This window comes from Xenopus tropicalis, chromosome 7 (assembly GCF_000004195.4).
Source record: "Xenopus tropicalis strain Nigerian chromosome 7, UCB_Xtro_10.0, whole genome shotgun sequence".
NCBI lineage: Eukaryota > Metazoa > Chordata > Amphibia > Anura > Pipidae > Xenopus > Xenopus tropicalis.
This window is the reverse complement of record NC_030683.2, coordinates 55098517-55155438: the sequence shown is the minus strand read 5'-3', so window position 1 is coordinate 55155438 and position 56922 is coordinate 55098517. Positions and strand designations below refer to the sequence as shown.

Genomic DNA, 56922 nt, shown 5'->3' with positions numbered 1-56922 from the left:
GGATCTTTCTTCTTGTGGCTTCTCCAATCAGAGCACAGCTCTCTTGACAGACAGTAAAATTAACCAATCAGGGCACAGATGTAGGCAGTGATGGGGAGATATTACCAATTAAAGGCAGTGCAGAAATGATGATTAATAAGAAGAATCTGCGGGCTGTAACCTTTACCTAAGAACCTCACCAACTTTTGCTGCAGATTTCATCCCACTCCCACAGGTACTATACTGTATATGTTCTAGAGGCGGAGTCATTAGCTAAAATTAAATCTATCCTCTAATTGTGCTTCTATATTTGTTGTTGTTTTAACACTTACTCTTTTTTACCTTTGTCACTGTTTTGTTCATTTCTAGTTAGTTACAGTGGAGCCCTCATGAGACTACATAGCTGGGCAACAAAATAATGTTATGTATCAATGCCAGTGTTATGTATCAATGCCAGGGCATGCCTGAATATCTGCCATCAGTACTGGACGTCAGTGAAACCACAAGAAGTAGTTGGGGGGGTTCAATTTTACGCTCCTGATCTGTTTTTAGCATAGCTTTGCCAAGTGTAACTTTGGTGTAGAAAAATAACTTTGCCTATTTTGAATTCATCAGAATGTGTACTTTCCAAAAATATATGGTTTTCTGGGGGTCTCCGTATAGTTAGGGGGTGTTACGGCACATAATACGCTGAGAGGGGGCTCTGTGTGCAAAAGCGGAGTTGGCGAGAAATCCATATGCGCTATTTTCATTTTGGGTTCAGTACATACCACAGACTTTGGTAAATCTATGCATATTGGTCATCAAACTGTTCAGTAGGCCTCTGGTGTTCCTATTTGGGGTGACTTGCCTTTGTAGGCAAGAAATTGTGTGAGATAAATGCAGCAAATTACAAAATTTTTAGGCGATTTTCTGAAATGTCATAAAAACCACTAACTTTAGGAAAGCTTTGCAGATTGGTACTTTGGTGTAGAAAGGACGCTTTACCGATGTTGGATTTGTCAGAATGTGTACTTTCCAAAACGATATGGTTTTCTGGGTTTTTCTGTATAGTTAGGGGGTGTTACGGCACATAATACGCTGTCAGGGGTCTCTGTATGCAAAAGCGGAGTTGGCCGGCAAGAAATCCTTATGCACTATTTTCATTTTGGGGTTAGTACATACCGCAGACTTTGGTATATCTATGCATATTGGGCATCAAACTGTTCAGTAGACCTTAGGTGTTTCTATTTGGGGTGATTTGCCTCTGTATGCAAGAAATTGTGTGAGATAAATGCGGCAAATTGCAACATTTTTTGGCGATTTTCTGAAATGTCATAAAAATCGGCGAACAGGAAAGCTTTACGGCTTGGTCCTTTGGAGTAAAAATGTGTACCCATTATAGATTCAGGGGAATGTGTACTTTCCAAAAATATATGGCTTTCTGGGGTGAGTGTACTTTTTTTGTACCATTATCCCACATAAAGTATGTAAATGTGTTGATTTTGCAGGAGCTGAAATGACAGATCATATGGGGGTATGTTCCCATTGGGGCCCCTACATGCCACATATTTGTGTAAACCTATACATATTGGGTATCAAACTGTTCATTGGACCCCTGGTGTTCAAATTTATTATCTTGGTACCTAATGCTATGTGGGAGATAAGATGCTGCAAAGTGGAAGCTTTGAGGGGATTTTTGGAAATGTCATCAAAATTGCTACATTTAGAAAAACTTTGTGGCTTGGTACTTTGGAGTAGAAAGACACGGGTACCCATTTTAGATTCGGAGGAATGTGTACATTCCAAAAATATATGACTTTCTGGGGTGAGCTTACTTTTTACTAGCTTTATCCCACATATAATGATGTAAATGTGTTGATTTTGCAGGAGCTGAAATAACAGAAATGATAGATCATATGGGGGTATGTTCACATTGGGGCCCCTACATGCCACATACTCAGGTAAACCTAAACATATTGGGCATCAAACTGTTCAGTGGACCCCTGGCGTTCATATTTATGGTGTTTTATTTGGTTACTTTATGACCTATAGGTGATAAGATACTATAGACTGGAAGCTTTGAAGTGATTTTTTTAAAAAAAATCACAAATTTTGATAAAAACCAATAACTTTAGGAAAGCATTGCGACTTGTTAGTTTGGAGTAGACAAATGTGTCATTTTCTGGGGTAAACCTTCTGTTAGTGGAATTTTTGGCCTTGAACTCTAAAGTATGCAGCTTTCTGGAGCAGTGCTTTGGAAATTTGGTAGTGTACTGCTGGGAGTTTTTGACCTATACAAGTGACAAATCTCCATAAAACCATATATATTTAGTATTGGCACATTCAGGGACTTTCGAAATAAGTTGTATTTTTGTGCATAAAATAATTTTTGTTTCTGGTATATGTGTTTATATTATGGAAAATTTGATTTTTTAAATTTTTTTAGACATTTAGAAGCCTATATCTTGTTCCAGAATTGGAATTACACAAAAATTCTACCATATTTTGAAAGCTTAGGCTGTCCTGAAAAAAACCAATATTTTGTTTTCCTGGGTAAACTAAAAGGCCCCTAAAGTGAAACAGTGCAAAATGTTCAAAAACTGTCTGGCAGTAGAAGTTCCGCTTTGACCAAAATGTCTGGCAGTGAAAGGGTTAAATCCTAGTCCAGACCTGCTTTTATGCCTACAATGAGAACTGTAATTATGGTAGCACAGTCTCCATTCATCGTCACTACTATCATTGGTTTAATTTAAAAATGTTTCCACTTGTTTCTCACTTTGGGCATCTTTATTTTCAACTTCTTTCTTTTTTTCCTTTCTTTTCACTTTTGGCTTAAAATGCAAATGGCTTAAAATGCAAAAATATTGGTGCAGAAATATTTATATATTGGTCCAGTGTCTAATTTTTTGGTTGTAGCTTTAACTTGCTCCAGATTCTCTCTCTTCTATCTTACATTATTTTCCATGGTTTAGTCCATTGTAAAAATGTATGGTATATGTCCCATTTAAATTCCAAACTGTAGCGCTTTATGTAAAAAATAAAAATAATGAAATCACCACAAATTAAAAATAAAATAATATATCATACAAAAAACTAAATCAAAGTCCATTAAGAGAATTGTGCCCTGTCTGACAGAGCACCAACGGCAACTGATTTTTGATACTGATGATATTCGGTCTAATGGTATCAACAAAGTAATGGGCTATTTTTAACTTAAAGTGAATCTAGTATAAATAAATTTAAAGCAACTGGACTTGTTAAGTAATCATTGAAGACGTTTCACTACTCATCCGAGGAGCTTGAATCTTGAAAACAGACGTATACAAGAAACCCACTCACACGGATTGATTCCCACCATCCGCTGGAACACAAACTGGGTGTCATTAGAACTCTACACCACAGGGCGGAAAGTGTAACAACTGATACAGAGTCCCAGGAGCACTAAAAGCTTGTGGCTACCCAGACTGGGCCTTTGTCAAAACAAGAGCAACTAAGCCCAACAGGAACACCAAAAGGAATAACCGTCCTGAGGCAGAGAGAAGGCGCAATATAGTCATCCCATATGTAGCAGGAGTGTCGGAGAAACTCAGGAGAATTTTCAACAAACACCACATCCCTGTGTTTTTCAAACCTGGCAACACACTGAGACAAAAACTTGTACACCCAAAGGATCCAACACCAAAGGAAAAACAAAGCAATGTTGTATACGCAGTCCAGTGTAGCGAGGAGTGCACCGACCTTTACATTGGTGAGACAAAGCAACTGCTCTCCAAGCGAATGGCTCAGCATAGGAGGGCGAACACTACAGGCCAGGACTCTGCTGTATTTCTACACCTAAAAGACAAGGGACACTCCTTTGAAAATAGCAACGTCCAAATTTTGGACAAAGAAGACCGCTGGTTTGAAAGAGGTGTAAAAGAGGCCATTCATGTCAAAGTGGAGAAACCATCCCTTAACAGAGGCGGGGGACTTCGACACCATCTGTCTGCTACATACAATGCTGTTCTAACATCTGTACCCCGGCAGTTTCAGAACTCTTCACACATCCATTCATGCAACTCTAACAAGTAACACCTGTTTTGAAGAGTTGCATGATACTTTGGTAATCCTTTCAAAGTAACTCCACAGCATTCACACCTCTGTGAGTTTCAGATGTCACCTTTCTGAAGAGTTACAAAGTGCCATTGTGATTGGATTAGTGGAAGAGTATATATGCTGAGGCCTTCCCATACCAGTCAGTTGAACTGAAGAAGCTCCTCGGATGAGTAGTGAAACGTCTTCAATGATTACTTAACAAGTCCAGTTGCTTTAAATTTATTTATACTAGATATACCATGACCTGGATGAATGAAAATCTTCATAGACAACTTAAAGTGAACTTAAAATGCATGTAGGCATGTGTGGGGAACATTATATTCCTCAATTGTAGACCAATACCGTGCCCTACACATTATAATACAGGTATGGGACCCATTATCGGGAATGCTCGGGACCTGGGGTTTTCAGAATATGGGGTCTTTCCATAATTCGGATCTCCTACCTAAAGTTAAACATTATTTAAACAGTAATTAAACCCAATAGGATTGTTTTGCCTCAAATAAGGATGTTATATCTTAGTTGGGATCAAGTACAAGGTACTGTTTTATTATTACAGAGAAAAAAGAAAATCATTTTTTAAAAATGTGAACTATTTGATTAACATGGAGTCTATGGGAGATGGCCATTCCATAAATCATAACTTTCTGGATAATGGGTTTCCGGATAAGGGGTCTGATACATGTACAAGTTTTTGGATTAATTCTTGTGTATTATATATTAATCTTTACATACAGTAGTTACATAGTAATTTAAGATGAAAAGAGACTGGTTCATGGAGTTTAACTTAATGGTCTAAATAAAGCCTGCTTACCTGCTAGTTGATCCAGAAGGTGGAAAAAAAAACATTTACATATAAGGATTTTTATAATATATAATTAATTTGTAATCCTTTATTTACAAGTAGGTCCAGCATACTGAAGGGCATCCATTCTGATTAGAAAAATGAAAGTTCCAATATTCATAAAGGGCAGCATTTTCTCTTGAAGTGGTTGTATTGGCAGGTACATTAGATAGCTTCAAGAAGGGGTCAGATGGCTTTTTAGCAAGTACAAAAAGTGTATTCAGGGACTAGGGTCCCAATTGCTCTCTTGGAATTAGGAAAACAATGTTTCTTCTATGTCCCTTCCATGCCAATACACATGGGCAGTACTGTCCCGCCCAGCCAGGAAGAGGACCTATACCAAAGCCAATCGAAATTAGTCCTTACCTTTATAGACTACCTGACTTCCTCCTCACCACTGTTATTTTTTGTCCTACTGGACAGGAGGTAGGATCTTCCTCCTCACCCATTTGTGATTTATTTTTGTCTTTTTGTTTATTTATTTATTATCCCCAGGTAATGGAAAATAATTTACCTGATGCCTCAATATGAAAAGAAGGTAAACTGTTACCTATTGGGAAGAAATACAGGTGTGGGCGTACTCATGGTCCTAGCCCTGTGCTTAAATAGCCTCCCTGCTGTATGCCCATCTTTGCACAGTATTCAAACTGGTGCTCATTGGGAAGGTATACAGGTGTGAGTACTCCCACATTCCTGCCTGTGACCTATTAAGCCTTCCTTCTCCTGTGGTTTTGTGGAAGACTGATATTGGACAAAAGGGCCATGGATATGGATATGGGCTAGTGAAAATTAATAGATACACAGAAAGGGGTTGTGGGAGCACTCCAAGGCTAAATAAAGTATACAAATACAATGGAAGTGTGACTGATCTGGCTAAATTAGCTACAAGCATACAAAAAAGAGAGGGGGATTGATCAATGCACATTCTCTGGTCCCCTGTTTCATAAGTAAATTATCTATGCTAGTGCATGTATTTACAAAAAAACAGGGGTTTTTAGTAACAAAATTATGATCATAAGATTGGTAAGCCACCATACCACATCAAGGTAAACCCCGTATGGCGGTCCTATCTATTTACCTCTGGTCATATTCTTCAAAGGCTGGCACTCCCGTGCACTGTTGCCATTCTTGACCTGGGGGCTGGTTTGAGTCAGAGGGCTTAGTCACCCCCATGCCTTCAGCTTTTATAGAGAGAGATTGCCAAGACCACAGCATTGGTTCTACAGGCTTAATCCTCCCCCGCTTGCGGCTTGTAAAGGAGAAGACTGCCCATTAACCAACGCACATTTTATTAAAGGCATAAGACCACCATTAAAGGGACGGGTGTGGGGGTGCTAACCCACATGGAAGTTTGGCCATTCTTCCTGCAGAGTAACTCTGCTAAAATACATAGATACACAGAAAGGGGTGGTAAGTGATAATTAAGCCTGAATCCAGTGAGTTTGATTCCTCAGTATCCACTGTGTGTTTGACATGCTCCGTGCATTGAGGAAGCCTGCATACTAATGAGCTAATTATGTCCATCAGGTGAAAATCTAGTAAGGTTCATGTGCTTCTCAAGGGCTCTTTTATTGTGAGCCCGAGTCCTTTGTACAGACACAGCAGGTATGGGAGTTCGATATTACACCAGGTACTTCCGGGACTGACTGGGGGTTGCACTGCTGTAGCAGTATGGTATCTCCTTCCTTTCTCACAGGGAGTCTGCACCTAATAAGTTACCTTACTCCAGGGTTCTGACTGGAGTTTGCATTTTGCCAATGTTATCTAGTAAGGTGCTTGTATGCTGCTAGGGCATTTTGCTATTGCTGTTTGAAATCCAAAGTTTTTTCATTGTGAACCTCTGTGCAGACACAGTAGGTATGGGAGCTCATTATTACATCATGTACTTCCTGGTTTGGCTGGGGGGGTTGCACTGGACTGCACTGGCCACTTGCAAGGGAGACACACCAGTGGCTAAACATTTTTTGGAACTAAAACATACACTGGCAGAGTATGAGCAGTATGATTGACTTTGTACCTGCACCCCCTAGAGGAGGAAATCGAGAGAGACTGTTACTCCAGACTGAATTGAGAGGGATCCATCGGCTGGACACAATCAGCCCGCGGGGACTTAATGAACTAATTTTCTATGCCCCGTTCTAAGGCATCCCCATATATATTTATATATATATACCCATGTACCACTCTTGGGCACCTTATCGAACAGGTTAAGTGCCCCTCACCCATGGAATGTGACCAGGGGTGAGGGTGAAGGACCACCCTAGAGGAGGACCCTACCTAGAATCCAGCGCCCTAAGGGTCTCCTTTCTTCCATCTTTGCTTATCCCTAGGCAGCTTTGCTCAACCCCTGCTCATCTTTGCCTACCTTTAGGTGGCATTGCCCAACCTTGGCTTTATCTACCCTCTGGCTCTGGTATTGTTTTAACAATACTTTCGGTTTGAAAAATTCAGAATTTTCATACAAATGATTCAGCATTATTGGGACATTTTATAAATACAACAATGATTGCATTTAATTTGAATTTACATCATTTATAGTTTATACGACATAAAAACAGAGTAAATGTGCCTCTATGTGTGTGTAATATGGTCAGTGTTTTAGTGCTCACCAGACAATGAGATAGGATAAATAGTTTTAACAAAAAAATGTTTAAAAAAAGTTTAAGTATTATTTTTTTATTTAACACTTATTTATTCAATGTTAATTATGTGGTATCAAACATATGCATGTTACACTGCATCATATACATTATTTTGTTTCAATCATATCATATCATAAAGCTTTTCAAATGACAGTTCACATGACTTTAAACATTTTAGAAGAACCCTGTTAGAGAGAATGAAAAGAAAAGATAATGCTAAGTTAAATATATATATATATATATATATATATATATATAAAAGGTATCCATTTCCTTTTTACTGATATATCAAAGTAAGTACTCATTGTATGTGGTTTTTTTTTTTGCATATTTATGTTAATTTCTGGTTAACCTGCCAAAACCTTTTAAATAGATATCATTTGTATTTCAAATATATTCCTTCCATGGTAGCCAAATTGTGGTAAAATCTATGTATTTGTTGTGTATTGATGATGCCAGGTCTTCCATCAGACATATTTCATTCACCAGTTGGTACCATCTATCTATTGTGGGAGTATTCTCTTTTCTCCAATTCATGGTTATTAAGGCTTTATCTGCCATTAGTAATTGCAGTAGGAGATACCTTTTAGTAATATATTAGGTTCATATTTATAGAAAAAAAGTATTGAGGAGGCATCAAATTTCACTGGGTCTTTAATTATTTCGGCACATATATTTGATATTTGGGATCAGTAACCTTGTAATTTTGGACAGGTATACCAAATTTGTTACCTATGTCCATATTACATCTCCAACGCACATCAGTCGTCATTAGATTTAATTTATGAAGTAGAATAGGTGTTCTATACCTTCTATAATATATATCTAGTTAGAGGTTTATATAAGTATTCTTAGAATCGGTTACTTATGTTCTATAAAAACTGCAGATTTTTGTGCAGAATATTTGTGCCCATTTCTTGTTCCAATGATATAGTATTGTGGCATATTTACAATCTCTCAATATTTTAAAGAAAAGAATTAGAGTACGTCTGAGGTTGACTTCTATAGAACTTATATTTTAAAAATGTATTAGTTGTTTGCTTTTAGTTTTGTCTATTTTTAATGCTTCTTGAAAATGATTGACTTTGTTTAATTCTCCATTCATCTCTTGGTATCCACTGGTCTCTATTTTTTATTGCCTTAGGTATTGGATCTGCATCTGTTGGGACAAAATTTTTCAAAATCGGATTGGAAAGCCAAAAGACTGTAGCATATCCCTGATCCAATATACCAGGTAAGAATTTTATATAATGTTTTAGGGTTGTTAAGGGTGATGGGTATGATGCCAGACCATATGTGTCATTTAGCTTTTGCCAGATTTGTGAACAAAAGGAGGGTAATTCAGTTCAAATAGTTTTTTGTGGGTCAGCCGTAATTTAAATTCCTAGATATGTAATGGCAGTATTTTGCCATTTGTATTTGAAATTACTTTATCGAGTATATATTTTCGAGTAGGGTTGTTGCTATTTCTATTGGCAAAACTTCTTTCCAATATTAATTTTGTAATTTGAACAAATTCTTTTAAAATATTGGGTAAGGATACCATTGGATTGGTAATTATCAACAAAAGATTGTCTGCTAAAGCCGCAGCTTTCTATTACTTTCCACCTACTTTGAGGTCCTGTATGTCTGGATTATTACATATTCCTATTGAAAGGAACTCCATACAAATGACATATAGAGTGGAGATAAGGGCATCTTTGTCTAGTTCCATTCCTTATATCGAATGGATCCAACAGTAGCCCATTTATTCTAATTTGTGCTGAGGGAAGAGTATAAAGTTCCATCATTTTGGCTTGGAATTCTTTAGGTATTCCTATAGTTAACAATGCCTTTTCTAAAAATATCCAATCAATTTGATCAAAGGCCTTCTCTGCGTCTGTTTGATAGTAACAGGGAAGGTCCCTTGAATTTATGGCTCCAAAGTATCCGATTAATAAGCTTGTTAATGTTTTCCTTTGCTTCCCTCCCTAAAACAAAACCAACTTAGACCCTGTGAATAATATGTCGTAATAAATGTTTTAATCTCTGGGCTAGAATTTTTGTGAGATTTGTGAGATTTTAGATTGAGTAATGAAATCGGTCTATAATTGTTACATGTTGTATGTTTTTTTTCCTTGTTTTGGAATAACAGAGATATGTGTTAATAAGAATTCTTTGTTGAGGTGGGAGTCTATGGATAGAGAATTGAACAAAGGTAAAAGGAAAGAGGTTACATGGATTTTACATATTTTATAAAATTTGGCTGTCAAGCCATCTGGGCCAGGAGCTTTATTCAGTTTTAGTGATTTGATGGCTTCTTCTATTTCTTCTTTATCTATTGGGGTATTTCATAATTTTGCTCTTTCTGTAGGGATAACCAGAGGGATGTTATTCTTCAGGTAAGTTTGTATTGCTATATTTTTGTTTTTACAGTAATTTCCAGATTGGTATAGATTATATAATTTCTCATAATACTTTTTTAAAGGTCTCTATCTTTTGTGGGGACATCTGTATTTTACCGTGGGAATCCCTTTGATGAACAAAGCTTTTGCTTTTAAAGCTTTTGCAAGCAGTTTTCCAGATTTATTTATTATCTAGATAACAGATATTTAGTATTTATATTTATGTGAGTATGTAATTCTAAACGAAGATTTTCATTCATCCGGGTCATGGTATATCTAGTACAGAGATTTCTTTTATAATTTTGCTTCCTTTTTCTGCAGGTTTAGCCCATTGGTTAGGTATAATTTCATGCTTTCTAGGAAACGTAAATGAGTACTGTATCTTGTTAATGGAATAGTACCAGGTAAACAGATAGGACAGACGTTTTTTCTAAGAGCTTAAACAATATATAACATAACTTTCAAATAGCTGATGTATAGAAAGTGTTTAAATATACCAGTATTCATCGTCAGGATGTTCCTGTTGGTACCCTTGGGGGGGAGAGGTACCAGTTAATGGTAAGTCAATTGTGCTGTAACTCTGAACTTATTAAACTTAAACATAGTTAAACATAGTTTGTTTTTTATTTGCCAGTCACAGTTTAATATTATACTTATCCTGGTATTTTAACCAACTTGTTATCTGTTATCAGATCAGGTTTCTCTGGCGTTTGTTTCAGTTGTTTACTCTCGTTTTTAGGCATGGAAATTAGTGTTCATGAATCTTTCCTTGGAAGTTCTGAAATCTGAGGTGTTTGATTTTTTCCATTCTTCAACATCGGGTTCATCTGTTCCACAGGCTCGGCAAAAGGTTTACATTTCTTCAGGATTGGTTAAGGTGTGTTGTCTGTCATCTTTATTAACTTGTATCCTGAACGGGAATATCCATTTCTTATTCATATTCTTTACTACCTGCAATCTCTTCCTTTACCAAACTGTTGATCTGCCTCATCATTTCTAGCAGGTCTGATTTGGTCAGGAGTGTCTTTAAATATGTTAGCATTGTTATTTCTGAACTCACCAACTCATTATCTGATTCAGTTGCCGAGCCTTTAGCGAGAAGAGGCGCCAGCTTGGATGACTGTGTTGTCTGTTCTCCGTCTGCAGGAGTAAAGAACTGCTTAAAAAGTCATTGGAATTTGGAAGCTTTGTGTTTTCTGCCTTCCTTTCTACCTTGGTCTTTATGCTTGTTGTGCTTTCCCATGGGTTCTCTGAGTTTAAGAGTTTTCAGCTCACAAGCTCCTTCACCATGCTCCCATCTTGCTCGGCTTTCAGCTCGGCCCCCTTAAATAAGTTTTATATCAGGCTCCACCTAATGACTTTTAGTGGAATTTAGATCAAAGTAAATCTGGTATACTAGCTATGAAAGTGTCTCTTTATAGCCAGCACAAAAAGTTTTTTCCTGTTTAGTTACAGCCCGCCAAACACACACACATCACTAGCTTAATTTTATACTTTTATGTAAGTGTTTTTGGAATTAGTCTTTGCCTGCAAAGCACTTATTCCTTATTTTTTATCTTTGTACTTCTGCTACTGATTGCTGTTTCACAATACAAATTGTAGTATTAATGCTTTCATCTTTATCCCTTTTTGGTTTTGGTTCTTGATTCTCTTACATTTCCTTCTTAAGTAAATAAATAGAAAACAGTAATGATTTCATATTATTTTAAATGACAAGCATTTATGTTCTGTTTTTAACAGAAAACCTATGCATCAATCTGTGGATTGAAGTACTGAGATCTTAGTTCCGAGTTTTTGGTCTCTCTTGCATACCCCTACAATGAATTTGCCTGATGCCTTACAATCTGTGAAAAGCTCATCCCATAATGCTTCAGTTCTCTTTTTTTTTTTTTCTCCTGTCCCACTGATACAAAGTATAGCTCTCTATTTTTACTTGTGCATGTATATGAGTAGGTAATCCAATAGTTCTTACATGATGTCAAGGACAAAGTAAGTAAATGCAAACTTAAAGGAGGCACATTCATACACAATTATACGTAATCTTTAATGCAATCAGATATACAAATGTTATCCTAAAACCACATTCTTATTATATTGGTTTCATATGAACTCATGCAGGTTTCTAAATTGGAAGAGTTTAGTGTGAAGGCATTCAGTTTAAACAAAACCAGTGCTGCATCCTTAGTCTAACATGAATGGTCGGGTCTTATATGATCCATGCAAGAGCTCTTTCAAGGGCACCTTTAAAAGTCCATGTACAGAGTCTACGTTTGTTATTTGAATACTGTAACTATGAAATTAGTTCTCCAATAAAATAATTGCTCCTCTTGTTGATCAAAGGTTTTCTTCACTTGTGCAAAAAGACTAATGGTTTTAAAGATATTTGAGTTATCTGCATAGTGACAGTATTTTGGCTGACTTTGAAGTTCACCTGGATTAGGAAGGCCAGTTCGTTTCCCTCATTTTTTTTTCATTGTTGCAACAGAGGTTTGCCACATTCTGTCATTTCTTATATTTACTGTTTGTGTTAATCATCCTTTTGTGCCTTTTTGGCTGTGTCCTCTGTGCCCCGCCTCTCCAGAGCCAACTGAATATCAAGCTCTCTTAACTGCTTAAGGAAACCCCGGTTGGGCAGAATGCATCGATGTTTCAACACTTGCATGATTGAGTCAACAACAGTCATGTTCTCATAGATCATGAGATATGCCAGAACCAGGGAGGCAGAACGACTTCGACCCATAGCGCAGTTCACCAACACCTTGCCTAAAGAAAAATGGGAGATCTGTCAAATATTTTCAGATTTTTACTACAAATAAACCTTTTAAAATCTAATGGCAATACGAATAGTCCCTATCAGCTTTCTGTTGAGTATTAGAATCTGGAACTACCTCCACTTCACACAGCATACTGGAAATTATTTTTTACACTTGAGGAAACCTCCTTTCCTCTAAGGATACCACATGTTCTTTAGCTAGGTCTAAAAAAATAAGCCAGTTTCACTTTGAAAAAGAGTTGTGTATTCTGCACAACTCTAAACTAATTTTTTTAAGACACCTGTGTGTAAGAGACCTTAACCTTATCACATTAACGTTAAAGTACACCAGCCTAGAGGTGCAGCATCTCTGTAACAGTAATGAGCTAAAAGTTTGTCAGTTCAGGTAGAAGTCAATGAGAGTTGTCCTAGGCAAGGTAAAGCCATATTTTTAATTTGAGATATTCAAGTTTTTCAAGTTTTATTTGAGTTTATAAACTCAAATTTGAGGTATTCAAGTTTTTTTAAATTTTATTTATTTGAACAAATTTACCATATTAATAAATAAGCAAGCGTTTATGTTTTTTTAAAATGTAATTTTATTTGAATTGGAAAAAAGCTCTTAAATTCACAAACTCGAAAACTGATAAATACTGATAAATAAGCCCATTAATGTTGTATAAATACTTATTACAATGAAAGGGGACTGCTATTTTGCTTTAAATAAAATGCCGTTCAGTTTCTGATTAACTCTGTTTCTAGCAGGTGAATAATCATAGTATGGTAAAATGGATGGTTTGCTTCTGGCCGTACCTCAGAGGACCACAGCTTTTGAAATGCAGTGTGCCCTATATGTATCGATTCCTGTACTTATGGGTTGTAATCCTACTACCACTCCTTGCAAAAGATAGTTGTTGGTGCATGCCATAATTTAACCCAAGATTTAAGCAAAATCAAAAGTACTTGTAGGGCAAATGTGGTTAAAAAAACAAAACATTTAATTCAGTTATGTGTAAACCAATGCGTTTTGAACCCCAAACACATCAGGGTTTTTTGTCAGAGGCACTGAGAGGACTCCCACCCCCAGCTTTGAACTTACAACCTGCTTCTTCCTTGAGGATGGTTTAGGAAACTAGATATGGATCCTGTTATCCCTTATATAATTTCAGGGGTCACCCAAACTTTTCTAGACCACGGGCTATACTGTGGACTCCAACATGGTATGTACATAGGATGCAAGAACAGGGCTACCTTATCCTTTCCTACATAAAGGTGAAACAATCCAAAATTCAGGCACTTCAGTAGCAATGGGGCCCAAAAGCTTGGGGGGGGGGGGGGGTGGTTATAGTCATCTTTTTTTTCTGAGACTGAGTAGAGAGAAAGACCTAAATAAAATCAATTGATATAACTTCATACATTTTTTTTAATATAAGAACAAAAGTGTTTCTCTGTTCCTTGCAATGATCGCATCAGTTCTAAACACATATTTAACTGGTCCATAAGCATACTTACTGCTAGGGCTGCTTAGCGCATTGCGGATAAATTGAGCAGCAGGGTAAAAGAACTGACTAAGGTTAAAGGACGGTAAATCTTCTGCTTCCACTCCATAATATTCGACTGTGATATCACTGTAATACTCAGGTCCAGTGTCAACATTCCAGCGCCCATGAGCTGCATTCAAAATGTGGGTGAAACCATTCTTCTCAAGGCTGTATCGGTCCAATGCCGTTTTCCTGAAGACATGAAAAGAAAAAAATCACCTTGGATAATTAAACGTGACAATATTGTATTTTGGCAACAGCTACAAAAAGCAATAGAACCATATAGCTTGATACCATTTCTTGTGCACCACCATAAATATAAATATATGCTTGTTTGGTGAGGTCAGCAAATTACTATATTTTTGTCCAATTTGGGCATTCAGGTTGATCTGATTATTAGCCCCACACAGCCAGCTTTACTGTTCTATTGTGAGCTGTGTTTGGGTTTAAGACTTATGGTAACTGAATGTCTAATTTGTTAGTGTAGGGATCCATAGGGTTAATGTGCCCCTATGGCCTTTCCTTTTCTCCTTGTCACTAGGCAAGGATGAATGTATCTATTTGGTATTTACATATACCTTATTATTGGCCCAAGGCCAGCATCTGACCTAAGTGAATGTCTCCAGAAAGCCTGGGATTCACAAGGCCCAGAAGGTTAGCCCTAAGGGGACAAGTACCCTTTAGTGAAGTTGAGGAGTAGGGACCCCATGAACTAGGTAAAGAAAGAACAGGTTAAATAATATCAAAGCACTTTCCAGGAAAGTGAGTCAGACAGTTAGTATTTAGCAAGAGCAGCTTTCTTGCTCCTCCCATGAGAAGAGAGTCAAGGAGTAGTCTCCTAACAGGCTTACTTGCCTTAGCTTAGGGACACAGAAGTGCCAGGGACATAGGCCAGTCTTAACCCTGCTCTAACTGTACAAGAGGGGGATAAACCGTTGGACTTACCTCCTGTCACTCTGTTGGTTGTCTTTACCCTGCCTAAACTCAATATGAGAAAGATAAACCAGTGACACCATACTTCAACTGCTTAATCTGCTTTAATCATCAATTGTATTGCTGAAATCCTGTTATACCTCATCAGAGAGTATTGATTTGCCCTGCATTACCACCATTTGTCTTGGACAAATAAACATTTATCTTTCTTTCCAAGAGCTCCTGGCGTCCACCTATTTACTTATTGCACATTTCACATACATGTTGCAGTGGGAGGTATAGTTTTACGACACCCTCCATGTAGGCGCTTCCACTTTGCGAAGGCTCATCCTGAAGATAGAGAGTCACATGTCCCCCATGCTTTATTCTAGCTGGACAATTTGACTATTACAGCCAAATAGGGGTTACATTAGTAAAAGAGGATAGCAAATTTCTTAAAGGAACAGTAACACCAAAAAATAAAAGAGCTTTAAAGTAATAAAAATATAATGCACTGTTGCCCTGCACTGGTAAAATTGGTGTGTTTGCTACAGTAACGCTACTATAATTTATATAATTAGCTGCTGTGTAGCCATGGGGCAGCCATTCAAGCTGGAAAAAAGGAGAAAAGGCACAGGTTACATAGCAGATAACAGATAAGTTCTGTAGAATACAATTGTGTTTTATCTGTTATCTGCTATGTGCCTGTGCCTTTTCCCCTTTGAATGGCTGCCCCCATGGCTACACAGCAGCTTATTTATATAAATTATAGTAGACTTTCTGAAGTAAACACACAACTTTTACCAGTGCAGGGCAGCAGCACATTATATTTTAGTTACTTTTATACACTTTCATTTTTTGGTGTTACTGTTCCTTTAATCAGTTCCTGCCTAAATGTTCTGTAAAGGAAAATGCCAGGGTAGATCTTCCTCCTTAAAGGGGACCTGCCACTCAGACATAAAAAGATGTATACTAAAAGTGCTTTTCTAATTAGAAATTAAATCCAGACTTTCTTTTATAAACTCTTTTAAAAATTGCAGCTGTCAATCATATTTTGTCATCTACTGTCTCTATGCCCGAGCCACAGCAATCACTTTCACTTTAATTTCTGCATGTTGTTGATGTCCCTGGTCTTGTGTCACACAATACAGGATTTAAAATTATTTCTTAGTGCGACAAGCAATGCTGGGCCAAATGTATCAAGACTAGTGATGAGCAAATCTGTCTGCAAAACGTGAAAAAAAATAGCAAAATGCGCTTTCCACAACTTTTTTGATGGAAATATCATTTTTTGACACAGCCATGACTTTTTCCTCACTCAGCGAATTTTTGTTGCTGTGAATTTTTGCTGCATTTTCGTGGAAACATTCGCCAATAGCTAAATGTGCAATTTCACAGCGAATCCATGCCTGGCGAAAAAGTTTGCTCATCATTAATCAAGGCAAGCCCCCAGTGAGGTGATGAACTGGGGAGGTGACAAGTGGAGCAAGGGACTCCAGGCGAGCAGCACTAAAATTAGTGATTCTGAGGAGCATTAGCCAGCAGCTGGAGCTGCAATCAGGCCCGGATTTGCGGAGAGGCCACAAAGGCCCGGGCCTAGGGCGGCAGAAGTTTAGGGGCGGCATGCCGCCCCGCCGCAAGAACATTTTTTAATTTTGCTCCCATACGGAGCAGTCGGGACCTCTCCCCACTGCTCCGTATGGGAGTTAAAAAGAGCGTTCGCGCATGCGCTGGCGCTTTGCGCATGCGCAATGGGGAGCTGGCGCTTTGCGCATGCGCACTGGGGGCGCGCTTGCGCATGCGCAACGGGAGCGCGTTTGCGCATGCGCACTGGGGTGCGCGTTCGCGCATGCGCATGGGGGACTCCCACAGGGGCGGCCTCGGGGCGCACCAAAGAGAAATCCGGCCCTGGCTGCAATGAAAACAAGTCATCCATACTGCATTTTGAACTGTGATTATTCAGAATTTATTGCAAATGTGCATGTATTAGAACTTCTTACTAATAATGACCATAAGGATATTTTATGTTTGTTGCGAAAATCAAACATACACTGAGGCAACAATGACTATGTATTCTCTTAAGAAAAAAAGTGAGCATAAAAAGGGATTCTGTCATGATTTTATTGAACCAAAAAAAAATGTTTTTTTATTACAGTGGCTTGCAAAAGTATTCGGCCCCCTTGAACTTTTCCACATTTTGTCACATTACAGCCACAAACATGAATCAATTTTATTGGAATTCCACGTGAAAGACCAATACAAAGTGGTGTACACGTGAGAAGTGGAACGAAAATCATACACGATTCCAAACAGTTTTTACAAATAAATAACTGCAAAGTGGGGTGTGCGTAATTATTCAGCCCCCTGAGTCAATACTTTGTAGAACCACCTTTTGCTGCAATTACAGCTGCCAGTCTTTTAGGGTATGTCTCTACCAGCTTTGCACATCTAGAGACTGAAATCCTTGCCCATTCTTCTTTGCAAAACAGCTCCAGCTCAGTCAGATTAGATGGACAGCGTTTGTGAACAGCAGTTTTCAGATCTTGCCACAGATTCTCGATTGGATTTAGATCTTGACTTTGACTGGGCCATTCTAACACATGGATATGTTTTGTTTTAAACCATTCCATTGTTGCCCTGGCTTTATGTTTAGGGTCGTTGTCCTGCTGGAAGGTGAACCTCCGCCCCAGTCTCAAGTCTTTTGCAGACTCCAAGAGGTTTTCTTCCAAGATTGCCCTGTATTTCGCTCCATCCATCTTCCCATCAACTCTGACCAGCTTCCCTGTCCCTGCTGAAGAGAAGCACCCCCAGAGCATGATGCTGCCACCACCATATTTGACAGTGGGGATGGTGTGTTCAGAGTGATGTGCAGTGTTAGTTTTCCGCCACACATAGCGTTTTGCATTTTGGCCAAAAAGTTCCATTTTGGTCTCATCTGACCAGAGCACCTTCTTCCACATGTTTGCTGTGTCCCCCACATGGCTTGTGGCAAACTGCAAACGGAACTTCTTATGGTTTTCTGTTAACAATGGCTTTCTTCTTGCCACTCTTCCATAAAGGCCAACTTTGTGCAGTGCAAGACTAATAGTTGTCCTACGGACAGATTCCCCCACCTGAGCTGTAGATCTCTGCAGCTCCCCCAGAGTCACCATGGGCCTCTTGGCTGCATTTCTGATCAGCGCTCTCCTTGTTCGGCCTGTGAGTTTAGGTGGACGGCCTTGTCTTGGTAGGTTTACAGTTGTGCCATACTCCTTCCATTTCTGAATGATCGCTTGAACAGTGCTCCGTGGGATGTTCAAGGCTTTGTAAATCTTTTTGTAGCCTAAGCCTGCTTTAAATTTCTCAATAACTTTATCCCTGACCTGTCTGGTGTGTTCTTTGGACTTCATGGTGTTGTTGCTCCCAATATTCTCTTAGACAACCTCTGAGGCCGTCACAGAGCAGCTGTATTTGTACTGACATTAGATTACACACAGGTGCACTCTATTTAGTCATTAGCACTCATCAGGCAATGTCTATGGGCAACTGACTGCACTCAGACCAAAGGGGGCTGAATAATTATGCACACCCCACTTTGCAGTTATTTATTTGTAAAAAATGTTTGGAATCATGTATGATTTTCGTTCCACTTCTCACGTGTACACCACTTTGTATTGGTCTTTCACGTGGAATTCCAATAAAATTGATTCATGTTTGTGGCTGTAATGTGACAAAATGTGGAAAAGTACAAGGGGGCCGAATACTTTTGCAAGCCACTGTAGTTTTAATATTGGGGTGTAGACCGCCATCTCAGGTAATTGTGCCTGATTTTGAGCTTTTCAGAAGAGTATATGAATTGCTTTTATATAAGATATTGTTTCTCCTTCTCAGGGAAACTGGAGACATCATTACTTGGGTGAGCCAGACTTGGGGTCATACTATTGAGTGCCATTCTCAAACTAACAATATGTATAGCCCCATGTCAAATGTCAAAATTAAATATAAAAAAAAAATCTATTTTCTCTTTTGAAAATGGATTTCAGTGCAGGATTCTGTTGGAGGAGCACAATTTACAGATGCATTATGTAAAAAAAACATGTTTTCCTGTGACAGAATCCCTTTAAAGGAGACATTTCATATCACCTTCATATTCAGTTATATGATTCATCTTTCTTCAATCTATGTAATCTTGCAGAAAAAAAACGATTTGAATGCATTTTACCTGCTAAAATCGTTTTTATATCAGAGCTGCAGAGAGATCTTCACTCCTCTGAAGCTAAACTGAAATGAGAGATGGGAGTGTCTCTTCATTCTCCCACAGGAAATGGTCACAGCACTGACTGACAGGCTGAACTCTGCTGTAGCAGGGAAAACCCCTCCCACCTCCCTGCCTGTGTATCTGTTACCAGTCTGCACATAGCTGTCCTGTGCTGCTGCCTGATCTTTACAAGTTGCAGGGAGTTGTTGCAGGAGAAAATACCAAAAAACAGCCAGTTTAGGTGTCAAAGTACAAGTTGCAGGGAGTTGTTGCAGGGGAAATACCAAAAAACAGCCAGTTTAGGTATCAAAGTACAAGTTGCAGGGAGTTGTTGCAGGAGAAACTACCAAAAAACAGCCAGTTTAGGTGTCAAAGTACAAGTTGCAGGGAGTTGTTGCAGGGGAAAATACAAAAAAACCCAGTTTAGGTATCAAAGTACAAGTTGCAGGGAGTTGTTGCAGGAGAAAATACCAAAAAACAGCCAGTTTAGGTGTCAAAGTACAAGTTGCAGGGAGTTGTTGCAGGGGAAAATACAAAAAAACAGCCAGTTTAGGTGTCAAAGTACAAGTTGCAGGGAGTTGTTGCAGGAGAAAATACCAAAAAACGGCCAGTTTAGGTGTCAAAGTACAAGTTGCAGGGAGTTGTTGCAGGAGAAAATACAAAAAAACAGCCAGTTTAGGTGTCAAAGTACAAGTTGCAGGGAGTTGTTGCAGGGGAAAATACCAAAAAACGGCCAGTTTAGGTATCAAAGTACAAGTTGCAGGGAGTTGTTGCAGGAGAAAATACCAAAAAACAGCCAGTTTAGGTGTCAAAGTACAAGTTGCAGGGAGTTGTTGCAGGGGAAAATACCAAAAAACAGCCAGTTTAGGTGTCAAAGTACAAGTTGCAGGGAGTTGTTGCAGGAGAAAATACCAAAAAACGGCCAGTTTAGGTGTCAAAGTACAAGTTGCAGGGAGTTGTTGCAGGAGAAAATACCAAAAAACAGCCAGTTTAGGTGTCAAAGTACAAGTTGCAGGGAGTTGTTGCAGGGGAAAATACCAAAAAACGGCCAGTTTAGGTGTCAAAGTACAAGTTGCAGGGAGTTGTTGCAGGGGAAAATACCAAAAAACGGCCAGTTTAGGTATCAAAGTACAAGTTGCAGGGAGTTGTTGCAGGAGAAAATACCAAAAAACGGCCAGTTTAGGTGTCAAAGTACAAGTTGCAGGGGAAAACACCAAAAAACGGCCAGTTTAGGTATCAAAGTACAAGTTGCAGGGAGTTGTTGCAGGGGAAAATACAAAAAAACGGCCAGTTTAGGTGTCAAAGTACAAGTTGCAGGGAGTTGTTGCAGGAGAAAATACCAAAAAACGGCCAGTTTAGGTGTCAAAGTACAAGTTGCAGGGAGTTGTTGCAGGAGAAAATACAAAAAAAAACCCAGTTTAGGTGTCAAAGTACAAGTTGCAGGGAGTTGTTGCAGGAGAAAATACAAAAAAAACCCCCAGTTTAGGTGTCAAAGTACAAGTTGCAGGGAGTTGTTGCAGGAGAAAATACCAAAAAAACCCAGTTTAGGTATCAAAGTACAAGTTGCAGGGAGTTGTTGCAGGAGAAAATACAAAAAAAACCCAGTTTAGGTATCAAAGTACAAGTTGCAGGGAGTTGTTGCAGGAGAAAATACAAAAAAAAACCCAGTTTAGGTATCAAAGTACAAGTTGCAGGGAGTTGTTGCAGGAGAAAATACAAAAAAAAAACCAGTTTAGGTGTCAAAGTACAAGTTGCAGGGAGTTGTTGCAGGAAAAAATACAAAAAAAAACCCAGTTTAGGTATCAAAGTACAAGTTGCAGGGAGTTGTTGCAGGAGAAAATACAAAAAAAAACCCAGTTTAGGTGTCAAAGTACAAGTTGTAGGGAGTTGTTGCAGGAGAAAATACAAAAAAAAACCCAGTTTAGGTGTCAAAGTACAAGTTGCAGGGAGTTGTTGCTGGAGAAAATACAAAAAAAACCCAGTTTAGGTATCAAAGTACAAGTTGCAGGGAGTTGTTGCAGGAGAAAATACAAAAAAAAACCCAGTTTAGGTGTCAAAGTACAAGTTGCAGGGAGTTGTTGCAGGGGAAAATACCAAAAAACGGCCAGTTTAGGTGTCAAAGTACAAGTTGCAGGGAGTTGTTGCAGGAGAAAATACCAAAAAACAGCCAGTTTAGGTGTCAAAGTACAAGTTGCAGGGAGTTGTTGCAGGGGAAAATACCAAAAAACAGCCAGTTTAGGTGTCAAAGTACAAGTTGCAGGGAGTTGTTGCAGGAGAAAATACCAAAAAACGGCCAGTTTAGGTGTCAAAGTACAAGTTGCAGGGAGTTGTTGCAGGAGAAAATACCAAAAAACGGCCAGTTTAGGTGTCAAAGTACAAGTTGCAGGGAGTTGTTGCAGGGGAAAATACAAAAAAACGGCCAGTTTAGGTGTCAAAGTACATGTTGCAGGGAGTTGTTGCAGGGGAAAATACCAAAAAACGGCCAGTTTAGGTATCAAAGTACAAGTTGCAGGGAGTTGTTGCAGGAGAAAATACCAAAAAACGGCCAGTTTAGGTGTCAAAGTACAAGTTGCAGGAAGTTGTTGCAGGGGAAAACACCAAAAAACGGCCAGTTTAGGTATCAAAGTACAAGTTGCAGGGAGTTGTTGCAGGAGAAAATACCAAAAAACGGCCAGTTTAGGTGTCAAAGTACAAGTTGCAGGGAGTTGTTGCAGGAGAAAATACCAAAAAACGGCCAGTTTAGGTGTCAAAGTACAAGTTGCAGGGAGTTGTTGCAGGAGAAAATACAAAAAAAACCCCAGTTTAGGTGTCAAAGTACAAGTTGCAGGGAGTTGTTGCAGGAGAAAATACAAAAAAAAACCCCAGTTTAGGTGTCAAAGTACAAGTTGCAGGGAGTTGTTGCAGGAGAAAATACAAAAAACACCCAGTTTAGGTATCAAAGTACAAGTTGCAGGGAGTTGTTGCAGGAGAAAATACAAAAAAAAACCAGTTTAGGTATCAAAGTACAAGTTGCAGGGAGTTGTTGCAGGAGAAAATACAAAAAAAAAATCCAGTTTAGGTATCAAAGTACAAGTTGCAGGGAGTTGTTGCAGGAGAAAATACAAAAAAAAAAACCAGTTTAGGTGTCAAAGTACAAGTTGCAGGGAGTTGTTGCAGGAGAAAATACAAAAAAAAAACCCAGTTTAGGTATCAAAGTACAAGTTGCAGGGAGTTGTTGCAGGAGAAAATACAAAAAAAACCCCAGTTTAGGTGTCAAAGTACAAGTTGCAGGGAGTTGTTGCAGGAGAAAATACAAAAAAAACCCAGTTTAGGTGTCAAAGTACAAGTTGCAGGGAGTTGTTGCTGGAGAAAATACAAAAAAAAACCCAGTTTAGGTGTCAAAGTACAAGTTGCAGGGAGTTGTTGCAGGGGAAAATACCAAAAAACGGCCAGTTTAGGTGTCAAAGTACAAGTTGCAGGGAGTTGTTGCAGGAGAAAATACCAAAAAACAGCCAGTTTAGGTGTCAAAGTACAAGTTGCAGGGAGTTGTTGCAGGGGAAAATACCAAAAAACGGCCAGTTTAGGTGTCAAAGTACAAGTTGCAGGGAGTTGTTGCAGGAGAAAATACAAAAAAAAACCCAGTTTAGGTATCAAAGTACAAGTTGCAGGGAGTTGTTGCAGGAGAAAATACAAAAAAAAACCCCAGTTTAGGTGTCAAAGTACAAGTTGCAGGGAGTTGTTGCAGGAGAAAATACCAAAAAAAACCAGTTTAGGTATCAAAGTACAAGTTGCAGGGAGTTGTTGCAGGAGAAAATACAAAAAAAACCCCCAGTTTAGGTGTCAAAGTACAAGTTGCAGGGAGTTGTTGCAGGAGAAAATACAAAAAAAAACCCAGTTTAGGTGTCAAAGTACAAGTTGCAGGGAGTTGTTGCAGGAGAAAATACAAAAAAAACCCAGTTTAGGTATCAAAGTACAAGTTGCAGGGAGTTGTTGCAGGGGAAAATACCAAAAAAACCCAGTTTAGGTATCAAAGTACAAGTTGCAGGGAGTTGTTGCAGGAGAAAATACAAAAAAACCCCAGTTTAGGTATCAAAGTACAAGTTGCAGGGAGTTGTTGCAGGAGAAAATACAAAAAAAACCCAGTTTAGGTGTCAAAGTACAAGTTGCAGGGAGTTGTTGCAGGAGAAAATACAAAAAAAACCCAGTTTAGGTGTCAAAGTACAAGTTGCAGGGAGTTGTTGCAGGAGAAAATACAAAAAAAAACCCAGTTTAGGTGTCAAAGTACAAGTTGCAGGGAGTTGTTGCAGGAGAAAATACAAAAAAAAAACCCAGTTTAGGTGTCAAAGTACAAGTTGCAGGGAGTTGTTGCAGGAGAAAATACAAAAAAAAACCCAGTTTAGGTGTCAAAGTACAAGTTGCAGGGAGTTGTTGCAGGAGAAAATACAAAAAAACCCAGTTTAGGTGTCAAAGTACAAGTTGCAGGGAGTTGTTGCAGGAGAAAATACAAAAAAAAACCCAGTTTAGGTGTCAAAGTACAAGTTGCAGGGAGTTGTTGCAGGGGAAAATACCAAAAAAAACCAGTTTAGGTATCAAAGTACAAGTTGCAGGGAGTTGTTGCAGGAGAAAATACCAAAAAAAACCAGTTTAGGTATCAAAGTACAAGTTGCAGGGAGTTGTTGCAGGAGAAAATACAAAAAAAACCCCAGTTTAGGTGTCAAAGTACAAGTTGCAGGGAGTTGTTGCAGGAGAAAATACAAAAAAACCCAGTTTAGGTGTCAAAGTACAAGTTGCAGGGAGTTGTTGCAGGAGAAAATACAAAAAAAAAACCCAGTTTAGGTATCAAAGTACAAGTTGCAGGGAGTTGTTGCAGGGGAAAATACAAAAAAAAAAACCAGTTTAGGTATCAAAGTACAAGTTGCAGGGAGTTGTTGCAGGAGAAAATACAAAAAAAAACCCAGTTTAGGTGTCAAAGTACAAGTTGCAGGGAGTTGTTGCAGGGGAAAATACAAAAAAAACCCAGTTTAGGTATCAAAGTACAAGTTGCAGGGAGTTGTTGCAGGGGAAAATACAAAAAAAACCCAGTTTAGGTATCAAAGTACAAGTTGCAGGGAGTTGTTGCAGGGGAAAATACAAAAAAAACCCAGTTTAGGTATCAAAGTACAAGTTGCAGGGAGTTGTTGCAGGAGAAAATACCAAAAAACAGCCAGTTTAGGTGTCAAAGTACAAGTTGCAGGGAGTTGTTGCAGGGGAAAATACCAAAAAACAGCCAGTTTAGGTGTCAAAGTACAAGTTGCAGGGAGTTGTTGCAGGAGAAAATACCAAAAAACGGCCAGTTTAGGTGTCAAAGTACAAGTTGCAGGGAGTTGTTGCAGGAGAAAATACCAAAAAACGGCCAGTTTAGGTGTCAAAGTACAAGTTGCAGGGAGTTGTTGCAGGGGAAAATACCAAAAAACGGCCAGTTTAGGTGTCAAAGTACAAGTTGCAGGGAGTTGTTGCAGGGGAAAATACCAAAAAACGGCCAGTTTAGGTATCAAAGTACAAGTTGCAGGGAGTTGTTGCAGGAGAAAATACCAAAAAACGGCCAGTTTAGGTGTCAAAGTACAAGTTGCAGGAAGTTGTTGCAGGGGAAAACACCAAAAAACGGCCAGTTTAGGTATCAAAGTACAAGTTGCAGGGAGTTGTTGCAGGAGAAAATACCAAAAAACGGCCAGTTTAGGTGTCAAAGTACAAGTTGCAGGGAGTTGTTGCAGGAGAAAATACCAAAAAACGGCCAGTTTAGGTGTCAAAGTACAAGTTGCAGGGAGTTGTTGCAGGAGAAAATACAAAAAAAACCCCAGTTTAGGTGTCAAAGTACAAGTTGCAGGGAGTTGTTGCAGGAGAAAATACAAAAAAACCCCCCAGTTTAGGTGTCAAAGTACAAGTTGCAGGGAGTTGTTGCAGGAGAAAATACAAAAAAAACCCAGTTTAGGTATCAAAGTACAAGTTGCAGGGAGTTGTTGCAGGAGAAAATACAAAAAAAAACCAGTTTAGGTATCAAAGTACAAGTTGCAGGGAGTTGTTGCAGGAGAAAATACAAAAAAAAATCCAGTTTAGGTATCAAAGTACAAGTTGCAGGGAGTTGTTGCAGGAGAAAATACAAAAAAAAAACCAGTTTAGGTGTCAAAGTACAAGTTGCAGGGAGTTGTTGCAGGAGAAAATACAAAAAAAAACCCAGTTTAGGTATCAAAGTACAAGTTGCAGGGAGTTGTTGCAGGAGAAAATACAAAAAAAACCCCAGTTTAGGTGTCAAAGTACAAGTTGCAGGGAGTTGTTGCAGGAGAAAATACAAAAAAAACCCAGTTTAGGTGTCAAAGTACAAGTTGCAGGGAGTTGTTGCTGGAGAAAATACAAAAAAAAACCCAGTTTAGGTGTCAAAGTACAAGTTGCAGGGAGTTGTTGCAGGGGAAAATACCAAAAAACGGCCAGTTTAGGTGTCAAAGTACAAGTTGCAGGGAGTTGTTGCAGGAGAAAATACCAAAAAACAGCCAGTTTAGGTGTCAAAGTACAAGTTGCAGGGAGTTGTTGCAGGGGAAAATACCAAAAAACGGCCAGTTTAGGTGTCAAAGTACAAGTTGCAGGGAGTTGTTGCAGGAGAAAATACAAAAAAAAACCCCAGTTTAGGTGTCAAAGTACAAGTTGCAGGGAGTTGTTGCAGGAGAAAATACCAAAAAAAACCAGTTTAGGTATCAAAGTACAAGTTGCAGGGAGTTGTTGCAGGAGAAAATACAAAAAAAAAACCCAGTTTAGGTGTCAAAGTACAAGTTGCAGGGAGTTGTTGCAGGAGAAAATACAAAAAAAAACCCAGTTTAGGTGTCAAAGTACAAGTTGCAGGGAGTTGTTGCAGGAGAAAATACAAAAAAAACCCAGTTTAGGTATCAAAGTACAAGTTGCAGGGAGTTGTTGCAGGGGAAAATACCAAAAAAACCCAGTTTAGGTATCAAAGTACAAGTTGCAGGGAGTTGTTGCAGGAGAAAATACAAAAAAACCCCAGTTTAGGTATCAAAGTACAAGTTGCAGGGAGTTGTTGCAGGAGAAAATACAAAAAAAACCCAGTTTAGGTGTCAAAGTACAAGTTGCAGGGAGTTGTTGCAGGAGAAAATACAAAAAAAACCCAGTTTAGGTGTCAAAGTACAAGTTGCAGGGAGTTGTTGCAGGAGAAAATACAAAAAAAACCCAGTTTAGGTGTCAAAGTACAAGTTGCAGGGAGTTGTTGCAGGAGAAAATACAAAAAAAAAAACCCAGTTTAGGTGTCAAAGTACAAGTTGCAGGGAGTTGTTGCAAGAGAAAATACAAAAAAAAACCCAGTTTAGGTGTCAAAGTACAAGTTGCAGGGAGTTGTTGCAGGAGAAAATACAAAAAAACCCAGTTTAGGTGTCAAAGTACAAGTTGCAGGGAGTTGTTGCAGGAGAAAATACAAAAAAAAACCCAGTTTAGGTGTCAAAGTACAAGTTGCAGGGAGTTGTTGCAGGGGAAAATACAAAAAAAAACCAGTTTAGGTATCAAAGTACAAGTTGCAGGGAGTTGTTGCAGGAGAAAATACCAAAAAAAACCAGTTTAGGTATCAAAGTACAAGTTGCAGGGAGTTGTTGCAGGAGAAAATACAAAAAAAACCCCAGTTTAGGTGTCAAAGTACAAGTTGCAGGGAGTTGTTGCAGGAGAAAATACAAAAAAAACCCCAGTTTAGGTGTCAAAGTACAAGTTGCAGGGAGTTGTTGCAGGAGAAAATACAAAAAAACCCAGTTTAGGTGTCAAAGTACAAGTTGCAGGGAGTTGTTGCAGGAGAAAATACAAAAAAAAACCCAGTTTAGGTATCAAAGTACAAGTTGCAGGGAGTTGTTGCAGGGGAAAATACAAAAAAAAAACCAGTTTAGGTGTCAAAGTACAAGTTGCAGGGAGTTGTTGCAGGAGAAAATACAAAAAAAAACCCAGTTTAGGTGTCAAAGTACAAGTTGCAGGGAGTTGTTGCAGGGGAAAATACAAAAAAAACCCAGTTTAGGTATCAAAGTACAAGTTGCAGGGAGTTGTTGCAGGGGAAAATACAAAAAAAACCCAGTTTAGGTATCAAAGTACAAGTTGCAGGGAGTTGTTGCAGGGGAAAATACAAAAAAAACCCAGTTTAGGTATCAAAGTACAAGTTGCAGGGAGTTGTTGCAGGAGAAAATACAAAAAAAACCCAGTTTAGGTATCAAAGTACAAGTTGCAGGGAGTTGTTGCAGGGGATAATACAAAAAAAACCCAGTTTAGGTATCAAAGTACAAGTTGCAGGGAGTTGTTGCAGGAGAAAATACAAAAAAAACCCAGTTTAGGTATCAAAGTACAAGTTGCAGGGAGTTGTTGCAGGAGAAAATACAAAAAAAAAACAGTTTAGGTGTCAAAGTACAAGTTGCAGGGAATTGCATGTAAAAACAAACACATTTCTTTTCATTAGGTACAGTCTATAGAATAGACTCCTTTAGTATGAAAAACGTTTTTTTTGGCAAAATATTATTTTTCAATAAAGAGATTTAAGAGGCTTACTTACAAGGATCGAGTCACAGACGCTGCCAGCCAAGTGAACAGCTTTTCAGGAAGGCTGGGCGGGGCTGGGAGCAGAACAAGAGAGAAGGACCCCAGCGTGACTGACGTGGGCGGGGAAATGACATCACCAAAGTCCCCGCCCACATCTCACGCCCACTCCTCTCTCATTGGCTGCAGCGTGTCTATGGGAAAGAAGCTAGGGCCGGCGGCCCGAGCTGAAGACAGAGACTTGCTTCTGGCAGGAAGCCCTGTGGATGGGAGGGGCTGCAGTGTTTCAGCAGGGATTTAACAGCCTTCTTGAAGAGTAAGTAGAAAATAAACTTTATTGTATTCAATTTTTCTGTGTTAGCTGCTTTTTAAGATAAAGTGAAAATTTATTGTATATGTCTCCTTTAATTCAAAAGTAAGGAAGTGAAAATAACTAAGGGGGAAAGCATTTAAAAACTGTAAGACATGGGGGCAGAAGTTGCCTTAAAAAAATATACATACTATAACAGCAATCGAGTAGACAAGGATAGAGAATAAGGAACTGATTATGGCACAGGAAAAGACTAATTCCAAAATTTTCTTTAAGTATATTAATAGATAAAGATGCAGGCTGACAGTGTGGCCCCGGTAAATAATGGAAATAATTTGGTTATAAAAATTACATTATTAATGCAAATGTACATGAAGTGTATGTACGTAGCTTATCTAAAGGAGTAGCCTCTAGTGCGTTAATTGTTTTTATGGGAGAAAAGATCCCTACTATCTGTCTATAATTCCCTCTAATGTACTTGCAAAGGGTAAATATATACCCCTGTTTTCCATGGAAAACAACCCCAACCTTTACAGTCTACCCTCATAGTTTAAATCCCCCACCACCTTAACCAGTTTAGTTGCACATATCTGCACTCTCTCCAGCTCATTAATATAATTTGTAAGGACTGGAGCCCAAAACTGCACTGCATACTCAAGGTGAAGCCTTGCCAAAGACCTATATAGAGGCAAAATTATATTTTCAGTACTTTCCTTTATTAGTCATGGAATGACACTGCCTGGAATTAGACAACATGTTATCTACAACAATCCCCAGATACCTCTCTATAAAAGATACCCCCAACCCACTACTATTAAGTGTATAACTCGATTTATATTATTTGTACCAAAGTGCATAACGTTGCACTTATTAACAATGAACCTCAGTTTCTACCCTGCTGTCCAGTTTTACAACCTAGTCAAGCCACTCTGCAAAGTGAATTTAGTTTTGTACAGTTTAACATGGTCAGCCCATCCCCAGGTCATTAATAAACAAGCATTTTGGCATTTTACTGCCAATAGATTAGCCACATTAGTACCACCTAGAACGCTATATTTATTCAGCAGAAAAGATATTCCAACTCCCAATGTTATGTCACCTCGCATGCTCAGATGGGATATCATGCTAAGTGCACTCTTACACTCTTGTTTATAAACCTGGAAAATCAGTATTAAATGCTGATGCTTTAAGTAGTTTGCCTTTACAGATTATAGACTGCTCACTACCCCCTTTACTTGAAGTACTTATGCTGGAATCCCTTCTGATTCTCCACTGAAAGTTACTCACAAAGGATCTGATACAGAGATCTGCAAAGGATCCAATCATTTCTTGTGTTATCAGCTGGGTGTGGAGGGGATGGCCAAATAAAATGTTGTCTGAAGAGTTCAGACCATATTCAAGCTATCAGCATGAACTATCTGCACATAAAGGGTGTTTATTATGAGGAGGGGGGGGGGGGCAGAGAAATCATTTCTTAATGAGGACTCAAAATTGTCCGAGATATGCGACATGCATCCCATCCAGGAATTGTGTGCACAAAAGCTCTCACAAGGAGTTATGTGGCCCAGAATTGACACAGACACAGAAGATACTGTACATCTGTGTGTTACTTGCCAGAACTCTTGTCGCAGCCTCTCCCTGCAGCACCAGTGTTTCCTTGGGAGATCACAAAAAAAGCCTTGGTCTAGACTTCATATTGACTTTGTTGCACCATTCCAAGATATATATAGTGGTAGACTCTTTTTCAAAATGGTTAGAGGTCATCCCAGTTTCATCTCAGGGAGGAGTGTTGTGTACCACCAGGGAGGGAGCTGCACGCCAAATTGTTGTTTCACTTTCACTTTTTCTGTTATTCTTTCTGTTAGTTTCACTTCCTGCTTGCAAATGTCTGTAGTTAGCCATAGTTAGCCATGTTTGAGCTCTAATAAATAAATTGTTAAGTGTTACCATTGAGTTCTGCACAACCACTGTGAACCCAACATTATGAACAGATGACACAATGAGATTCTTGCTTGTGTGTTGAGTTTTTTTTGGCCTTGTGCTTTCATATGGTAACAGAACTCCTCTGTGCCTTGCAATAACCCTATATTTTACAATAGTAGGTACATTATTCAATATTTAATACACAAGAGCAATGAAAATCCTGCAAAATACAAATTTATAAATGGTGCTTAGATGTAATTTGTGTTACGACTCACTTTAACTTCTGTATTATAAAATTAATGTACCACCTGTAAAATATTAGGATATCAACAAAGAGTTCTTATATACATACATATGTTATAAACATATGGTTCTCTAGGCTACTTTTATCTCACAAATTGAGACTCTTACACTTATTGCAACACTCATTACTATTGCCTCCTCCCTCTGGATAATATGTTTTAAATAAAATGATGCTTTAAATAAACTTAATCATAATAAAAATGAATTTGTGACAGAAAATTCCTATACCTATATACCTATGACTACATGTGTATACACACGAAATGCGTCAGGATGTATTTATGAATAAAGCTGTTTAACCTTCACCGCTGCCCTGGTCTCCAATTGAGTATGTGCCACATGGTGCTTTGATTCTGTGTTTCTCCCTGTGCTGCGGGTCTGGGGCATTGCACCCGGACCACCAATAAGGAGTGGTGAGTGACCTGAATTTTTAAAGATTTTTTTTAAAGGTTTTCTGAGTTGTATGGCTAATTGATGTTGAGAGTCTGCTTACTGCAATAAAGTATTATATTCAATCCAATTTAAATAAACTTACTTTAATGTGTTGTGAATGAGTTTTAAAATTGTAATATTCTTGGGTTAACAGTTTACTTTACAATGATGATAAATATTATTAAAAATAATGTAAGATCTCTCCAAAATATATCCAGTGGTACCCATTACTTACTCATCTCCAATATAAAGATTAGGCCACACTTCATTAACATGAGTATATTTTGGTGCTCCATGCCAGAAGAGTCTCTCTAGTTCAAATGCCCCTGGTGTACAGTACCCCGTGTCTGGATCAACAACAGAAGCATAGGCATTGGGCTTTTTTCGGATGGGTGTGTCAGCAGGCATCTTCTGTCTGGTTACTAATATAGCAGTATCCCTGGTGTACCTAGAACAATTATGACACATTTATTAATTATTCAAAATCATGCTAATATACAATTATTAAAATATATTTTCTGTTATAGAAACGTTTCAGTTAGCTTTTAGTATGATGTAGAGAGTAAGGTTCTGAGTCAATTTACAATTGGTCTTCATTTTTTATTATTTAAAGTTTTTTTTTAGTTATTTCACTTTTTGTTCAGCATGTCTCCAGTTTGAAGTTTAAGCAGCTATCTGGTTGCTAGGAACTGGTATATGAACAGGAGAGGACCTATGTGGAAAAATAAAGTATAAGGGCTCTGGCACACGGGGGAGATTAGTCGCCCGCGACAAAACTCCCTGTTCGCGGGCGACTAATCTCCCCGAGTTGCCTACCCTTACATGTTCGCCGGCGGGATGGCGGGTCATGGCAACTCGGGGAGATTAGTCGCCCGTGAACAGGGAGTTTTGTTGCGGGCGACTAATCTCCCCCGTTTGCCAGAGCCCTAAAAAGTAACAAAAAGTAGCAATAGTTTTTGGCTGCTGTGGTCACTGACTCCCATTTGAAGGCTAGAAAGAGTACAGAAGAAGAAGGCAATAAATAATCAATTAAAAAGTTGCTTAGACATGGCCATTCTATTAAAAGTAAACTTAAAAGTCAACCATCCCTTTAATACATTCTAATCATTTATCTGCACCAATGTGGGTGAACATTTAGGGAATAGTGACAAGGTCTCCTCTGCAATTATGGTAAAACAAGATAACTGTATAAGGGGGTGACAGACATTACATTTTAGATGTGCATGTCTGCAACTGCTCAGGTAGCTGGCTGTCATGTATCCATAGCAGCTACGTGTAAACAGTATTCCAATATATGAAAAATGAAGGGGCGCTCTACCACACACAAAAAAGGGGTTTCTTGTTTAAATGTAGCAATTGGTCAGTAAGCTTCTTAAAAGTATATCCAAAGTAGCGTCATTATGATGGGGTGCTGCCTCCTCGTATAGCTGGTCAGGCCAATTAATTCTAAAGCATCAAAAGAAAAAAGAGAGAAGGGCGCGCTCCCACAGCATAATATCGATGGTATCATTTATTAAAATATATTGCACTTACATAGATAGTAGCAATATCAGCATCTCAACAGTAAAGTCCAAATGCATTTCATCTGTGTACAGACTTCCTCAGGGGCACTATTACTTAGAATAATGAAACACAAGTTGGAATGTATAGATGTGGAAAAAGAAGATGCATAACTTGCACTTTTGTTACTCATAGTGCAAAATCTTTTTCGCCCAAAACAATTTGCCATATGTTTCAATTACAACAAAGATTGACATGTTGCGAAATTTATATTTTAACCTGTAAATGTGGACTTCAATATATAGGACAAACTAAAAGGGACTTAAAAACTCACTTTAGAGAACATAGACTGAAAGTGATTAAGCATAATAAAACGTTTCGAATTGGCTTTTTGAAACATATGTCAGAAATACACAAGGGAGATCTTTTCTGAACAGAGGCTAATAGGTTTACTGCAACAGAAAGAACATTTTTGGCCGATTTCAGGCCAGATGTCGGTTGGGCAGGCCCGTCGTTTGGGCCCCTACATGGCCCAATAAGCTGCCGAATCGGTCTAAGGGGCCGATATCGGCAGCTATGATCGGCCCATATATGGCCACCTTTAGTTTAGTTTCTAGACATATTTGTGGCTTTCTAGATTGCTGGAGGGTTTGGGGTTGACTATTCTTAGTAAATAACCTTGGCATCTATTTGATCTCATGGCATCTAGTCCCTGAGTAAGGGCAAGTTGTCTAATAACATAGTAACATAGTGGATGAGGTGAAAAAAAAACCCTTGTCCAAAATGAACCTTTTTGAATTTTTGAAATCTGCCTAACGTCTACTCCATAAAACCACCCACAGCCATCCAAATTTGCCTACCTGACTCCCAAGAGGGCAATTGGACCAGTCCTTTGATCAACTTTATAATAAAGTTGAATTCAGTAGCTTAGATTTTTCTAAAAAGACATTCAACTCTTAAAACTCTAAATCTAATGAACCTGCCAATACAACAGCATATTAAGTTTTCACATGATTAAATAGAATATGGTTGGGAAAGGTAGAGGATAGGCACTTTATACTTTATTATTATGATAATCAAGTTCTCTCCGTGAAAGATTTGGGAAATGATGTAGACCATATGATGTGCCAGGGAGCAAGTGGACAAAGCAATAGCCAACTCAGTTCTTTGCTGCAAAACCCCTGATTTATTCAACATATGTTGAACATAGGACCCTTTCTCAAATGTCAAAGCCAAATTCAATGCTATAATGTTACAAAACCTCAGTCACAAAGTGTACCTTCCTTGTGATCTATATTAACCCATTGATCAACAGTGAATAAAACATGACAATAAAGGCAAAAATATTTTAGTTCATTCATTGTGCACTTACAAACTCCAATAAAAAGCTTTGCTTATTTGAATAAGAAAAAGATTGTCTGTTGTCTACATAAAAAAACCTGTATCTCCAATCCATAGTGCGCTTATAATAAATACCTATAAATCAGTGGAATGTATAATATTTTGTTAAAAAAATGTATTATATAAAATGGTTATTGTATTTAAAACATGAAATTGTAATGCACCATATTATCATAGCAAGCCTGCTGCAAACTAACGAGTGGGTCTAATAAGTGGGTATAGCTGTACTTTACCTCTATTAGGGTCAGCACATAATATTACTACAGGTATGGGATCAGTTATCCAGAGACCTGTTATCCAGTTTACAGAAATGCTGTTTTCCATAGACTCAGCATGGCTGAGAGATTGGTGAAGGGAAAGGGATTTGGATTTTTGGAGAACTGGACAGATTTGTAATTGGCTACAGGTTATTTGCCAGAAATGGGTTGTATGATGGTGCAGCTGCTTTAAAGAAGAGGAGGGCTAGAAGCTGGGTTTGACTGGGGGTGGTGCAGGGCCCACTGGGGCTGCTGCCTCAGGGACCCCTGCACCCCCAAGGAGCCCCCTCCTCAGCCTTCACACAACCCTGCAGGGACTCTACCACCTGCCCAACCCCCGTCCCCAAGCGTGCATAGTTTAAACTTACCTGCAGCGGCTCGGGGGAGCGACAGGCGGGGATCGGGTCAGGGCCGGTGGGGCCCACCGGGTTTTTTTCCAGTGCCCCGGCAGCCCAGCCCGACCCTAAAACTAGGCATGGAGGGAAGGAGCAGTCAGGTGACATTCTGGGCATTGTAAGGGAAGATGGGGGGGGTGGAAATTTGGATGGGAGTATTGGCAATGACAGGGAGGACCAAAAGTTGTATTTACACAAGCTGCAAGCTGGTACCAGGATTAACCCTTTCACTGCCAGCCGTTTTGGACAAAGCGGAACTTCTACTGCCAGACAGTTTTTGAACATTTTGCACTGTTTCACTTTAGGGGCCTTTCCTCGGGGGGACTTTTAGTTTACCCAGGAAAACAATATATCGTTTTTTTCAGGACAACCTAAGCTTTTAAAATATGGTGGAATTTTTGTGTAATTCCAATTTTGTAACAAGATATAGGCTTCTAGATGTCTAAAAAATGAAAAAAAATAATATTTTCCATAATATAAACACATATACCAGAAACAAAAAATATTTTATGCATGAAAATACACCTGATTTGGAATGTCCCATGTCTCCTGAACGTGCCAATACCAAATATACCAAATATATATAGTTCTATGGAGATTTCTCACTTGTATAGGTCAAAACCCTCCAGCAGTACCCTACCAAATTTCCAAAGCACTGCTCCAGAAAGCTGCATACTTTAGATTTTAAGGCCAAAAATTCCGCTAACAGAAAGTTTATCCCAGAAAATTTTACATTTTTAGAAAGAACAGATTCTGTGGAATCCAGAATAGGTAGAACTGTCTGTCTGCTCCAAACTACCAAGTCGCAATGCTTTCCTAAAGTTATTCATTTTTATCAAAATTTGTAAAAATTTTAAAAAATCGCTTCAAAGCTTCCAGTCAATAGTATCTTAACTCCTAAAGGTCATAAAGTAACCAAATAAAACACCCTAAATATGAACGCCAGGGGTCCACTGAACAGTTTGATGCCCAATATGTATAGGTTTAGCTAAGTATGTGGCATGTAGGGGCCCCAATGGGAACATACCCCCATATGATCTATCATTTCTGTCATTTCAGCTTCTGCAAAATCAACACATTTACATCATTATATGTGGGATAATGCTAGTAAAATGTACATTCACCCCAGAAAGTCATATATTTTTGGAAAGTACACATTCCCCCGAATCTAAAATGGGTACCCATGTCTTTCTACTCCAAAGTACCAAGCCGCAAAGCTTTCCTAAAGTTGGCAATTTTGATAACATTTCCAAAAATCCACTCAAAGCTTCCAGTTTCCAGCATCTTATCTCCCACATAACATTAGGTACCAAGATAAAACACCCTGAATATGAATGCCAGGGGCCCACTGAACAGTTTGATGCCCAATATGTATAGGTTTACCTAAGTATGTGGCATGTAGGGGCCCCAATGTGAACATACCCCCATATGATCTATCCTTTCAGCTTCTGCAAAATCAACACATTTACATCATTATATGTGGGATAATGCTAGTAAAAAGTACATTCACCCCAGAAAGTCATATATTTTTGGAAAGTACACATTCCCCCGAATCTAAAATGGGTACCCATGTCTTTCTACTCCAAAGTACCAAGCCATAAAGCTTTCCTAAGTTTGACGATTTTTATGGCATTTCCAAAAATCACCTCAAAACTTCCACTATGCAGCAACTTATTTTCTACAGATCATTAGGTACCAAGACAAACCTCCCTAAATATGAACCCCAGAGGTCTACTGAACAGTTTGATGCCCACTGTACATAGGTTTATCAAAGCACATGGCACTTAGAGACCCCCAAATATACCTTGTGCACACTAATTTCATGGCTTATCTTTACCCAATTCATAAACACACTGCAGTTTTATGAGGGGTAGAAGCTGCAGAAATGTAGGATGACCCCTAAAAACCATATATTTTTGGAAAGTACACATTCTGACAAATCCAACAAGGGTAAAGAGTCTTTTCTACACCAAAGTACCAAGCCACAAAGCTTTCCTAAAGTTAGTGGTTTTTATGAGTTTTCAGAAAATTGCATAAAAAATGTTGCAGTTTGCCGCATTTATCTCACACAATTTCTTGCGTACAAAGGCAACTCACCCCAAATAGGAACACCAGAGGCCTACTGAACAGTTTGATGCCCAATATGCATAGATATACCAAAGTCTGTGGTGTGTACTGACCCCAAAATGAAAATAGCGCATAAGGATTTCTCGCCTGCCATCTCAGCTTTTGCACACAGAGCCCCCTGTCAGCGTATTATGTGCCGAAACTTCCCCTAACTATACAGAGACCCCCACAAAACCATATATTTTTGGAAAGTACACATTCTGACAAATCCAACAAGGGTAAAGAGTCCTTTCTACACCAAAGTACCAATCTGCAAAGCTTTACTAAAGTTATTGGTTTTTATGACATTTCAGAAAATCGCATAAAAATGTTGCAGTTTGCCGCATTTATCTCACACAATTTCTTGCGTACAAAGGCAACTCACCCCAAATAGGAACACCAGAGGCCTACTGAACAGTTTGATGCCCAATATGCATAGATATACCAAAGTCTGTGGTGTGTACTGACCCCAAAATGAAAATAGCGCATAAGGATTTCTCGCCTGCCAGCTCAGCTTTTGCACACAGAGCCCCCTGTCAGCGTATTATGTTCCGAAACTTCCCCTAACTATACAGAGACCCCCACAAAACCATATATTTTTGGAAAGTACACATTCTGACAAACCCAACAAGGGTAAAGAGTCCTTTCTACACCAAAGTACCAATCTGCAAAGCTTTACTAAAGTTATTGGTTTTTATGACATTTCAGAAAATTGCATAAAAATGTTGCAGTTTGCCGCATTTATCTCACACAATTTCTTGCGTACAAAGGCAACTCACCCCAAATAGGAACACCAGAGGCCTACTGAACAGTTTGATGCCCAATATGCATAGATATACCAAAGTCTGTGGTGTGTACTGACCCCAAAATGAAAATAGCGCATAAGGATTTCTCGCCTGCCAGCTCAGCTTTTGCACACAGAGCCCCCTGTCAGCGTATTATGTTCCGAAACTTCCCCTAACTATACAGAGACCCCCACAAAACCATATATTTTTGGAAAGTACACATTCTGACAAATCCAACAAGGGTAAAGAGTCCTTTCTACACCAAAGTACCAATCTGCAAAGCTTTACTAAAGTTATTGGTTTTTATGACATTTCAGAAAATCGCATAAAAATGTTGCAGTTTGCCGCATTTATCTCACACAATTTCTTGCGTACAAAGGCAACTCACCCCAAATAGGAACACCAGAGGCCTACTGAACAGTTTGATGCCCAATATGCATAGATATACCAAAGTCTGTGGTGTGTACTGACCCCAAAATGAAAATAGCGCATAAGGATTTCTCGCCTGCCAGCTCAGCTTTTGCACACAGAGCCCCCTGTCAGCGTATTATGTGCTAAAAAGTAAAAAATATGTATGTGTGCACACTTGCAAATAAGTGATAGGGTGTATAGGTGTGTATATGTGTGTGTAAGTGTATGTAAGTGTAAAAAAAAAAAAAAAATGGAAACTGCAAAAAAATTAAAATCAGCAAAAAAAATGACAGTTAGTGTAAATGGTGTAATGTGTGTGTAATAGTGCAAAAAATGTACCTGGGGCAGATCTCAAAGGCAGGCAAGGCAGATCTCTGTGCTGGAGGGTCGCAGGGGGCTGCAGGCAGGTCCACGAGGCTCCAAGAGTGAAGGGGGCGGCGCCAGAGAGGGGATTTTTATACCCCACGCAGCAGGCACGTCTTGATGACGTCGCTGCGACTTTGGGTCAGTCTGGGGGCGATCGGAGGAGGGAGAGGACCATCAGCGCCGGTAAGCTCGTTGCCTAGGGGGTTGTGGGGCTGGCAGCGCGTCTCTGCACTCGCATTGATCGGCGAGTGCAGAGAACGCGCTGGCTGAATGAAAAACGTAGCTCCTAAGTGCTGGGCACTTAGCAACTTTTTTTGTCAGCACGTAGGAGCTACGGTCTTGGCAGCCAAAGGGTTAAATGTATGTTTACAAATGCAATGTTTTGGGCTTTTGTTCCAGTCCAAGGCAACCACAGCCCTAGCAGTTAAGATTTGTGTCTCTGAAGATTCCACCTATAGATCCCCATCTTCATTTCTGCTGATTCAGCACATACTCTGTGCTGCTGTCAGTTATGCATTCTTGTGAACTGACTCACAATATACTGCATGTATAAAATACAAAAGTCACAATAGAAGGTTAATTAGTAAATAACCAGCACAATTTGTGTCAGCCTCTAGGCTGGTACCAGCCTCCTACCTTGCCTGACCCTGGAAGCATTGTTCCTGCCCAGATGCAGACAGTCGTGGCAGATATTGGCTGTGAAATGCAAACTCTCTCGTTTTTTTGCTGATATCTCCCATGTCTGCCTGCACCTGGGCAGAGACAATGCTTCCAGGTGCAGGCAAGTTAGGAAGCTGGTGCCAGCATAGGGGCTGTATTTTTCTGCAGGCCAAAAATCAGCCATGTATGGCACTAGCCTTAGTGGCCATCTCAAATTCATTAATAACAAATGACAAAACCAAGGGTCAAGGACAGACCCTTTGACTATTCTACTAACAACACTGGTCCATTAGAAAATATATTATTTACCTGGCCAATATTCCCCTAATTTAGTTAAAATAATTATTGCCAATGAGAAATCTGTGCAACTCACAGGCGTCAAATCTCCTGAAAATACAGTTGTGTTGGTGTCAGGGGAAATCTCTGGCATTAAAACATATTGCACCAAATTATCTGTTACCTTCACGGTAGCCTGGCATTGGTTCCTTCAACAGCCTGGTACAAAGTAAAGATACACTTGCTCATAATGAGAGTGAATGCAGAACCCTCTGTTTTACTAAAACAGGTAAATCATAACCATAACTAAACAAGTACAGAGAATGTCAGTAAAGAACAAAGCAATATAGTAACATGTATTAACCCCTGTGGTGCACCAAATACAACTGAGAGTTTAGGCCTGCTTGTAGTGTACACTTTATGTTGGTGCGCATGGTGTAACATTCATGGGATCCAGTAAATTCAATTTGTAATCCTTTAGGCTAATGCCACATAGAGTGTATTCTCGGCAAGCCGAAAAATACTTGCCAAGAATACACCCCAACCCTTAAAAATGCTCCTACCTGTGCCTGCACCCGAAAGAATTCAATACACTGGGGTGCAGGCACATGTAGCCGATATCCTCCAAAAAAACGGCTACATGTGCCTCAACCTGAGCATTACCCCTTTGCAATGCCAGCCAATTTGGTCATGGCGGAACTTTTATTGCAGTTTTTATCATTTTGCACTTGTTCACTATAGGGGCCTTTCCTCAAGGGGGCTTTCAGTTTACCCAGGAAAACAATATATCTTTTTTTTCAGGACAACCTAAGCTTTCAAAATCTGCTTGAAATTGTATGTAATTCCACTTCTGTAACAAGATATAGGCTTCTAAATGTCTAAAAAATGAAAAGAAAATGTTTTTCATAATATAAACACATATACCAGAAAAAAAAAATAATTTTATGCATTTGCAAAGTCCCATGTCTCCTGAATGTGCCAATACCAAATATATATAGTTTTATGGAGATTTCTCACTTGTATAGGTTAAAAACTCCCAGCAGTACATTACCAAATTTCCAAAGCATTGCTCCAGAAATCTGCAATGATTAGATTTCAAGGCCAAAAATTCTACTAACAGGGTTATCCCAGAAAATTATACATTTTTGGAACAGATTCTGGGGAATCCTGAATAGATAAAACTGTCTGTCTACTCTAAACTACCAAGTTGCAATGCTTTCCTAAAGTTATTGTTTTAATCAAAATTTGTGACATCTTTGAAAAATCACTTCAAAACTTCCAGTCTATAGTATCTTATCTCCTACAGGTCATAAACTAACCAAATAATCCATCCTAAATTTGAATGCCAGGGGTCCAGTAAACAGTTTGATACCCAATGTGCATAGGTTTACCTAAGTATGTAGCATGTAGGGGCCCTAAAATGAAAATATGATCTATCATTTTCGTCAATTTAGCTACTGCAAAATAAACACATTTACATTATATGTGGGATAAAGCTACAAAAAAAAATAGTCATATATTTTTGGAAAAGTACACATTCCACGGAATTCAAAATGGGTACCCATGTCTTTCTACTCTAAAGTACCAAGCCGCAAAGCTTTCCTAAGTATGGCGATTTTGAAGACATTTCCAAAAATCCCCTCAAAGCTTCCACTTTGCAGCATCTTATCCCCCACATAGTGTTAGGTACCAAGATAAAACACCCTAAATATGAATACCAGGGGTCCACTAAACAGTTTGAAGTATGTGGCATTTAGGGGACCCAGGGTGAACATAAGCCTTATGAGCAATCATTCCTGTCATTTCAGCACATATGTCTTTCTACTCCCAGTACCAAGCCACAAAGCTTTCCTAAAGTTAGCAATTTTGAGGACATTTTCAAAATTCCCCTCAAAACTTCCACTTTGCAGCATCTTATTTTCTACAGGTCACTAAATATAAACCCCAAAGGTCTACTGAACAGTTTTATGCCCACTGTACATAGGTTTATAAAAGTGCACGGCATTTCAAGACCCCAAAATATAACTTGAGAATTTTAATTTCATGTCTTAAATTTCCTTAATTCATAAACACACTGCAGTTTTTTGTGAGGTAAAAGCTGTAAAAACTAGGGTGACCTCCATATATTTGGAAAGTACACATTTTAAATCCCAAATCACATTCTAAATCTAAAATAGCTGAATATTTATTTCTTCCCCAAACTACCTAATGGCAAAGCTTTCCTTAATTTAGCAGTTTTGACAGCATTTCTGAAAATCACCTAAACATCTTGCATTTCCCCTCATTTATCTTGTACAATTTTTTACAAATCACGCTAAATATGAATGCCAGAGGTATACTAAATAGTTTGATGCCCAATATGCATAGTTATACCAAAGTATGTGATATGTACGGACACCAAATGAAAATGCAGTTTCTGTAAAAAGAGCCCCATGACTGCGTATAATTTGTCGTAAGACCCTTTAACTGTACAGAAACACCAGCAAATCATATATTTGTGGAAAGTACACATTCTGACAAACCCAACATGTGTAAAGAAGACTTTCTACACCAAAGTTCCAATCTGCTTTCCTAAAGTTAGAGGTTTTTATGACTTTCTGAAAATCGCAATTTGCTTCATTTATCTTACAGAATTTGTTACATATAATGACACATCACCCTAAATATGAATGTCAGAGGTTTACTGAAAAGTTTGATGCCCAATATGATTTACCTAGGGTAAAGAATGGCTAAGTGGCTGGTGAAGTGTTTAAACTAGACAAGGGGCGCATGAGCTAGAGTTTTATGGGAAAGCTAGTGTAGAGGGGGCAGTGGGATTAGCAAAGGTTTGTGAGGGGGAGAATACAGTTTACCAGCTAATGAGCTTCCACTATTACAAAGGAAACAGCCCAATTTTAATCTTAGATCTAACTCTCAGTTACCTAATGTAAATATCAGTGGTAGAAGTAGTAATCTCCACTGCATGCTGGCTAATGTACGGAGCTAGTCAGGGAAATTACCGGAGCTGGAGTATATTGCATGTACCGGAAATTATGATTTAATTATGATTATGATTTAATTGGTATCACTGAGACCTGGTGGGATGAAACATGCGACTGGGCTGTGAATTTAAATGGTTACACCCTTTTTAGGAGGGACAGGGGGATTAGAAAGGGTGGAGGGGTTTGTCTTTATGTTAAATCAGATTTAAAGCCATGTGCTAAAGAAATTACTAATGACAATTCCCTTTGGGTAGAAATGTCAGCAGGGCTAAAGGTTACAAAGAAAATGATCATTGGTGTATGCTATAAACCGCCCCATATAAGTGAGAAAGATGAGACCCAGCTACTATTGCAAATGGAGGAGGCTTCACAACTGGGTCAAGTTGTAGTTATGGGGGACTTTAATTATCCGGACATTGACTGGAGTAATGGGGTGGCTAAGTCAGAAAAAGCTAGTAGGTTTGTAAATATGCTAAATGACAACTTTTTATTTCAGGTAGTTCAAGAACCTACTAGGAATGACTCTATTTTGGACCTGGTAATATCTAATAATACTGAACTCATCTCTAACATTTGTGTGGGTGAGCATTTGGGGAACAGTGATCAAACTTGGAAATAATGCTGCAGAGACAGCTCTATAAGGGAGTAACTAAAACACTCAATTTTAGACGTGCAGACTTTGCCAGTATAAGGGCATCTCTGCAATGTGTCAACTGGGAAAGGCTTTTCACTGGGTTAAACACAGAAGGAAAATGGAATATCTTTAAAATGTTGCTTAGCAAGTATACAGATTCAAGTTAGCTGGGACAGCAGAAACTTTCATCAGGTACATAAGGGCAAATGCCCATACCTAGTGCACTCTTACCTTCCAATTTGTGCCTGTATGTTACCCAACCACTTAGATTGTAAGCTTTACGGGACAGGGACCTACTTTCTACTGTGTCTCATACCACATTGCACTTACTCCCTGTGTATTTATACTTATTTATTGTATTTATTATAACACTTGTCCTCCCTGTGTGTAATTTTGTATATTGTAAGATTGTACAGCACTGCGTACCCCTGTGGCACTTTATAAATAAATTTATACATACATACAAGGAAGCTAATAAAGCATGCAAAAAAAAGCTATCAGGCAAGCTAAAATAGAGATGGAAAGGGGTATTGCAGAGCTAGGAATAAAAGGAATCCAAAATTATTTTTTAAATATATAAATAGTTAAAAAAAGGGGTGGGACCCTTATTATCATGGGGGGGGTCAAATGGTTGATGCGAACAGGGAAAAAGCAGAAATTTTGAACTCTTATTTGTCATCTGTCTATACAACTGAGGAGTCAGCTAATAAAGGCTTCCCTTTTAATAGACCCAATTCTAGTAATATAACTACTGATGCATGGGTCACTTGGGAGGAAATTCAAAAGAGACTTGAACATGTAAAGGTAAACAAAGGGCCAGGACCGGAAGGTATTCATCCCAGGGTGAACTCTGTGACTGCCAAAACTCTCTACTTAATTTTTCAGGAATCATTGAGGTCTGGCATGGTGTCGAGAGACTGGCAAATGGGTAATGTGGTGCTGTTATTTAAAAAGGATCCCATTCTCAGCCTGAAAACTATAGGCCTGTTAGTCTGACATCAGTAGTGGGGAAATTTTGGAAGGGGTAATAAGGGATTGGATACTTGAATACATTGCAAATCACAATATTATAAGTTTGTGCCTGCATGGTTTTATGCGTAACAGATCAGACAGATTCAGACAAATCCAACATGGGTAAAGATGCCTTCTACACAAAAGTACCAATCTGCAAAGCTTTCCTAAAATTTGCATTTATTATGACTTTTCTGAAAATTGCCTAACACTGTGGCAATTTGACACATTTATCTCACAGAATTTCCAGGCCCGGGCCTAGGGCGGCACAAGCATAGGGGCGGCATGCCGCCCCGCCACAGGCAAATTTTAACATTTTGCTCCCATACGGAGCAATGGGGAACTCTCCCCACTGCTCCGTATTGGAGATTCAACTTTGGCGCTTGCGCATGTGCGTTCGCTCGGCGGGCGGGGGAAGGGGGGGTTCACGCATGCGTATTGGCGCGGCGGGGGGGGATAGGGGGCGCCAAATGGGGGCGGCCTCGGGGCGTCCCCACTACAAATCCGGCGCTGAGAATGTCTTACATACAATCCTATACATCACCCTAAATATGACTGCCAGAGGTCTACTGAACAGTTTGATGCCCAATATGCATACATTTACCAAAGTATGTTATATGTATGGACACAAAATGAAAATTAGTGCATGTGAATTTTCTCAGCTGCTAACTCAGTTTCTGTGTCATAAGACCCCCTAACTGAACCATTGAACCATGTTTTTGGAAAGTACACATTCTGATGAATCCAACATGGGTAAAGACTGCTTTCAACACCAAAGTATCAATCTGCAAAGCTTTCCTAAAGTTAGCAGTTCTTATGACATTGCCTAAAAATTTTGCAATCCGACACATTTATCTCAATTTCTTGGATATGACAGCAAATCACCCCAATATAAACACCAGACATCTATTAGTTTGATGCCCAATATGCAGAGATATACCAAAGTATGAGGTATGTACTGACCCCAAAATGAAAATAGCGCATATGGATTTTTCGCCTGCCAACTCAGCTTTTGCATACAGAGCCCCCTGACAGTGTTTTATATGCCATAAGTCCCCCTAACTGTACAGGGACCCCCCAGAAAACCATATATTTTTCGAATTTACACATTCTGGTGAATTCAAAATAAGTGACTTTCTACACAAAAGTACCAAATGCTAAAGCTATGCTAAACAACAGATCAGGAACACTAATGCAGGGATAAAAGTATAATAAAGCCACAAAAATTGTGCAAATCGACAGCATAATAAGTGGTCAAAATACCCGGATCCAATAGTCACGCTGCCAAAATAAGCAGTTTTTTTTGGGAAAAAAGACAGGGGTAAAATGAATAAGTAAAAAAAAAAAGTGTTTGTGTATACATGTGTGTACACATCTAAAAGTTGTGTGACAGTGTTTAAATGTGTAAATGAGAAAAAAACTGTGCTAAATTGTGTGCTCTATGTTTGTGTAAATCTGTGTAAGTGTGTGTAATAGTGCAAATAAATGCCACTTACCTGTTCTAAAGTAGGGTGGATGCAGGGATTGCTTGGGAGTCCTGGAGGGTCGTCCTGGTAGAGTGCTGCGCAGCAGGAAGTGAGTGGGCAGTGCTTGGGGGCAGGAAGAAACAGGAGAAGCAGCAGATGTGATCACGTCTGCTGCTTGGAGGTCGGTCCTGCAATAACTGCATCACAGGACTGACATGACAGCCCCCCTGGCTTGTTGCCCAGGGGGCTGTCATTGCTCATGACTCTTTGCCCAAGAACGTCCACTGTATGTGCTTGGCATATAGAACCTTTTCTGCCAGCACGTATGGCTTACATGCTTGGCAGTGAAAGGGTTAATGGATAGCTTACTTTCATCTGATTTACGTTTATCTAGCTTGGTACCTATAGATTGGAGCAAAGTTGATGTAATATCAATATTGTAAAAGGGATTACAATTCCACCCCAGAAATTACAGTATAGTACATTTAACATCTGTAGTGCACAAGGTATTTGAAAGTTTGTTAAAAGAAAATATTCAAGATTATTTTCTGGAAAATGGCATTATGAAAAGTAATTGGTCTAGCAGCCAACACATTTTATTGCTTTTAATTATGACGTTGAGCTGTGGGGTTGCAGTAAATTTGGTATATTTGGATTTTATCAAAGCAAAAAGAACTACTGCTTTCTACAGTAAATGTCTGTTAGTAATGTTGTTTGTTCATGCATAGAAAACTGGCCACAGGATCGGGTACAGAGGGGTGGTTGTGAGCAGTACTTTCTTTACTTAAAGTACAGTTCTCTGTGCATACCTCTATTGGGTCCATTTTTAATTAATTTGTTGATTAATAGGTTTATCAGGGGAGAGCATTCTTAGTAATGTATCTGTGTTTGCAGATGACACAAACCAATGCACCCCAAATGAATTCCGTTTAGAATATGACATTCTTATAGCAGGATCTTAAAAACTGGCAATCTGGGTGGCAGATGGTAGATGCAGTGTAGTTTTGGTATCAAGTGCTAAAACAAGATATTATTGAATTTAAAAGGTAAAGGCTATGGAAAGTCCCATTTATACAGAGAGACTGGCCAAACTGTGATTATTTATACTGGGGTAGAGGCATTTAAAAGGAATTATAATAACTACATATAAATATGTAAAGGAGTCATCTAATAAACTCTGTAATGCTTTATATAAGTGTAGGTGCTTCCTGCACTAGAATTTTTGCTGCCCCTAAGGCAAGTTTCTCAACTCGCCTCATGGCAGCAGCACCCCTGTCTCTACCAGTATGTACTATTATCCTGAAGAAGAGAAGGTTAGAAACATGGAGCCCCTATCAGTTCAGGCAGTTAATTCCTGCAGGAGAGCTGTCAGAACTGTTATCCCATTACCCGCCCATTGATCTATTGATAGGCTGACCATATTTGCTTCTGTGTCCATATTAGCTGCTGGACAGGAATGACATCACTTTAACTTGCAGTATAACAGTATAGAGAGACTGAAGCTTATCAGAGCTGAGGGGACCTGGATATGTAAGGAAATGGCTTGCCTGTTTAAATTTTAAAATTAAATATAAAGTGGAGAAACGGCTGATCTGGCTCCCTTACATTCCTTGTTTTGTGCGCACTGACAGGCATGGTTTCAGCTGATCAGAGCACATATAGAGTGAATTTCGGAGCAAAACTGCATAGTTTTAGTGTTTCTGCATTAAAATCTGCCTTGTATCTTTGCTTGTGATGCTCAGTGTGCACATTACAAGGGACTGGAGCATATTAGTCTTTTCAATCTCCTTCTGCTATATGCCCCTACTTTTAATACAGGAGAAATATCTTACTTAAAGAGATTCTGACACCTGAAATGAAACCTTGTTGTACATCAAAACATTGTCTTTGCATGCATTTTATAATTTTATCTTAGAAGTATTTGCCTAATGCTTTTACATTATCTATCTTATCCCCATGTTCCTATGAGGGGGCTGCCATATTTGTGCCCCAATAGTCTGTTAGCATTAGAAACTATAACTGACAAGCTAAGAGGGGACAGTCAGGTCGGCACAACAGTCAGGTTTAGAAACTTCAAGTAACAATTAGCAGCCCTATCAACAAAAATTGATCAACATTACCTATAGGTAACTTTAATACATTAACATTTCAATTAATATATAGAAGAGTAGTTCTTTAGTATTACTTTTAGTATTTAGTATTATTTAGTATTACTTTTACCTGCTGCTGATTGCCATTGTTTGCTACAGCTCCAGTCTTTTATGCAAACAGTCCTAGGCAATGTTTTGACACTAGCGCATACAAATGATTGTGGATCACACACAATATTTTGTCAAACCAAATTGCAGAAAATTGGCACGCACTCCTTGGTCCACTATAAAACTTGTCTTTATTGTAGAGGTCTAAAACAATTAAGTCCTAATAATATTTTGTAAGAAAACCTGTAGTTTTGTTTGTGTTCATTTCCACTAAAAAAATAAATAAAAGCATTGCCATAAAAGTGCAGCTAAATTATCTATGTTGCAAATGTAATTATTGTAATTAATTTTTATTAGATATATTTCCACACAAATACACATATTTACCAATTGTGCATCTAACATAGAGCACTAGCCCTTGTGTGAATAATATGCAAAACAGGGGTGTTCCAGGGGAAGCCCATGTGTGCTCCTGTTTGTTTGCTTCCCACGTGCAGCACCAGCCGGCATATATAAACAGGGAAAATGTTTTGCTCTCTTTTGTTGGAAGAGCACAAAGATTTTTGCTTACAGACACACCATACAAATAAGGGCATTTTAGCAATTTGTACCTGGCCTGGCAAAACCCTCCTTGTGTTTTCTTGCTATATTTATGGAAAACCCTTATTTAAGGGAATCATATGTTATGCTTTATCAAATACAATACAGAAATCTCTCCTTTTCAGTCGAGGATGTTTTTATGCTAATTTTGTTTCAAACTTTGTCCCAAATATTATTATCATTTATATTGTTATATATATAGTGTGATCATTTAAAGCTCTAGAAATAAATCTTCTCTAACCAAAGCACACATTTACAGACAAAAAGGAAGAACAGTCTAAAAGAGAACACGCTTTTGTAATTTTTGCTCTTCTAAAATAAGGTCTCTGTAATCATAACGCTAATGTGCACGTAATAAATGTACAAATCCAGTTTACTCCCTTATAAGCTTTTATAGCAATACAAATCTCAAAGCTGCAATATTGTGGAGAGGCAATCAGCTGAAATGTAAAATTGCACAATTAACATTATTTCTAGTATTCAGAGTCTATTTATATGTTTTAAAATAATTGTCAGTTACAAAAGGGCCTTTAGTTTAAACAGAATGACATTACCATGATAAAGAATATTACTTGTACCCTCTTATTGCAGATCACCACTGTTTCCCCATACAGATTTCCCATTTACCTGAGAGAACAGCCGTCCTTGTATGAGTGGGACACAGTGTGTAAGGTCTCACAGTGAAATGGACTATTTTTAGGGTGAGATTTGCTGACTCTGACCTTGGTGGCAGCATGGGACAGACAGAAGGGGGTGGGGATCTTTAGAAACCAGTTACAAGTTTTTTCTGGCATCACTAAATTGATAATTAAAATGCAGATTGAAATATTGTTAATACTAGGTCTAATAACTTTTATTTATAAATACATTGATTTACATAAAAAATATAATTACTTTTAGTCAAAACTTATGGTAGTATGTATATTAGAGCCCCTGTTTCCAGTTTCTAGGGGAAAAAATGTCTTGGGCACTTTGGGGACCATCAGTATTTCCCGAAAGGTTGTGCCAAGTTTCTACCAAAGTAAATGATTTAAAGGCATTTGTTGGCATGTACAAGTGTGCTTCTTCCTCATACAAGATGCTGTTTGGCTCGGAAGCGACTAGAGGAGTGAATGCACTCTATGAAACCAAGTAAGTTGTGTACTTAAGAATAATTGTCTTGGGCTCATCAACTGTCACCCCAGCAAGTGAACGATATGCATGATGTGGTTATTTCTAGGGAGCAAATGTTTTATTGAGCTGTGGTTGTTTGTAGGATATTGAAGATGTGAAGGGCCACAGTTTTGCTGTGACAATATTTAAGACTAGGGATGCACTGAATCCAGGATTCGGTTTGGGATTTGGCCAAGATTCAGCCTTTTTCAGCAGGATTCGGGCGAATCCATGTTCCTGGCCGAACCGAATCCGAAAAGTCACGTAATTTTTTTGTCTCGTAAACTCAGACATGGAAAATGTAACCCTTCCGTAACCTAGTTAGCATATGCTAATTAAGATTTAACCCTTCTGTAACTGAATTAGCATGTGCTAATTAGGGTTCGCTATTCGGCCGAATCCTTTACGAAGGATTCGGGGGTTTGGCCGAATCCAAAAAAGTGGATTCAGTGCATCCCTATTTAAGACACATTAAAGAGGCCACTACAGGTTATGTAAAATACTTTATTGAAGTATTTGTTGTACAGGCTAGAAGGGATATATCCTGGATATCTATCTATCTATCTATATATACCCTTTTTAGTTTATGATCTCTTTAAGAGCCACCACAGAGTTAACAAGCAGGAGGTGTGGGTTGGATGTCCAAGGGGTTTTTAAGGCAGTGGCAGGTGGGATCTATTTGTTGTTCATCTGCTGAATTCCTCTAAGCCTATTTTGTCTCCCTGCATACTGGGTGTTGTATTGGTAAAGGAATCTATTTATGGTATTTCAGACTTTTGTTGCTGAATACAAGCCATTTTCTTTTGCTGTTTACTGCTGCTGGAAAGCCTTTTGAATTTAAAACTGTTTTTATTCACGCTTGGAGTGGCTTGCATTTATAATGTGACACTGGTGCATTCCCCAAAGCTTCACACTGCACATTCAGTATATTTAACCCATAGATCAGATGTTATGGCAGTAAAATTAACTGTCAATAGCTGTTGGGGGGGGGGTGACAACAACAACAGCTGAAAAGTTTCTGGTTGGACATTCCATGCTGTGAAATTTAAGGTCACTGTGGATTACATTATGCACTTTTAAAGCCAAGGTACAATGTGAACTAATGATATCAGCAGTCCGGTCGTTGAGCTATAACAGAACACTGCTAGTTTACAGCAGCTAGATGGCATATTTGTATTATAGTTATAGTTGTCACTATATCTTGGCACTTAAGAATAATGTCAAAAGCTAAAGTAGCATGCCACAAAGATGCAAATTGTACATTTTTTTTGTGCCACAAGCTGGCTTGATAATTAAGGCCCCAGAACAGTGGTGTAACTTTGGAGGCCCAGGTCCCCACAAAATTTTGTGGGCAAAATAGCAAGTTAGACGTCACTCGAGCTATGGCGGTATGCCACTGCCTGAAGTCTGCAGTGTCTCGCTTCCAGAGTTCACACAGGCTCTGTAGGTGGAGTGCTGGGGTGTAGGTTACTTTTAAGATTGCAATCAGTAAAGAGCAGTCTTTCTTGGTGCAGAAAGCAGTATCAAGAGACACAGCTCAGCTCTGTCCTTACTTACCTGCCCTAGGGCTTGAAGTCTCCATAATTTTGGAATGTGTCCTGCACTGACCTCTTTTTGTAGAAAGGGGCTAGTTCTCATTTACTTAAAGGAACAGTAACACCAAAAAATGAAAGTGTATAAAAACAATTAATATATTATATACTATTGCTCTGCACTAGTAAAAGTTGTGTGTTTTCTTCATAAACACTACTGCAATTTATATAAATACCCTGCTGTGTAGCCATGGGGGCAGCCATTTAAATTGAAAAAAGGAGAAAAGGCACAGGTTACTAAGCAGATAACAGATAAGTAGCATAGATTCCCATTGTATTCTACACAGTTTATCTGGTATCTTCTTAAGTAACCTGTGCCTTTTCTCCTTTTTTCAATTTAAATGGCTGCCCCCATGGCTACACAGCAGCTATTTCTATTAACTATAGTAGTCTTTCTGAAGCAAACACGCAACTTTTACCAGTGCAGGGCAACAGTACATTATATTTGAATTACTTTAAAACATTTTTATTTTTTAGTGTTACTGTTCCTTTAAACAGTAGTATGTTATAAAAAATCTTATTAGCAACATTTTAATTAGTTTTTAATTTTTTAAATAGTTATTTTGTCTTCTTTCACTGTGTCACTGCTGGCATCCAAAAACTATTGCTTTTTGGTGCTAAAGTTTTATTGTTATTGTTTAATTTTGATACCTATTTTTATATTGAAACCCTTCAGTCTCTCATTTAAACCACTGCTTGGTTGTAAACATGGCCCCTACCTGTCCTGCATCAGCAGGCAAATGGTTCAAAGGAACCCTATGGCAGATGCAGCACTGGATTTTAAATAGGGGTGCCATAAGGCTGCCCCCTTTCTGCGCCCCCCCCCAACGCGCGCATGAGCGAACACAATCTCCCCCCCCTGCAGGTGCCCCTGTCCCCCCTTTAGGGACCCCCACTGCAGTCCCTAACCCCCAGCAGGGGCCCCCGACATCCTACCCTGAGCGCGTCAGTTTAACGCATCAGGAGAGGAAACCGCCGGGGTCCACTGGGACAGTCCGGCCCTGCCTTGGGGCGAATCGTCTCTGGAGAAAATTTGCCAAAAAGACAATTCGCAGCACATTTGACAATTTACCAAAGGGCGAAGGAGACTTTTTGGGAATGAAAAAGCCCAGATGAAGAAGCAAAAATTCTGTAATTTATCAAAGGGTGAAATTTTCTCTTTGTTCCCCTTTTTGTCATAGTCTATTTTACCTGGTTCAGCTTTGCGGATTGATGAAGCTAGAACCGCAAAGTGACTGTATCAGTGATATAAAATCCTGCATTCCAACAAAAATGTCATATCCGGCATCAAATCACATACATTGACTGTGCATTCCACATTTGCCATCCCCTGACAAAGTTTTTTTTTTTTTTAAATGCTCAAATTATTATAAATAAATAATATCTTAACTTGTTCATTGTTTGTGATTAGTAAAAGTCATTAACATATCTATATAGTCCAGGTATTAATTTCAACCCCTGCATTATTTAATGTATTAATGTTGTTGTTGAAGTGTAACATTAATATTTTTTTCCGCGTCTTCCTTTTGGTTTCAGGGAACAGTAGTAAACAATGTTGTCCATACAGTGAAGCAAAATAATGTTATGCGCATCAATGTTATTCTGTTTCGTTGAGTAACTGGTCTAAAGGGTATATATCTAACCATGGGCCCCAAATAAATAAAATTTAGTGGAAACACCTCGCTTAGATAGATCAGTTTTCCTTTTAAAACATCTTGCATTATTAGATGCCATGAGAGAAAAGAAGGGGGATCTGGATTTCTCCTTTTGTGTAATTAGCTGTTTGGCCAGAAGCAATGCCTTCTGGAGGAAGCAAGTTTGGTACTGGTCCTGCATTATAGCTAGAAAACACATTTTGGGTGTTCTATTAGTAGTGGTCTGCAACTGTATCAAGAGTCTCCAGTCAGTATGGGGTAATTTTATTACAGGTCCATCATCATATGTAGAAATTTCTGCATTTCTAGTACAAACATCTGGTGTATCTGCACTGATATTATGCAGTCTAATGGGGGTGTAATATGCCCTATGAAAAATGTATGTTTGAATCAACCTCAATCTCTAGTTTGGGGATACTAGTTGAGGGGCTTCTTAAGTCTCTTCCCACTCCTCATCTAAGACAGTACCTAGATCAGTTTCCCACTTATTCCTAATCTCCATGGGATAGCCATGAACATCTTGTTGGCGGATTAATGAGATGTGAGGCCCCTAGGCTACACTTTCAAAAGGGCCCCTTTCTAGGCTGCTACCATTACTAAAAGTTTAGAAATACAACAATTAACTTTCAAATTATTAACTACTAGTAACAGTAAAATAATTTCTAAAAAGTCCATCAAAATATCATGTGGTATCAATCCACATCAGAAAAACAACCAACTGGTAAACTTATACTACACATGCAACAAGAAACAGCACAAAAAAGACCTGGTTGAATAAATGCATCTCAAAAGCAGCAATGTTAAAACATTGTACTTTGATAGTGTGTGTCAACTGGGCTATCACTGAACTGAACACTAAACAATAACAATGAGTAGATAGAGACAGGAAAATTTAAACAAAATATATAAAACCAGTTCTTACCATTAGAATGTTTTCTTTTGTGCTTTCCAGACAGAAAGTTTGGGGCCTGGCTCAAGAAGACGACTGGATGATGATTCAGCAACCTTAAAATACCCAGTCAATTCAGCAATGTTCCTAAGCAGGTCCACCTGCTGCTGCTCTTTAAGCCTTTGAGCTTTCTGAGTTTTGCCCCACTTAGGCATTTTTTACAAAAACTCTGTAACAGAAGAACAGGCAGGTGGCACAGGTGTATTTTTATTTATGCCTGGGTGCAGAGAGAAGAAGCAGAAGACAACTTGGTGTAACCCCTATTTGGCTGTAATCAGACAAACCCAGGCTAGTATAGTTATTAGAGCAAGGGGTACATGCAATTCTCTTAGACAGTATGGGCCTTCGCTATATGGAAGAGACCATGCGGAGCAAGGGTGTAGTGGCACTACAACTCACTGTAGCTGTGTGCAGTGCAGTTTAGCAAAGATGGACGCCAGAAGGTTCTTGCAGTTGAACTATAGACAGGTTTATTGTCAAAGATAATTGAATCAGCAGGGTTATACTCACCATGCAAATATAGATGTTAAATGATAGTACACCCTGAGGACAGCAAAGAGGGGATGCACACCAGTTTATCCCACCTCTTTTGGGAGCATGGACAGGGTAAATGCACCTGGTCAGCTTGGCACCCCTTTGGAAGCAGTCAGGATAGATACCTCAGTCCTCAGGTTGATAAACCCTATCTTGAGAATCCTACAGCTGACTTTGAAACAGGGTTGAGATACTAGAGTTGATGGTAACTCTAGGGCAATATGGCTTTACTGGGGCCTGTTCTGATCCCAGGCTCAGTGGACCTTAGACCTGAGACACAGAGACAGCCAAAGAGGAAGCCACACCCTCCTGCTAAACACTATATGAGTTTGCAAGGGGTGTGATCAACCACATAAACTAATAGGCACAATATGTAAATTATAAACTAGATACATGGGTCTTTGCCCAGTAACAGCAGAAATGAGAAAGTAGTAGGGATTAAAGCCATAGGGGCAGATTAACCCTATGGGTCCCTACATTAGATAAACTTCACCTCAAAATAATGTAGTGCAAGCTTATTTTGGAATTTTAGCCAAGACAGGGGAAGCCCAATTTTAGTGCCCTAGGCACAAACGCAATACATCATCACTGTGTCCTGAATGGCAATGCAACGTGAGGGGCCACTGCCAGGGCATACACGGTAATGTGCGGACATATGCGCAACTTGTTTAATTTAACCTGGCTGCACAGAGTTTTTGCATTCATGGACGTAAAGTCAGGCAGCCACTTTGTCTAATTCTGTTACCTACTGCCAGCACAAATTAAAAAAAAATAATTTTGAAATAAATTGGGCCCTTGTTCTCATTGGGCCTAGTGTTTAATCCGCCCCTGGTAACCTGGCATACAGCATTGTAATGAGGCCTTTAGTATGACTTCTATTAATGTATGTTGAGGGGGTGTGTATAAACATTCAGGGTATAACATCTGTGAGCCTTGAGCATTGAGAGCTCTGATGGAACTTATAGCAATTCAACAACTGACTCTGCGGAAGGTGGAATTTTTTCGTTTTAAATTGGACAAACGTGAGATGTTTCCCATCTTGCCACACATCTCCCCGGGCAGCAATGCCATACCTCTTCTAATGATGACTAAACTCTAACTTAAATAAAACTGGTTTGCAGAGTTATTCCAAAGTGAAGATAATGGGTCTGTGACTTGCGCTGAGATACGTCTGGAAGAAACAGACCATACATTGCGGATTTTAGTGAACAGAGGAGAGACCAGAGCTTGTGTAAATGGGTGCTGCAGTTTCCCCAAAATCCAACTTATGGGGTTGGTATCTAAACCAGTCAGTTGGGCCCAGAGGTGTACAGAGTCTTAGGATGTGACCTTTTTATCCAAGTGGCCAAGTGCCCCAACTGAGCTACTAAATAATACAGGAACATGTCCGTAGCTCTGCCCTGCTTTAGATTTAGCTCGCATTAGTCTTTCTGGTTTCAGTCTGGGCCTAGTTTGAGCGCAAATTAACTGGCAAAAGATTGCAATTAATTTTAAAAAATACTTTTATGGCACCCAGATAGGATCATGATGAAGGGCATATAGGCAGTAAAAGCATTTAAATAAGGTATATTCTTGGTATGGTCTAACATACCAATCGACTGGTATGTTAGATCTTGATTTCAGTTTGTCATGGATCTATGTAATATGTGGATCTAGATTTAAGGTTATATATTGTTGGAGGGAAGTTGTTATTTTAACCCCTAGATATGTGAACTCAATTACAACTTTTTTTGTTGTTTTTGTTGCGTTTATGGGTCTAGCATAGAAGCAATAGATTTTGATTTGTTGTTAAGTAGGCCAGAAATTCTACCAAAATTAGACAGTGTGTTTAAAACATTTTGTAGGGATTCCCTTTGATTGCCTAAATAAAAATGGGTATCATCAGCATATAGCTGAATATGCTCCTCCCTGTCTCCCAGCTTAAAACCAGTGATACTGTTATGGAATCTGATAAGGTGAGCAAAGGGCTCTATGACAACAGCCTTTGCAGCAAAGTAGAACAATTTGACCATGTTTATGTATTTGGGGCCAAGGCCAAACTTAGTGAGGGTGTTCCACAAGTAATACCATTTTACTGTATCAAATGCCTTGGCTATGTCCAAGGCAACTATGGTCCTCTGTCCTGGGTTATTGTGGGATAGAGTAAGGTTGGCAATATTTATAGTTGTTGATTTCCCCGTCATAAGCCGGTTTGATCTTCATGGATCAACTGGTGTATAACCTTGCCAGCACTTTAGCAAGTATTTTGACATTGTTTGAGATTAATGATATTAAACAGTAGGAATCACAGTGTTTAGAGTCTTTACCTGGTTTATTTAAAAGCACAGTGGTAGCATCATACATGGATACAAGTAGAGTTTGGTGTTGTATTGCATTATTAAAGACCTCACATAGTTTATGGACAATCACTTTATGGAAGTGCTTAAAGATTTCAATGGGGAGGCTATCTGGGCCCGGCGCCTTTTTAGAGGGGAAAGCATCAATGGCCTCGGTCAGTTCCTGTGGTGAGATGTCAGCCTCAAGAAGGGTAACCTATTCCACTGTTAGGGTAGGTAACTGAGTATTGCTAGGAAAGCTTCAACTTTAAAGGGTGAGGTCGAGGTCTAGAAGAGAGCTGTCTGGTGGCCCACAGGCCACATCCGGCTGTGGCCCCCCACCTGTCTGGCTGCTGTCACAGCTTACCACCACTAGCACGGTTCACGCATCAGATTCAGTCTGTAAACCCCTGTATTGTCTAAACATGTAATCCCCTGTACTTTTCACATATTTTAATTCCTGCATTGTTCCCTCCCTGCATTATTCACACCTCAGACTGTAAGCACCTACATTGTGCACCCACATTGTTCACCTGTTCACACCTTAGACTGTTGGAGCAGTGCCAGCATTGTATCACTGTATGCTGCCTGTGTGTGCCATACTCTGCCTGCCTTGTGCTGCCTGTGTGTGCCATACTCTGTCTGCCTTGTGCTGCCTGTGTGTGCCATACTCTGTCTGCCTTGTGCTGCCTGTATGTGCCATACTCTGCCTGCCTTGTGCTGCCTGTGTGTGCCATACTCTGCCTGCCTTGTGCTGCCTGTGTGTGCCATACTCTGTCTGCTTTATGCTGCCTGTGTGTGCCATACTCTGCCTGCCTT

The 56922-nt window shown here is 39.1% G+C and overlaps 1 protein-coding gene across 5 annotated transcripts; it reads right to left on the bottom strand.

The window, feature by feature from the left end:
- Positions 1-11945: 11945 nt before the first annotated feature.
- Positions 11946-53296, bottom strand: dupd1 (dual specificity phosphatase and pro isomerase domain containing 1). Of its 5 annotated transcripts, none has more exons than XM_012965894.3 (4): positions 53228-53296; positions 31095-31307; positions 14191-14411; positions 11946-12689 (listed from the first exon to the last, which is right to left on the bottom strand). In XM_012965894.3, exons 2-4 carry the CDS (start codon positions 31265-31267, stop codon positions 12454-12456), a joined length of 630 nt encoding a protein of 209 aa, XP_012821348.1. In that variant the 5' UTR covers positions 31268-31307; positions 53228-53296; the 3' UTR covers positions 11946-12453.
- Positions 53297-56922: the final 3626 nt, after the last annotated feature.

Bases quoted from the DNA above. Each gene is read 5' to 3' on its own strand.
- dupd1 (XM_012965893.2), bottom strand. From the start codon at position 32,439: ATGCATTTGGACTTTACTGTTGAGATGCTGATATTGCTACTATCTAT. The intron at 14,412-31,094 runs GTAAGTAATGGG...TCATGTCTTCAG, and splicing joins AATCTTTATATTGGAGATGA to GAAAACGGCATTGGACCGAT. The intron at 12,690-14,190 runs GTAAGTATGCTT...ATTTTTCTTTAG, and splicing joins TGCGCTAAGCAGCCCTAGCA to GCAAGGTGTTGGTGAACTGC.